Source organism: Hibiscus syriacus, unplaced genomic scaffold, assembly GCF_006381635.1.
Source record: "Hibiscus syriacus cultivar Baekdansim isolate YM2019G1 unplaced genomic scaffold, ASM638163v2 tig00110202_pilon, whole genome shotgun sequence".
NCBI lineage: Eukaryota > Viridiplantae > Streptophyta > Magnoliopsida > Malvales > Malvaceae > Hibiscus > Hibiscus syriacus.
The window spans coordinates 127,536-197,091 of NW_024062625.1; the positions used below are offsets into that span (position 1 = coordinate 127,536).

At 35.3% G+C, this 69,556-nt stretch overlaps 9 protein-coding genes, 1 non-coding gene and 3 pseudogenes across 13 annotated transcripts in view; 6 read left to right on the forward strand and 7 right to left on the reverse strand.

Annotated features, from left to right (window-relative positions):
• Positions 1 to 2,662: 2,662 nt before the first annotated feature.
• Positions 2,663 to 4,552, forward strand: LOC120218945 (annotated as a pseudogene).
• Positions 4,553 to 12,564: 8,012 nt separating this feature from the next.
• Positions 12,565 to 15,304, forward strand: LOC120218985. 2 transcript variants are annotated; one of them, XM_039215849.1, is made up of 7 exons: positions 12,565 to 12,911; positions 13,000 to 13,123; positions 13,256 to 13,369; positions 13,562 to 13,760; positions 13,865 to 13,910; positions 14,326 to 14,401; positions 14,494 to 14,809. In XM_039215849.1, exons 1-7 carry the CDS (start codon positions 12,855 to 12,857, stop codon positions 14,580 to 14,582), a joined length of 705 nt encoding a protein of 234 aa, XP_039071780.1. In that variant the 5' UTR covers positions 12,565 to 12,854; the 3' UTR covers positions 14,583 to 14,809. The 2 variants fall into 2 exon arrangements, with proteins under 2 accessions (XP_039071780.1, XP_039071779.1); XM_039215848.1 differs by lacking the exon at positions 14,494 to 14,809 and adding an exon at positions 14,935 to 15,304 and having other exon boundaries at positions 12,567 to 12,911.
• Positions 15,305 to 16,213: 909 nt separating this feature from the next.
• Positions 16,214 to 17,346, reverse strand: LOC120218940 (36.4 kDa proline-rich protein-like). 2 transcript variants are annotated; one of them, XM_039215820.1, is made up of 3 exons: positions 17,059 to 17,346; positions 16,710 to 17,028; positions 16,214 to 16,419 (listed from the first exon to the last, which is right to left on the reverse strand). In XM_039215820.1, the coding sequence occupies exons 1-2, from the start codon at positions 17,292 to 17,294 to the stop codon at positions 16,716 to 16,718; spliced, it is 549 nt and encodes a 182-aa protein (XP_039071751.1). In that variant the 5' UTR covers positions 17,295 to 17,346; the 3' UTR covers positions 16,214 to 16,419; positions 16,710 to 16,715. The 2 variants fall into 2 exon arrangements, 1 of the variants encoding a protein (XP_039071751.1); XR_005525271.1 differs by lacking the exon at positions 17,059 to 17,346 and having other exon boundaries at positions 16,214 to 16,417; positions 16,710 to 17,052.
• A 2,071-nt stretch (positions 17,347 to 19,417) lies between these two features.
• On the forward strand, positions 19,418 to 20,292 carry LOC120218946 (annotated as a pseudogene).
• Positions 20,293 to 20,542: 250 nt separating this feature from the next.
• On the reverse strand, positions 20,543 to 23,782 carry LOC120218969 (putative clathrin assembly protein At5g35200). The gene is made up of 16 exons (XM_039215832.1): positions 23,718 to 23,782; positions 23,501 to 23,608; positions 23,335 to 23,404; positions 23,162 to 23,259; positions 22,944 to 23,085; positions 22,729 to 22,829; positions 22,569 to 22,652; positions 22,446 to 22,496; positions 22,281 to 22,346; positions 22,126 to 22,191; positions 21,953 to 22,033; positions 21,780 to 21,857; positions 21,460 to 21,600; positions 21,308 to 21,383; positions 21,044 to 21,159; positions 20,543 to 20,887 (listed from the first exon to the last, which is right to left on the reverse strand). Exons 2-16 carry the CDS (start codon positions 23,597 to 23,599, stop codon positions 20,543 to 20,545), a joined length of 1,614 nt encoding a protein of 537 aa, XP_039071763.1. The 5' UTR covers positions 23,600 to 23,608; positions 23,718 to 23,782.
• A 2,195-nt stretch (positions 23,783 to 25,977) lies between these two features.
• Positions 25,978 to 28,077, forward strand: LOC120218986 (calmodulin-binding receptor-like cytoplasmic kinase 3). The gene is made up of 7 exons (XM_039215850.1): positions 25,978 to 26,282; positions 26,369 to 26,584; positions 26,700 to 26,959; positions 27,054 to 27,219; positions 27,303 to 27,392; positions 27,461 to 27,759; positions 27,840 to 28,077. Exons 1-7 carry the CDS (start codon positions 26,015 to 26,017, stop codon positions 28,047 to 28,049), a joined length of 1,509 nt encoding a protein of 502 aa, XP_039071781.1. The 5' UTR covers positions 25,978 to 26,014; the 3' UTR covers positions 28,050 to 28,077.
• Positions 28,078 to 28,481: 404 nt separating this feature from the next.
• Positions 28,482 to 32,183, reverse strand: LOC120218987 (annotated as a pseudogene).
• Positions 31,259 to 38,625, forward strand: LOC120218988. Its single transcript, XM_039215851.1, has 2 exons — positions 31,259 to 31,268; positions 37,264 to 38,625. Exon 2 carries the CDS (start codon positions 37,275 to 37,277, stop codon positions 38,463 to 38,465), a length of 1,191 nt encoding a protein of 396 aa, XP_039071782.1. The 5' UTR covers positions 31,259 to 31,268; positions 37,264 to 37,274; the 3' UTR covers positions 38,466 to 38,625.
• Positions 38,626 to 40,097: 1,472 nt separating this feature from the next.
• LOC120218976 (actin-related protein 2/3 complex subunit 3-like) lies at positions 40,098 to 40,883 on the reverse strand. Its single transcript, XM_039215837.1, has 3 exons — positions 40,706 to 40,883; positions 40,334 to 40,603; positions 40,098 to 40,241 (listed from the first exon to the last, which is right to left on the reverse strand). Exons 1-3 carry the CDS (start codon positions 40,827 to 40,829, stop codon positions 40,099 to 40,101), a joined length of 537 nt encoding a protein of 178 aa, XP_039071768.1. The 5' UTR covers positions 40,830 to 40,883; the 3' UTR covers position 40,098.
• A 1,571-nt stretch (positions 40,884 to 42,454) lies between these two features.
• LOC120218989 (monogalactosyldiacylglycerol synthase 2, chloroplastic-like) lies at positions 42,455 to 44,986 on the reverse strand. The gene is given in 10 exon segments (XM_039215852.1): positions 42,455 to 42,733; positions 42,845 to 42,919; positions 43,011 to 43,073; positions 43,157 to 43,257; positions 43,260 to 43,295; positions 43,298 to 43,379; positions 43,477 to 43,618; positions 43,703 to 43,864; positions 43,957 to 44,129; positions 44,407 to 44,986. Coding segments are annotated over 10 exon segments (1,401 nt in total). The 5' UTR covers positions 44,719 to 44,986; the 3' UTR covers positions 42,455 to 42,478.
• A 981-nt stretch (positions 44,987 to 45,967) lies between these two features.
• Positions 45,968 to 46,041, reverse strand: TRNAR-UCG. The gene has a single exon. It is a non-coding gene; the product is annotated as a tRNA-Arg (tRNA).
• A 373-nt stretch (positions 46,042 to 46,414) lies between these two features.
• On the reverse strand, positions 46,415 to 48,200 carry LOC120218990. Of its 2 annotated transcripts, none has more exons than XM_039215853.1 (4): positions 47,917 to 48,200; positions 47,486 to 47,529; positions 47,112 to 47,382; positions 46,415 to 46,892 (listed from the first exon to the last, which is right to left on the reverse strand). In XM_039215853.1, exons 1-4 carry the CDS (start codon positions 47,981 to 47,983, stop codon positions 46,600 to 46,602), a joined length of 675 nt encoding a protein of 224 aa, XP_039071784.1. In that variant the 5' UTR covers positions 47,984 to 48,200; the 3' UTR covers positions 46,415 to 46,599. The 2 variants fall into 2 exon arrangements, with proteins under 2 accessions (XP_039071784.1, XP_039071785.1); XM_039215854.1 differs by having other exon boundaries at positions 46,415 to 46,889; positions 47,917 to 48,196.
• Positions 48,201 to 67,234: 19,034 nt separating this feature from the next.
• Positions 67,235 to 69,556, forward strand: part of LOC120218991 (pyrophosphate-energized vacuolar membrane proton pump-like) — a 4,843-nt gene continuing 2,521 nt past the window's right edge. Inside the window, exons 1-2 of the mRNA XM_039215855.1 lie at positions 67,235 to 67,583; positions 68,881 to 69,455. Coding sequence (XP_039071786.1) covers positions 67,334 to 67,583; positions 68,881 to 69,455 — 825 coding nt within the window. The 5' untranslated portion in view covers positions 67,235 to 67,333. The remainder of the gene's footprint in view (positions 67,584 to 68,880; positions 69,456 to 69,556) is intronic.

Genomic DNA, 69,556 nt, shown 5'->3' on the forward strand with positions numbered 1-69,556 from the left:
TGCTTTGCTTCACGGTTGGGAGAAGAAGAAGATGAAGAAGAAATATCTGGGAACATGGTTTCCCAGCATACTCCACATGGGTATTATAATACCCATTAATTATTATTTAATTATTTTACTTGTTCAATGACATATTTGCCCTTTGACTCTTTCAATAATTACTAATAACCCTTATGATATTATTTTAAAATAAGTCATTGAACTATTCAACTTTTCCACTTTAACCACCAAATTCTGAAATTTTACAATTTAGTTACTAACCTGTAGTTTGGGATGTTACACGTTTTCCTTCTTATTCAATTCCAATATAATTTTAAGTAATTATTAATTATTATTTTTCTAAATTATGCATATATTTTTTAAAAAAATAGATCTAAATTTACACATATGTGTAAATTATACTGTTTGAATCGGATTATCAAAAGAAAATAAAATTCTCTTAACTATTATGACTATTCCAAAAAAAATTATTTTTTAGATAAGTAAAATTATATTTCATCCAAAAAGCAGTACAAGTTGCTACAGCTGACATTTACAAAGTAGCTAGACAACCCCATTCAATGCACAATTGCCTATTTACACCATCCAACCAATTCATGCAACATCTATACAATTTAATTCTAACAGCCTCTTTAATACACTTAAAAATCTTATCAATCGACCGAGCCAACCATCTAAGTTGTCTCCGATTATGCTCCCAAATGAAATACACAAGACCAGTCCAAGCCAATTTAAAAATACACACCAAAAGAGACTTACCCCTTAAATTGGTTACCGCCCAATAAAGAGTGTCCTCCCAATAAAGTATGACCTGCCTTAAACCACAATAGTGCAAAATATCACCCTAAACCTCCCTCACGTAGGAACAATCTGAAAAGATATGGTTTCGAGATTCCACCCAAATACCACACAAACCGCAAACACCATAAATAATAATACAAAAATGAACAAGTTTGTCCTTGGTAGACAATCTATCAAGAATGGTCATCCAAGAAATAATGGAATTTAGGATTATGAGTAGGAAATCAAATGACGCGATATGAACTAACCTTATCCTTCTTAATTCAAATGTTCTCCCAAATCTAACTTCCTCTAATCTGAGCCCAGCTAGCACTAGGACAAAACAAGCTCTCAGCCTCCTCTTGCATCTTTAATAACTTCCTAAGAATCCAGCTAAAATGAGCCTTACACTCGACATTCTAAAAATCAATAAATTTCAATATATACTTCGTACTCCAAGCAATCCAAAGAGAACCTTCACCTGCAAGAATATATTTTCACAAGAAAAAGGCTACAAGCTCTACTCCAAACAACAAGATTCTTTAACCCCCAAACCACCATCAAATTTCAAAAAGCATACCTGATCGTAGCATCCCTGGCAGAAACATCACCTCCCTTCTAGAAAAAACGCATGCAAAGCTTTTCAATGTCCCTAATAACAACCTTAGGGATAATGAGTTGCCTATTCCAGTAATTAAAGACACTAAACAGAATAGCTTTAATAAGCTACAAACGCCCACTAAAACTAAGCTTCCTATTAGACCAGTGACCAAGCTTCTCCTCAATCCTCACAAGAAAATTTGAGCAGTCCTTTCCTATGAGTTTCCTAGTCACCAAAGGTACACCAAGGTACTTGATAGGGAGTTGTCCCAACCGAAAATCAATGACATTCTGAATCTGCTCAAGCTAACCATAAGACAAACCACAAGCAAAGAACTCAGTTTTCAAAATATTTAATCTAAGACTAGAAAGCTCATAAAACTATTCCAAAGTACTTAGCACCCCAAGAATAACATCAAGGGAACTATGCCAAAACACCAGCAAACCATCTACAAAGGAGAGATAAGTATGAGAAACTCTCTTACACTTAGGGTGAAACCTGAACACACCATTCTTAGCAGCAACATCCAACAATGAAGAAAGAACGTTAATAATGATAACAAATAGGTAAGGAGACAATGGATACCTAGGCTCTTAACCTTGTGGTCGTGGGATCGAGTCCCACGGTGGGCAATTCATAATGCTGGAGGTCTCCCATGGAAGCTGCTCTCAACCTGGCGTTAAGGGCAGCCTGCTATCCTACCTCCCCTTATCCCATTATATATGGGAATAGGGTCAGCTAAGGAGACAATGGATCTCCTTGCCTAACCCCTCTTTCACATTTAAAGTACTCGACCAAACTACCATTCAAAGAAACAGAATACCTAGGAGTAGTAACACATGCCTTAATCCAATCACAGAAAATAATGTAACATAAATATTAAAAGTGAATAAAAAATATTATATCAACGTCATAATTAATTTTCTTATAACAGTTTATCAAAATAAATTAAAACATGATATTTAATTATAATTTTAAAAAAATAAAAATTAAATGATCAAAATAAAAATTAAATAATAAGTAAATAATTTGTTTGCCGTATAATTTTTCCATTTCTCCTGTATTTTTCTGGTAAGCGGCTACTACCTGCCCCGTCTTCCTTCAGCCATAATAACATATAATAACCAAAATAAAATAGGAAAAATAAAACATAACAAATGTCAAATTCTTTGATTTCTCCAAATGCTACAACAACAACAACAACAACAACGAGAATTCCTTTCTATCAAATTACCACCGGTAGAGAAAAAGAAAATTCTGAGTTATTGAAGCCCTTTTATGTTTATGTTTTGAGAAAATGCGAGATTGATCGGATTGGAGTTTTTGAAACTGAGTTTAGATTTCATAATCTTAAAGGGAGACGAGGGATTGAAATAAAAAAGAGAGGTCGTGAAAGCAGGCGATTTGGCTGAAACATGTCTGCCATAGTTTCAGGGAAGAGATCTTTCTTTGAGGAATTGAGTGCGTCACCTCTCGTTTCTAAGAGAATCCGTTGTTCTTCTCGTTTTTCTTCTTATTCTTTCTCTCCTTCTTCGCCGCCTCCCTTATTTTTGATCGATCAATTGATTGCTATTTTCCCTGAAATGGATAAGTAGGTAAGCTTTTCTCTATTTTTTTAATATGTATGCAAAATAAACAATTCTTTCGTTTCATTTTTAATTTCTGGAAAATAATATAAATTGGAAATTATTATTACCATTATCATCATCATTCATTTACAAACTCACTCATCCACTTTTTCTCGTTATGTCTTAATTCTTATATGTAGTTGCTTTACTTCCCTAAAATAAAACTTTTGAAGCAGAATTCTATGGTAAAGGAATTTGGGGCTAGAATTGGAATTGAAATTTATTATAATACGAGATTTATTTTTGTAATTAACTCAATTCCAGGTTCTATGATCAAATTCTATGTTACACAAAATTTACAGGGCATTCTAATGCATAATAACATTGTATTCTATCATATATATTCAATTGACTTGAGCATTACATTTTATTGTATCTGAGAAACGATGCTTTGTTCGTAATGGTTTAGGTACTTAAAAGAGTGTTTGAGGAATGTGGAGGCGATCTGGATTCGGCTATTAGAAGTCTGAATGAGCTTCGTTTAGGATCTACTGATAGAAATGCAGTTGCTGCCCTGGATGATAAAGCTGGTATAAAATTAAACAGAAATTATATGAATGGAAAAATCTAGATTGATATTCCTGACAATTTTTTGACTTTTGGATTGACCAAGATTTTTAACTTGGTTTTGCATCTCTCTTTGGATTCAATTCTTGAGATCAATTATTGTGAGACCATGTCTTCTTCATGTTAAGAACTTTTTAGTTGCTTTTTTTTTTATAATTGTATAGCAAAGAAGATTTGTGTTACTTGTTTTCGTGAATAATTTGATGACAGTGGAATATTGGTATTCAAATAAGAAGTTTGTTATTTGATTCCATGTAACATGTTTGAATAAGTGGTTTTCTTTTGGTAGCGTCTTAAGTCTACGAGTGTGATGTTAGGATGTCTGAACTTAAGAAAGGGCAATGTGTATTGTATTGTATGAGTCACTAAGAAACACCAAGGCTTGGGGTAGTTGGTAAGTAGATGTCCCTCCCTTGCCCCTTTCCCTCTCTCAAACGAATTAAACAAATTACAGAAACCAGAAACTGGCACAATGTACAGTGTAATATGTAAAACTTTCTTAGCAATTTGATCTGTGGATATTGCTAATAAAATTACTGCTTCCTTTTTTGTTATTTGGCTGGCCTAGCAGTTTATATGGATGGGATGGCATTGAAACTAGAATTATCACTTCCTATAGTTCACTGAATCGCCTTTAAGTCATTTAGCATCAATAGTTGCTTAGTAAGAACTTATTTTTGTTGTAGGTGTAGCTCCTATAGTTGTTAATGGAGATGTTCCAGCTAAGGAACAGACAACCCTAGAAGTCCTCTCAATGGATGGTTCAGACTGCGTGGAGCTTTTTGTTAGAGAAATGTTGAATGCTTCTAATATTAATGATGCCAGAGCTCGTGCTTCAAGAGCACTGGAGGTTTTGAAGAAATCAATTCGTGTACGAGCTGGAACTGAGGTGGCCCAAAATTTCCACCAGGTTGGTTCTCATGGTTCTTGGGTTACAAACGGAAAAAGAGGAGAAAATTTTTACCACGATCAGTAATATTTTTTGGTGAATAATATCCATAATTTTGAGACAAAAAATAGAAAGTTGGTATTCTGAGCAAAAAGTTGGACTGCTGGAGTATGTAATTACAAATATATATTTTATTTGATTGGATCAATACCTCAAATTGAATTAGTATGAGGAAAAGTCCTTACTAGATAAATATAGCAAAGTACATTTTTCATCTTACCTATATAATCTACATATGTCTACTTCCATCTTATTTTTCGAAATCTGATTCAGTATACAACTTTGATTGTTTCGAATCTGATTAAAATCGTTTGATCTGATGCCCCGACAGGTAAACAATTATGCATTGACAATGCACTTGAAGCAGGCTCAGCAAAGAAGCTCCATCCCAGACCGTTTCAACCCTGATGTTTTCTACTAATTATTGGATATGACTTTTGTGGATGATTTGTGCGCAATTCTGCGCTCGAATCCTGGAAAAGGTTTTGCTAAAATATTATGCCTCCAAAAGTCGTAATCTTATTCAATAGGTATGCTGCCACCATATGGTGTGTATTTTCTTATTCTCAATTTACAGACAAATAGGCTGCAGTAAAAAGATAAGCCTTGATTATTTTAACAAAAGACATCATGGTAGTTTGTATTCCAGATTATTTACTTGAACTGGAAATTTTGACAGTAAAAAATGATGGTAGGCTTTTTGTCGACAATCGAGCAATTGGCCATGCTAACATGTTTGGAAGTCTGCATATTTTATATGTTTTATTCCTGGTGACCATGCTATTGAGTAGAAAAAATGGTGCCTTTTTGCAATTGTTTGGGGAGTAAGTTATCCTATCTCCTTGTGATGTCTAAATCGAAGTTTGATCTCTTTATTTTTAATTAATACTGAATTATCGTGATTTTAAGTTGAACTTTATTACAGATAATTGAGTTTTAAGTTGAGAACGAGATTTAATTACACCATACATTCCTAAATTATGACTCTTATTCTAAATTGGTCCCTAAACTTTTGAATATTTTAATTTCATCATTAAACTATGACTCCCGTTCTAAATTGGTCCTCAATTTTTTGAACTATGACCTTTTTTCTAAGTTAGTCCTCAACCTTCTGAATATTCCAATAATATCCCCTTAAATCAAACTTCAAAGTTGAAACTAGAATATTTAAAAGTTTGGGGGTTAATATATAACGAGGGTTATAGTTTGGGGATGAATTTGGTATGTTCAAAAGTTTGTGGGTTGATTTAAAATGTAAGTATAGTTTGAGGATAAAATTAGAATGCTTAAAAGTTTAGGGACCAATTTGATATGAGGATCATGATGTAGGGACATATGATGCAATTAACTTGAATGAAAATTGTGCTCATTTTTTTTATCAATAAAGTAGTTTGATTTTTACTTTTAATTTATTTCAAACTTGTTCAATCTCCATCCATGCAGTCTTCAATCGTGCTCCCTTCAACTCTAAAAATACACAGATAGGAACCGAACTGTTCCTTGGCTGAGACAATGTTCTTTTATCTTCGTCAAAAACCTAAATTAAGCAGAGATTCGTTGAAGCACTCGTCTTTTGTTTTCAGACATATTTTAAGACATGTATATATAATCCCTTCGAATGCACCCTTCTTTAGAAAAGTTGTTCGACAATAATTATTGTATGTATACTATAAGTTTCTATTATATCTTCAATTTTAATTGAATCTATTTATGTACAGAGTTTTATAAATGATGGATATGATTTAAATTTGTATATAGTGTTGATTATCAATTTATTTATCTATTATAATAATTAATTATAATAATCATAATCATAATCACAGAAATATATTAATTATAATCTAAACATGTCGCCTGCTTCATCTCCCGTTAATAGAAATAAAATAATTTTACTTCATATAAAAAATGAAGTCTCTTTCAATTTATTTTTTATACGCTGACAAAATTGTCAATGGTGATCATTTTCTTTTTGGACTTTACCTAGACTTCCGAGTGAAAGGTGATAGGAATAGGGACCATCCTTGTAAACACAAATTAATTACTATTTACCTTATTTTCCTTTTTCGCACTGCTTGGCTTAGGACATTCCATTGATTCTTTCATAAGTACCCCTCTCTTCATGTACGAGGACAGCAGGGATTCTGTATGCTGTAATTCATCAAATTTAGCTTCATCATTGTAGTTTCGACTTTAAAATTGAACAATTTAGGCATCTCAATTTTATTTTTTTAATTAAGACTAAAACAAAATTTAAATTTAAATTGATACTAAATTACAAAATAAATAGTTTGAAGTTAAGCACGAGATCTAACTCAGTATTATTAGATATACAAAGTAATTAAAAAAGTTCAACTTTGTCAAATTAGAATTAAAATCTTGTGTAGGACCAAAATGAAAGAAGATAGATTTGAATTTTATTGGTAGATCCACAAAGAATATTTCAGAACCTCAACAAAAATAAATAAATAAATAAATACTGAATAAAAAAACAAATTATAAAAGAGCTGGAAGCACGTGGATGAATCCAAATTTCATAATTGATGATTGGGCCCGTTTTGCTGGAGATCTGTTGAAAATGGGGCCCATTTTTATTTGTTTATTTATTATTATTATTTTGTTTTTGCATGAGTGTATAAAAACAGGAAAATATAGTGAAAATTAACCCTAAGACGATTGAAGTATAGGATTATAGCAGATATTTATAAAAGGATATAGCAGTGTCCCATCAATCAAGTGTACGCTTGTGGAGATCGTTAAAATTTTCGGCCTTGTTCACATTTCGGACTGCCTAAAATAAAACTTGCCTGCATGCGTTTTGTAGTTTTGTTTCGTACATTTTCCCGTCTCGATTACGTTTTGAATTATCAAATTATTATTATTGGAATTTGATTTGTCACCATATTTTCTTTTCTTTTATTTTCATGTAAATATTTTGTTTAAGTATTTGATTTTGATGTAAATGTTCAATTTTTATTTGATAAAATCGATTTTTTATTTCATGTTTTTGGAATAAAGCTTAAAATTATTAATGGAATAAAGGGTTTATTTTATTTTAAAATATAGATAAATTGATTTACTGCCAAACTCATGCCGTCCATAAGGGTTCAAAACTGGTCACTCAATACCCTTATCACGTTACAAGGCTGGCTATCCCATCAGCGTCAATGTGTGTCCATAAAAGTCGCATCGTAGCACCTAATTTTCAAAATTTTAGGTCTCCAATTTAATGGCGATTTTTCGTAAAAATTATCGATGATGAATATATTTATAGATCTAACATCGGTCAGATTATTTTTTTGATTTAACATTGGTCAGATTATATTTTTCGATCTAACACCTGTAGAAGTAAAGCGCACCCCCCTGAATCGCGTTATATGCTGATTTGACGCCACGTGGAGTATAGTGCGCGCCCTGTACCGCGCTATATGCTGACTGGGTTACACGTGGGGTATAATGCGCCCCCTGCTCTATACGCCACATAAGGGTATAGCGCGAATCAAGGGCCGCGCTATACGCCGTACCAAAATTATATTTAATACGATCCCTAATCCACGCTATATAATAATTACATATAACAAGGTGCCGATACCGCACCTTATATGTTTATAAATACCGCATCTCTCCTCACATCTCCTGCATCTCTCCTCTCTTATAAATTAATACAACAATTCCGTCAACGAGTAATAGTTATGGCAATCTTCTCATATTTAATTTAGAAGTTCGTGTGATTTTTCGTTATAAGGTAATTTTGTTATAATTTTTTAATTATACTTATTGTTTATTATCATTATTTGAAAAAATATTATACTAATTATTTTCAATTAATTTGTATGTTTGTAAAATTGAAAAGCGGGAGCATACGTCGAAATAATTTTGCGGTGCAGGTAATAATATAAAATTATATTATTTAAATTATTTACGTTGATGTGTAAAAAAAAATTTGTGTTATATTTTCGTTTATATATAATTTATTTAATCAAGTTTGTTTAAGTTATTTTTTTGCAGATATAATATTGCCGCACTTTTAAATTCAAAGAATGGCGCGACTTTCAGCTATTGTTTATTATGATGGTGAAATTCGAGAAGATGAAATTGTCGTTGTTTTCGTATCAAATGGGCGTGTTAAAATATCATTCAAGAGAAACATAACTCTTGAGGAGCTGATAACGAAGATTTCGAGGAAGATTCATTTTTGAAGTAATAGAAGAATATCGTCGTTGCAGTACAGATTTCCAACATCATTGTTGTCATTAACTTATACAGCGTTCGAACTTTCGAACAATGGTGATGTTCAAATGATGGTTGAAGCTCAAAGTAATTATTCAGACGCCACTATTGAGATGTATGCACATTTTGTTCAAGTGTGTGCTGTTCGGGGTCAATCTTTAAGCTCACACTATGAGCTGGCTGAACAAGTTGATCAAGTTGACAGCCCGACTACAGTAATGTGTAATGATTTTAATGCCATAATGGGGAGACATTCATTCGCAACTCCTTACGATATATACTGAGGTAGGTCCACGAACAATCTGTATGGCAACACCTCGTCTAGTTCAAGGGGAAGGCATTCATTTGCAAATTTCTTAGACCATATGGAGATGCCATCGACGCAACCATCTGTGCAGTTTCCATTTGACACGATGGCTTCAAGCTCCAGGGGGAGCATTCGACTGCGAGCTTTTTCGATCTCAATGTCGATATGCCTTCCAATTCAAGGGGAATGCGTGCAAGTAGTAGGTTCTTCGACCTAAATGTGAAGAGCATGGAGGAACCATCATCTCGACCAGAAGAACCGCTTCGTGAGCCTGGTGCGGATGGTGCTGAGACTGGACTATTCATTATATATCTGCAAAAGAATTATATTAGTAAAATATTAAATAAAGTAAATACATAATAGTAAAAATATTATAAAATATACCTTAAAAAGAGAGAGTATTTGAGATAAATTTAGAGAATTTGAGAGAATTTGGTGTGATAAAAGTGATTGAGAATGGGGGTATTTATAGGGAGGATTGGGATGTGAGGGGTCGGGTATTTAGGGGTATAGCACGCCCCCTGCACCGCGTTATACCCCACGTGTCAGATACGCAGGTATAGCGCGGATCAGGGGGCGCTCTATACCCACGTGGCGCCAAATCACCGTATATCACGGGGCAAGGGGTGCGCTATACCCACCAAATCAGTGTATAGCGCGGTTCAGGGGATGCACTTTACTGTTACAGGTGTTAGATCGGAAAATATAATCTGACCGATATTAGATCGGTAAATATACCGATCACCGGTGATTTATGGGGAAAATTGCCCAATTTAATGATACGTACAAATATAAAAAACCAAAAACATAATTATTTTTTTACTCCCCTTTTACATATAGATATACATCATCTTAATTTCATAATTAAAAAAATTAAGTTTCTTGCCCATATTTACACTTGCAAGAAATTAATAAATTTATCTATTTCACTTATGACAAAAACATTTTGTAACATCATGATTAATTACAAGTTTAGGTTAAAAATAAATATAAAGATTGGGGGACCATAAGCAATCCGTACCTCTCTTATCTAATCCATCTGTGTTATGTTACCGCACACTGCACTCACTAGTAAAGTAAAACAAAACAAAGAAAAGCGTGAGTAGAATAAAAACTGCTGGTTTGTTAGTGAAAATAAACCCTACAGGCTTACCCCCCCCCCCCCCCCTTGCTTCTTCACCTGCCTCCTCTTTATCTATAAACCTAGGCTTACGGATTTCATATCGTTAAGAGTAGTCCGTTCAACTTTGGATGCCCTTCTTCTTCCTTTTTCATCCACTACACTGTGTTTTTTGGTCAATAAAAAGGCTTAATTTCCAGGATTGTTTGAGAGGTTTTTGAGATCTGAGATGAATCCATTTTCTGTGAGATGGTAGATGGATTTTTTTTGTATGTTCTTTGAAAAGTACTGGTCATGCTTTTCCACAGCTTTCTTGAACTTTCTCTGAATTCATAATCTCATGCTGCCTGATATATAATTGTCTAGCACATCATGAAAGCTCAAGAAAGCTGTGGGAGAACATGATGGCAATTCAGGACTTGTGTCTATCCCTTCAGCAAGCTACAATATTAATGCAGAACAAGAGAGAATTGTACCCCATGCCAAGTATGCTATGCTCTAAGTTCTCAAAATTGTCACACAATTTTCCTTTTGTTACAGTATTTACTCTTCCTTTCCCATGAATTACGTATGATACACAATTCTTGCAGCATGCAGCTTTGTCTCAGAGAATCTTTCGGATGCTGAATTACAAGGTGGGTTTTTCGTCCTTCATGAACCATTCTTTTAACCATATACACTGCAACAAGTTCTTGACAATGAGAAGATTTGATCTGAATTACAGTATTTTTTTTTTATCGTTGTTGAATTTAGTGTAGGTTCAAAAGGAGAGTTACATTTTCTGCAGAGAAGATTCCCTGGTAGCTTTAATTACATGATATCTGTGGAGGAAAAGTTTAACCTTTGTCCCATATTTGTGACATCATTCTTTAACCACTACACTCCCCCACTTATCATCATCTCTGACAGATCAGTTTTTCTTTCTATTTTCTTATCCAATATTGCGTTAAAAAAAATTAGTTTACCCTATTCCCATATATAATGGGTAAAGGTATATAGGATAGTAGGCTGTCCCTAACGAAGGTTGAGAGCAGCTTTTGTGGAAGACCTCCGGGAAAATCTAGTGTAAGATAAATTTTTAAGCTGAAACTTTGATGGAGAGGCATACATATCAGCCATGGATTGATTGAAAGGTAGAAGGAAGAGGGGAAGAAGAGGGGTTTGTAGGAAGTAAGAGGATACGGGAAGAGAGCGTATTCCTTTGCCACCAATCCCGAAAAGATTATTGAGAGAACTGGGATTCCTTCAAATTTGAGTTTATTTTGTGCCTAAGATCGATATATCAATGACCCCCCTCATACTTAAGAGTTTGATGTAACTCCTCGACTCTCTTTCTCAATTCAAAAAATAAATCAATTAAAATTTGAAAATTCACGTAATTGAGAAATTTATGAATTTTTTATAGGATTTGGGCACTTAAATGATTTTTAAAATATTAAATTCAATTGATTTTAAATTTAGTTGATATTATTATTATTATATTATAATTGATGATATAAAATTGAACATGTTTAAGTATTTAATTTAAAAAATAAAAAATGTTATAATGAAATAAAGTTTATATTTTAAAGTTTTAAATTTTAAAATTTTTGGGTAAAATACACAAATGGTCCTCCGACTACAGGATACAGTGGAAGTTGCTTTGTTGAGTTCCTCAAAAGTTACAAAATAGTCTCCAGTTGTAGGGAGTTGCTTTGTTAAGTCCATCGACTATTGAAAGTTATACAATGGTCACCTAACTATTCGTTATGTTTTAAGTCTTTTTTCGTTAAAAAATTAATGGTCGACTGAGCTGCACGTTATCATGCTAACTGAGATATGATAGCTGTTTGAGATTGTGAGATCAAATTTCATCACATATCAGTCAATAGGTTAACGTCAAATCAGGCTACCGTTAAATTTTTAATAGAAAATGACGAGTTTGGAACACAATGAATAGTCTGATGGTCATTTTGTAACTCTTGATAGTCGAGGGAATAAAAAAAGCAACTTCATATAGTTAGAGACTATTTTGTAACTTTTAATTGTCGAGCGATTCAACAAAACAACTCCATATTGTCAGGAGATCATTTTGTAACTTTTTATAGTCGAGGTAATCCACAAAAACAATATCATAGAGTCGAAATCATTTAAATATTTTAATATAAAATTTTATTGTAATGCATTAAATAAGAAAAGAATAATTAGAAATTTTGAAAAATCACTTGTCAAGAAATTTACAAAGAATCTTAAACAAGTAGAAAATTGATTGGGTTTGGGGAGAGAATGGATGGGCTACCTTTGGTAAAAAGGGTGAGCCCAAATATATTCTCTGCGTTATTTTTCTTCGTTAGACCCAAAACCCGCTTCCAGTTTCCTTTTCACTCTTTCATTTGTAACTTCGCGAACCCGACTTCCAAACCCCTCTCTGTCTCTCTCAATAGTGAACCACCACACCTGCATCTCCCGCCTTCGCCAGGCTCGCCGCCGCCCTTATTTCACACTCCACCTATAATCCATAAATATTTATTTCTTCTTTTCATCATTCTCTCTCGTATTTCTTCTCCTAGCCCCTTCCTTTGGATTTTGTCTCTTCGCTACTAAAATTCTTTTCGTTTCTTTCTTTCTTCATCACAATTGATGGGATGATTAGGAATAAGGGTTAGCTCAGGAGAACCCCAAGGTAAAATCTGAGTATGGATTTGTCTCCCTTCAAACAAGATATTGACGATCTTATTCACGAGTTTGTTCAGGCACTTTCCCCCCCTCAATTTCATCATAATTTTGGCTCTGGGTATTTTTCTGTTTGTATTAAACTTTTACTGGAATTGGTGTTGACAGAGTGAATCATCAACCTTGAATGACATGAAGAGAATATGGTTATCGATGAAATTCTCGTACATTTATGAGGCCAGTCCTACAAACTTAGCTTTCTTTATGCAATCACTTTATGCGCATACTATTGGTATGTCAGTTTTTTTTTCCCTATTTTTTTTTAAGTTTTAAACTTTAAGTTCCGTGTGGTTGTTAGTTTTGCCACTTTTCTGAAAATAGGATTTTTTTTCTCCATTGCTGATTATCCTACACGTTTATGCAGGTCACATGATCAATGTTGAATCTTTAACTTGCAGACTTGGAGGGCTCTATTGCCTCTACTGCCTATATGAAACTCAACCATTCAACCCGCCTTTCAAGATTTATCTCTCACTTGGTATGTTTGCACATTTACATTAGATTAGTTAATATTCCCCCTGAATGGTATTTTTAACAACCAGTAATAATGAGAACGGGAATGCTAAAATTATTCTTGTTAGTTAGGCATCCCCTGGTATTTACAACAACTAGTAATATTTTGTGCTCTATGTTTTGTTTTTCTTCATTTGTTTGTTGCTCTAACTGACAGGAGAGATGAAGAAACTAACAAGCCTAGTTGCTGAGGCAAAAGAAATGGGTATAAGAGTAGTGCCTACCTTGGTGAAAAGGATGCTGGAAAAAGATATGTTTCTGTTTGGGCTTGTAGACTTGAATGAAAGCTCAGTTAACGAGACGATTAACAGTCTCACAAAATTACAAGATGCACGAATACAAGTTGCATATGAGAAGTAGCTTCAGATATCCATCGTTTACGAATTTGTTTTGTTTTGTTTGTTATGAATTTTGTTTTAACATTTCTGTATGTCTTTGATGGTTTCCTCTTTGCTAATAGGTTATTTACCGATACTGACATTGAGCGATGCATCCACATGGACTTGGTAAGTTATGCAATCCATTATATAAAATAATGAGAGGAAGTGGATGGAACTTTTGAAGGCATGTATTAGTGTTCCTATATTCTGCGGTTACTACTATTGGAAGGGACACAAATGCCTTCTAATTGTAAGTGGTACTGAGGATGTTATTTGAAGTTAAAGCAGTTTACCAGCCTTATCTGGTTGCAATCCCTAGTATTGCAGAAGGCATTTGTGCATAAATTTTAGATCAGTATGTTCAATTTCAAAATTTCGAATGGTTGCAATTAACTTGCACTCTTTCGGTCTATAGACAACAGTAGCTTTAAAATGCATTCAACTGGTGCCATGAATTTGTTCTTATAATATTTATCAAATTATTTTTGCTTTTGACTATTTCTAATTATGTGATATATGCTCTTAACCCTAAATGTACTAGGGTATGGAGGTTGACTTTGATAAGATAAAGAAAATGTCCACTGAATATGCAGTGGCTAAGAGAAAAGCCATCGAAGGTACATCCTTTGCTACTCTGGCACTCTATCAACTTTTATAATAGGCCTAAACACGACTGCATATAGTTGTAAACTGACCGCTTTATTATCAGGATGGCGCTGTTCTTATCATTTGGAGCCTGGATTTAAGTCATTTGACCTTGAGCATGTCATTAGCAAACGATTGTGTTTGTGTGGCTAAGATTAAGCAGCTTCATTTGATATATTGGCTTATGTGTTATGTTCCGTGGGTCAGTTACAATTGCCTCACATTTGTATCCACGATTTCATCATTTCATGTTGTTTCCAAATGATTTGTACATGGATGTCTTTTAACCTTTTGTCGCTGCTTCTTTCTGCATCGATGTTAAAATTCTGTATTACACTATTACCTATAAGTGTGAAATTACTCCCTGAAACTGTTCCACTACTCATGGTTTGTATAATCTAGTTTTTCCTGTTTGCTTGGTTTAACCTGTTTATGGTTTCTTTTATTTCCCAAGTATCTCTTTATCGTTTTCTTATTCCATTTTCAATTTTATTTCTTCTTAAAGAGGTTGGAGAGGTGGTAGATGTTCAGAACATAAAGCAGATAACAGAATATGAGAAACCTCTAAGCGAAATAGTTGAGAAGATAGATGAAAGCTGGAACAATCAAAGAGAGTTGTTCTATCGAAGGACCGGATTGAGCCACCACAATCCCGCTGAAGGGGAACAACCGCCGCATCTTCAGTTACAACTGAATGAAAATGAGGCAGACAACAATGACGGTGATGAATTTTATCGTCTACTATATGAACATGATTGAATCCTTTTCCTGGAGAATTGATTTTAATGCAGGGCATCTGTATCTGATTTTTGTCCAACAAACAGTATCAGTGGTGGTTTTGGGTTTGGTGTAATTTGTAATCAAGTACTTGTAGACTGATGCTTATATGTAAATTTTTAAGGTAATAATTAGATAAAAATTATATTTTTGTAATTATAATGAACCATAATCTTGTAGACATGTTTGATTGCTAAAGAGTAATTATGCACCGTCAACTTAACTACTTGTGTAATTCCTGATTCTCAATTCTCTATAAAAATTGCTTTAAATTCTGTAAGAATTAAAAATATAATGGTCCTATTAGTTATAATGAATATCTTTATTAATTATTTTCAAATCCAATTATTTGATAATATTTTAAAATATAATCAGTCAAAACTCAATTATGCTGAGATAAAACATGTTTTATTTACATTATACAAAATTCTCTTTATTTAATTGTTTGAATATGTCCCTTCCATGGTTTTAAAAAGAATCCATTATGGTTGTGGAGAAAACATTTCATTTCAGAAACGTACTGCTTATAATTATTGATTGGTAAATAATTGTGGCAGAAGAGTGTACTGTTGATGAAGAGAATCAGCAGACACCACATGTTAGTAAAGGATAGAGACAGAAGGTTCATGTGCTATAGCTTTTAACCTTAGCCTTCTTGTGAATTCTGATTGATTCCCCCACTTCATCTTCTGATCCAATACAAACCAAAAACTGAATCATTGAGTTCCGCACTGTCGTTTCCTTATTCATTCCCATTGTTTTACGTTCAAAAGGACATTTTTTTAGTACATCTTGTGATGAAACTGAGTTACAAAATGATATTCAATAGACTTGAGTTCAATATCTGCAAAATTACACTTCTCTTATATCTCTTTTCACATGCATTTCACTGTACGAAGGAAGTGTTTTTTATAAACACTATATTTCTTGTCTGAGCAGAAAAACATAATATGATAGTATATTTTTTTTATAAAGCTACCATAAAGCAACGAATTGAGAATCCCGGAAAATCATGAACAAAGAAAAATATCATTCTTGATTGTCTGAGATACAGAAACACTTGCAACAATCCTTTAAAACAAAAGTGGAAAAAAATTGGTGTTACAATAAGAACTGCATTAGATTTCCAGTCCAATTGAGAAAGGAAGAAAGAGAAAGCTCGACATCCTCTCGTGTCGATTTCATCATGGATATTCCATCAACCTACCAACCTACAGAACCGCATGCAAGGAAATCTAATGAGGAACAAAGCTCATGTAATGTAATAATTGTTTGGTACAGCAGCAAAAAATGTCATTTCTTAGTAGAAGGACTCTGCATTCTTTTATCTGATATATATATATATAGACGTACAAAAAATATTAGTGGGTACTTACAAAACCATTGTTATTATTGAACCCTAAAAAAGTAGTACTGGAAAAATAAAATGAAAACCATATTTCAAACGAGATGCTTAACAAGCAGTTTAAGATTGGTTATATAAATTAAACAGAAGTAATTAACTTGGTTCTAGAGAGAGCAGATGTAACCAGGAGGGGGTGTTTTCCCACAAGTGACAAGGAGCTGAAGAGCCAGCGGCACATAAATGTTAAGGTTGAGAACCTTGAGCTTGAGAGTGGTGCACAAGCAGACAGCAGCTTCGAGCTGAGCCAGTCCTGTAAGAACCGGACAACATTCGTTCACGACAGGGTCACCAAGACCAATGTGCACCAAACCTCCCAGGAGATCCACACATGCACCCAGTTTCAGCGTGTCGATAGGACAAGTGTCCTTGCTCGGTGGTGATGGGCAGGATTTTCCTTTTCCACTTGGCGGTTTAGTAATAACCGGAGGAACTGTTACTGGAGGAACTGTAACCGGAGGGAGGCCAATGGGTGGCTTCACAATGGGAGGAAGCCCAACCGGTGGCAAATTGATTGGAGGTTTAACGAGGGGAGGCAAAGTGATGGGACCTGTCGGGGACTTTCCCTTGGGCTTTCGATGCTTTGATGATGCCTTCCTACATGAACCGCACCCAAGAATTGCAGTCACCGAGGAAATGAAAAGCATGCAAACAACCAGCAGAGCTGATACTTTGCCGGACTCCATTTTCAAACCCAAAGAGAAAAGAGAGATTTGAGTGGAAATGTGTAAAAATGATGGTAGCCAACTAGCCAAGCAGGAATTATATACAAACAAGGAGGAGGAACGAGCCCTAGGAGAAGAAGCAAATCACGTTAAGCTGGGCTAGGATGGAGAGGCAGCTGCCAAAATTTGCTAGTTGGCAATGCCCTTTACAAATACATGAATCTTTGTATCAACATTTGCTATGTTATCAGCATTTCCTCTTGGCTTCTAGCTTGTATATGGAAATACATTTTACTCTCATTTCTTATTTAAGGAACAGATGGATATGGAGGGAGGTCGACAGAGTTAATTTGGATCCTTCTAACTCTATTTCTTAACTCATTACGTTTCGACAACACTACCATTTAAAAAAAGACCAATTAGTATCAACAATAATTTAATATCAACGTAACTTATTACGTACTATATCGTTAACTTAGTAGATTAGGATAGGATAAATTGTTTTCTTCATCAATGAATTTTCTTCTCATGTCATTTATATTTATTTTAATTATCTAATAAATGATATAAAAACGATTTCATTTTAAAAAATTTAAATTTATAACAAAATGGAACTGGTTTATATTCATATAAAACTCAAAAAAAAAAATTCTCTTCATGCGTCTAAATTTCAATCATTATTTATCAAGGTCAACCACCGTAAACCATCATTAATAATATTTCCATTTGCGACATAGGGGCCACATGAAAGCAGGCTGCTCGAGCAGATTATACTATCCTCTATGTGGATATGGTGCATTTTATTTTTATTTAAAAAAGCTCCCCATTTTGTAAATTTTATTTGTTAAAAATTCATTTATATATTTACGTTTGAAAATTTTATTCATTTATCCAATAACCCGTTTTCTGTATATTTTTATTTATTTTGGCATCCTTTAAAGAAAGTGATTCGATTTTATATTTTATTAACATTTTCTTTGATAAGGGGTTATTAATATATTTGAAGTGATCCCTCAGTTCCTTGTATATCAAGTAACCATTCATTCTCACCTTAGTCCATAAGTATAGATAGTTTAAGTTGTATGGGAATCTGAAATTTTTCTAAACGGAAAATTTTCTTTATCGTAATATATTTTGTGCTCCTCGGATTCCTATGCATATGTTTATGTAGGTCATCATGTTTGGATTATTTTATACGCACTCAAGTGTTTTACAGCTATTCATACACACACATATAAGGTAAGTTCTTAATGTAAATTTTTTGAGTTAGATAATTGGATGAATAAAATTAGATAGTTAAAATTTACGGTAGAAAAATAAATAGATGGTTACAAAAAATGAATTATTTCAATTAAAAATTTTAAATCTTAATTAATAAATTTAGTTAATCTAATAATCTTAAAAAAACATATAAAAACGCTAAATGAATTGCAAAAGTTTTACATTATTTGTAATTAATTCAAATTAAATATAACATTTGAATCTTTAATACTAAATATTGAAATATGTTAATTATTTATTATTATTTTCCTAATTACATTTGGACTCAGCACCCCAAAATTTAATACAAGCCATAGAAATAAATTTATTGAAGGCCTGTGAGTTGAACATTGGGCCAACTAGGGCCGTAAATGGGCTGAGTCGAGTTCGAGTATTGATGAGTTCGACTTGAATTCAAAAATTTCAAAATTAAGCTCGACTCGATTCGAAAACTCGCGAGCTAAAAATTATACAAAAACTAGATATTTTAATAAATAAAATTTGATAGATATTGAAGTGTGTTTTATATTAATTTAAAATTTCACTCCTATTGAAAGTTAAATTATTAAAATTAAAATTTATATATAAAACATTTTAATTACGTTTATAGTATAGAATAAACGTGTACATAGAAAGGAAAGGGCGAGAGAGATAGTGTCGAATAATGAAGTGTTAGTGAGGGTTTTGATTTGCAAACGCAGAATCACTGATCCACGTTTCATTGAAATCCCAAGTGGTCCTTATTTCCGTTGTCATTGACGAAGCACCTCGATTCCTTTATATATTCCTTCATTCCAATTCTTCCCTCCTCTTTGGTTTCTTGTACATATACTAGCCTCAGCCCTCCACGGCTCCGGCCTTGGATATCTTCAATTTGCTTGAGAATGGGGATATTATACGGGATGGTGGCGAGGGGGCAGGCGGTTTTGGCGGAGTTTAGCGCAACCAAGACAAATGCGAGCATCGTAGCTAGACAGATTTTAGAAAATATGAGCCAAGGAAATAATGACACCAATTCTTCCTTTTCGCACGATCGTTATATTTTCCATGTCTACAAAACCGATGGTCTCACCGCTCTTTTCATGGCCGATGATGCCTTCGGAAGTAAGCTATTTCTTATAGGGCATTTTGAATTATGCTTCGTATACAATACGTAATTGATTAATGTTGTTGAATATACAGGGAGAATTCTGTTTGCTTTCCTTGAAGATGTCCATCACAGATTTGTAAAGGCATATGGTCGTGCCATTCAGTCAGCTTCGGCTTACACCATGAATGAGGAATTCTCCAGGGTCTTGAGTCAACAGATGGACCGTTTCTCATCTGATCCCAATGCTGATAGATTAAACCGTTTGAAAGGGGAGATGAGCCAGGTTGGTAAATTTTGCAAATATCATTCATTGTCATATCTTGATATGATTCTGAATATTTATATGCATAGTTACGGAGTGTAATGATTGAAAATATTGGAGAGAGGCAATCGGTTGGAGTTGCTGGTGGAGAAGACGAGTTCAATGCAGGGGAACTCAATTCGGTTCAAAAGTCAATCTCGTCGTTACAAGAATACTATGTGGTGGAGTAATTGCAAGATCACGTAAGTATGTATAGTCCATTCTATTTACGATATCAAAATCATGCACTGAGATTGATATCATTTGACTTTAACATCAAGTACGAATTGTTGTTGTGTTGCAGGGCGACACTGATACTATTGCTTTCCTTGATTATCGCTTATGTTCTGTTCGAATCTGTCTTTTAATGGACTCTTTTTTTGTCGTCCTCGTTGATGTAACATCATGGTTTGTCACTTTTTTCTTCACATATTATAAATATATATATATATATATATTTGCTTCTGCAAATGCCAATGATAACAAATTTCACAAATATTAACATATAACTCAAAACGCCTTCGTAAACAATTAAAAATTTGGTGACAATTTTAAATAAGCTAAACATATCAGGCATTTTCCATGGATCAAAATTCGAACGTTGTTCGTCCGACGAATCTACATAAGCCCTGTATATGGTTGAAAAGGTATACTGGAGTTGTAAGGGCGGACGCGGGCACCATAAGGATATCCGAAAGCATTAGAAGGCGGCTGTTGTGGACCCATCTTCATCATCTGCTGCTGCAACATAAAAGCCTGATGCTGATTGGCCACTGCGGACATCTGGACCGAAGGTGAAGCAGCGAACACGTCGGAGGCGTAAAAGGGGTCATGTAACGGTTGTTGCATCATAGCGCCAGACGTTGGAGGTGGTTCCCATGGATTATAGCTGACGTTCTTGTAGCTACTTTGGATTGCATCCTCATACAGACTGTCTAACATAAACTTGTCGAATCCTCCGCCCTTTAGATTAATACCAAATTAAAATAGTATCAGTAAAACATACTTGAACATGTCATGTTACCTGTGGATGTCTGAACGGACATCGAATGTTTGTAGTCCTGGACAAAGGCACAAAGCAATTACAAACTAATATGCTGATAGCCTTGTTATGCGTACCATTTTGTAAGTGGCAGTGGCAGTATCGTTCGAGCTTGGAGCGGTGACGAGTGCCAATTCCCAACCTGTAGTACCATTTGCTTGAACAAAAGCAGCGGCAGGAGTTGTTTGCTCAGCTGGAAGACCACCATGGAAACATAAACACAAATTGACAAGAAGAAATAAGCCATTGAAGCAGAGTTGATCTAATTTAGAACAATACAAGAGGAATTGTTTAGGAGCTTATAAATTCAAAGATTCATGGCGTTAATCATTGAAACTCACCAACGGGAACAATAGCCAAATCCAAGGCATTCTTCTCATATAGTTTTGATGCAACTGGAGCAAGATCATTTAAACCCTAGTAACAAAAAGAAAAGGTCATAATGGAACTGCGAAAGCTGCAGATGAAACTATAAAAGAGACTAGGAAATTACAAACAAATCAGACGGTTCAACCATAGGCTCTTCTACTTTTTCGGCTTCTTCCAGTGTGGACAGAAGAGGTAGTGGTGAACATTGCTGCACATCTGGGGTTTTATTGTAGTCAATGGCCAACACTTCTTTGGGTTTTTCAATCTGTTTGTCATGTCAATTTTTCATAAGACTAACATAAAATAGTAAAATTCAAAACAGGAATATGAATTCAAAGTAGATATAACTGTCTAAATTAGCACAAATTCATCGGCTTACATATATTATATTTAATTTCATGTAAGTTGTAAAGGCATAGTGAAATAGATAGTTATCTTCTAGACCTGATCTTTGCGCACTGTTGAAGCCTGTGAAGCTTCACTTACATAATCTTCCATGGCTTGTAGAAAGGATGCAGGGGGCTTCAACATAAGCACCGAAAGAAAATTATTTTCCTGATAAAGCTCAAGGCAAAGCTAATCTGTTTCAGATGGAACCAAAGTTTAAGAACCCTAACCTGCTCTATCTTAATATATCTTTCGCCACGCCCAATATCAAGCCTTTTACATACTTCATAGAATTCTGAAAGCCCCTCCACCTGCAAATACAAAGTGTACAATTCCCCCAGAGTTTTAAATCATGTTCATTTACGCTAGAGTCAATATTAGCGATATTGGGACAGCAATTTACCTGATGCCTGGATCTCCTGTATATTTTCAAAGCTCTCATGGCATCAGAACGTTGCATATCAAAGAACTGTCATTTGTTCAGAGCGTCATATACATATGATTTACCGAAAGAAAAGCATCTCGTTTCGAATTTCAATGGTTAAAACCGCAGCTTACCTTGTCCATGAGATTGGCTGTACCATCACTTAAAGCTCGATAAACATTGACGCTTTCTAAAGCAACCTGTTTGAAATGACAAAAGGGCAAAACACAAGAGAATTTCATTTCCAAATCAAACTCGTTGGGAGCATAGATGTGTACTATGTTTGAAAATTAACGTACCAAAGAAAGTGCCAACTGAACCACATGATTATGCGCGGCTGCACCTATTGGCTGCACGGAAATTCCATTTATGTTCCCACAGAGATATGGAACTAACACAGTCGAACGAGAGGAATTACAAACCTGACAACCGAGAACACGGAAAAGAAGTTGTTGCAAAGCTGGCAAATGTTCAAGCACCTCTTCAGTGTCCAAATCTTTGGTTCTCTGCAAGAAGGTTTTACAACCATGAAATCTCCGGACGGTTTCGGTCTCCATAAATTTAAAGAGATAAGCTCCTTACGGGGCCGGTCATATCGATGTCATACTTCAAGACACGGAAACATTCCATCCTCTCCTCCAAGAACGAGGCGTAACTGCGAACCCAGGCAGAATAATCCCATGCTGTGCAGCAAATGGTTAATATAAACTTTAAAAAAATTCCACGAACAAGGAACTTAAGCTTTCTGAAAATGAATAGTAACATGGATTCTCAAAGGATAAAGATAATTAAGCTACTATTTAGGTTGGAATCATCCTTGAAATGAGACAGGTTAAGCATATGGCGTCTACTTCTTCCATAGTTAATGACTTCCTCATGAAATGTAGGATCCACCTCCCTCAAAGCACGATGAATCACTATTAAAGTTTTCAATGCTACCTAAGTGCCAAACAAAGATTCAGTCCATCAAATTGTGAAAGAATGTTATTGCAGTATGTATGTAATCCAGGCATACCGCCCAATTATGTGTCCTTGATAATCGTCTTGCAAGAGCATGAATGCAATAGGCAACATCAGCCCGAGGCCTAGTAGCTGAAATGGCATTGAAAATTGCTGCGAACAAGAAGAGTCTTAATGTATAACAAATCCATAAAAGTGCTAAAAATGAATACGACAATGGGCGTCCACCTTTAATGTATTTTTCCTTTGCAGGGCGTTCGTAATGATTTGTGGCCTTCACTATCGCAATATCCAGTTCCTGCAAAACAGGAAAAATGCATGCACGACCAATAAGAATTATGATCGTAACCATCTGGATTGACGTTGTTGTTATTAGATATGCAGCTAAATCCACCTTATAATCACTGTGGACTTTAGCCAATGAAACCGTGGTGGTGTCTTTGATGGCTCCGAGCGCTTTCCTGAAGCTACTCTGCTTGCCCCCGCCGGACATTCTCTCTCACTCCCAATCACAAAACCTGCCCATTTTCAGTAATTCCCATCATAAACAATCAACAAGGAAGTGGCACTGATCGATCATCTATAGATCTAAACCAAACATAACGAATCACGTTTGAATTACCACCCAATAAGGAAGAACAGCAAAGATCTAACCAAAACAAAATGAATCAACAATGATGTTAATCTTGAGTCAGATTTGTTCTTGTTGTATGGTTCGCATCACAGTTTATTTGTTTTATTTATTACAAATTTATTTTAATTAATTTTTTCTCTTCTAGATTTTGATATCTTGTATGTGTCCATGTGTCGGAATATGAAGGTGTAAACTGTACGTTGGAATTAGTCAGTAACTTAATGCGGGATATTTGACTTAATTAAATTAAGCAAAATAGGCGAGAGTTGAATTGGAACACTTCCTTGTGTTTAATCCAATAAGATTTTCAATGAGCTGAACCCGCAGTGCAATGCAATCTCAAGATGAGCTCGTTCTGGCCCAGATTGGATGGACCACGTTTTCCAATGGATACGTAAATGTCAGAGGTATTCCTTTTCTTTTATGTTTTTTTTTCATTCCATCGTTAATTATTTAACGATAATATGACATAATAACGACATTTTAAAAATATAAAAAGATTTCAATTTTTTTAACTTTGTTAAAATATCTTTAAAATCTTCCTTCTTAAAATTTTAACCTTGACATGTTAGAGTATCTTTTTCTAAATTCCAACTATGGGAAGCGGGGAAGTAAAAGACAAACAATATGTTCTGATTTCATAATGACTGGATGAGTAGATCAAAATCTTTTGTCTTTGCATTTTAGGTTGATGTTTCATGAGTTATTAAGGAGATTTTGAGAAAAAATAAATTGATAGTGGGATAGAAGACAATGAGACGAGTTCTTTGATATTTGGAGTGATCGTAGAACACGTCGGATAGTGATGGCGTCGATGTTGGCATAAGATGGAGACTAATATTTAAGAGTTTTAAAGTTGTTAGGAAAATGATGAAATTGAAGAAAAAAATGAAATCACATTCACGTCAGCAAAAAATAGCCTACATCACACAAAAAAATTACATCACATTGTTATCTTTGATTTAGCGTTCGAGTGATAAAAAATGAAGTAAATCAAAAGTTGAGTGATTAAATTGGATTTTTGTAAGTTCAATGACTAAAGCAAAACTATTTTCAAAAATAAATGATGTTTATAATTTACTTTAATTTTTTTAAAAAATAAGAGAATTATATCTTTTGTTTAATAATTCGTTTCTATTAGAATCCAAATATAATGGAAAACTAGTGAATCATCGATGAGAGTCTAAAAGGAAAATAATATTATAAAGTTGACTATTCGCTGCCGTATCATATACTCACAATGAATATTACTATCTAAAGAGATTTTTTTTCATTTCTAAAGTGAAAAAAACAACAACAAAATCCTATTTTCATATACGATGGGATAAGGGATGTAGTGTAGTAGGCTACACCCAACGCCAGGTTGAGAATAGCTTCAGTGGAAGACCTCCGGCAGTCAAAAATTTTTAAAATAAATATACAATACAATGAATGTATAAATAATTATATAAATACATAGTTAAACAGTCTTCTTATGCCGTCTTCATATATGCGTCTGTAATATGAAGTAATACCTACAAATAAATCTCTGCGTAGAAATCACTGCATATATACAGAAACGTAAGACCTGACTAAATTCAAAAAGAGGAAACATGAAGAGAATGGTACCCAAAAGTCAGCGATAGCAAACTACGATAAGGAAAAAAATCAAATGGGTTAAAACCTAAACTAAGACAACATTACTTTTCTACCCTAGTTCTAAGCCTTCATAAAAATCCAATGACAAAAACGTATAAAAAGTAGAAGTCCTGGAAATTACTACAAAGACATTACAAATAAGACAGAGATGCTACACCCTATGACTGTGACTCACACTACTCAGCTACTCTGGTCTTAAGTCTCCATGTTTAACAATGGTTTTTTACTTGTTAAAATTACGTCATTGCTATTTACTCTAGCGTAGAGAGTTACTTAAGATTATTCAACATCACGAGACATTCAAAGCAAACCTTCCTTTACGTTCCTTTGAATTTATATACATAAATCAGATTGTTTAGATCCAAAAGTTTATGGTTGGGAAAACAGCTAGCTAATATATATGACCTTGAGGGATTCAGTCAACTCAACCGTGAAGACCTCGGTCATGCTTTGCAGTGGCATCATAGAAGGAAAAAAAACAGAAATTCAGTCGTCTCCTTTTGTTGCTTTGGTATCTCTTTCCTTTGTTCAAGTTTGAAGATAAAAGAGAAACCACTGTTTTTCTTCTTTTCTTTTTTCCTTTCAATGATATGGTGATGAATGATGATTCATTTGTGATTTCGTTTTCATTAATTCATGAGAATGGTTGCTTCTATGTTTAGTCTAGTGCTGTTTATGCAATTATCAATATTCTTCGCAGCATCCATGGAAGTAAAGTCCAAGATTTTTGGTGATGATAACATAGTCTATTCAACTTCATATGGTGATGAATTGTTTTATTTGAACGGCGATTTAGTAGATAGAGTTTTGTTCTGCAAGACCATACAGTTACACCATGCAGATCATTGTGTGTTTGAAGGCTACAATGATGCAACAAATTACTGTGGTTCGGACCTATTGTCCGGTAACGATTATATTTTATGCTTAAAAATTGTTTCTTGGAGTCTTTATCAATGGATTATAGCTTTGACAGTTGATTTGTACCTGTAGGAGGAGGAAGGAGGTTATTGGGGAAGCCGGAGATAGGAAATTATAGAGCTGATCTTAACTCGAACCAGAAGCACATCAAAGGATATCCGGACTGGACGATAATACTGATGATAGCAGCTGGAGTTCTTCTGACATGCTGTATTTGTTGCTGCTGCTGTATTTGTTGGAGAAAGAGAGCAAACGCCCACACTGTTATTACACAGGATTCGAATTCATGTGAGCCTTAACTTTACCTAAGCTTTTATTTGGTCAAATTAAAGCATATATGAAAGCCATACTAGTTCTTTCAAAGTATCCATACTGTTTGTATCTGTTCTTGCATTGGTTTCAGCTTCCCATATGGAAATGAATATTCATTTTCCACCGGAAACAATTCCGACCACCCTACTAAGGGTACAGCCTAATCCTTCCCTATTACCAATGTCTCCGAAACTTGGAAGAACAGGATCAGTGCATCTGACTATGACAGAGGTGGCTAGAGCTACCTGTAATTTCTCGCCGGAACTTCAGATAGGTGAAGGAGGGTTCGGAACTGTTTACAAGGCCCTCCTAGGTTCTGGTCAGTTTGTTGCCGTTAAAAGAGCAAAGAAGGTGAGTAAATATGACCATGGGCATGGAGATACTATTTCTGCAACAGTGCTTGTCTCATATTTTGGTTTTTTTTTTACATAAAACAATTGTGCAGGAACATCTAGAGAAGCTGCAAACTGAGTTCAGCAGTGAAGTTGAACTTTTAGCCAACATCGATCATCGGAACCTCGTGAAGTTACTTGGTTATGTCGATAGTGGAGATGAACGCCTTATTATTACAGAATATGTACCCAATGGCACTCTCAGAGATCATTTGGATGGTAAGTCCTCTTGACCTTAATAACTGCTCCAGTTTTATGTCAAAAATAGATTCAAAAAATTGTTTTCCTGCAATTCATGGCAGGTCAACGTGGCAAGATCTTGGATTTCAATCAGCGTCTTGAAATCGCCATTGATGTTGCTCATGGCCTTACTTATCTGCATCTCTATGCAGGTGAGAAAATAAAGAAATGAATAATCAAATGAAACAATGCCTAATTGGTCGTATTGATGATGAATTAGGGAAGCAAATCATTCACCGAGACGTGAAGTCATCCAACATACTTTTGACAGAAAGCATGCGAGCTAAAGTGGGAGATTTTGGATTTGCAATAGTTGGTCCCATGGACTCCGACCAAACACATATTTCAACCAAACTGAAAGGAACTGTCGGCTACCTAGATCCTGAGTACATGAAAACCTATCACCTCACGGCCAAGAGCGATGTGTATTCGTTCGGGGTTGTACTTCTAGAAATTTTGACAGGCCGCCGCCCAGTGGAGTTGAAAAGACCCTACCCGGACCGTGTCACACTTAAATGGGTAAGCTTGACCTTCATTCTCTTTAAATTATTAAAAAAGCGGTTTTCGATGATACCTTATGGTTTTCAAATGTCGTGCAGGCATTCCGTAAGTATAATGAAGGGCACGTAATTGAATTGGTGGATGGTATGATGGAAGAAGTGGTAGATGCTGAGATATTAATGAAGATATTTGCTTTGGCATTTCAATGTGCAGCACCCACAAGGATTGATCGGCCCCAAATGAAATCCGTGGCAGAACAGTTGTGGGCGATAAGGGCAGACTACCTTAAGACTTCAAGGAGAAGGTAGAACGGGAGACAGAGTAAAGAATAGTCTCCTCCCCCTTTTGACTTTTCTTTTCTCCTTGATGCCTCTTTGCTATTGTCCACCTTTCCTTTTGCATAATAAATATATGAACCTTTTTACCTTGTGGTTTTATATTATTTATTCAACATTAAAAATGCATTTTTTATATTTAATCTTTATTTAACGTTAAATTTATTTTATTTAAAAGTTTGTCAAACCATCAGATGCTAAACCTTAAGGAACAATGTAATTTTGAAAGGGAGCAGGGCATTAGTAATTTACTAGTGCAAGAACTTTGCATACAAGATATTTCACCAAAGCAAAATTTGTGAAAGATGAAAGATCCTGACTTGTAACTTTACTGCAATGAGGCTGCTGAACAATGAACGATCCAACCTTGTGGAGTTTAAATATAAAAGCTAAAAGAGGACAACTGAACCATAATGGGTTAACAACAAGACTATTTACAAATTTGTTTTAGTAAAATGACTGCTGAATGAAGAACCCCCTAAAATATTTTAAGAAAAGGAGGCAAATGGAACCCTAATCTTTTCCATTTACTATTTACCAATAAAGGGTGCAAACTTAGTACGTGTTCCGCCATGAAATCATGCCTTGTTAGTATGCCCACCACTGGTGTTCTCTGCAGTAAAAACATAAAGCATTAGGTAATAATAAAAAGAATTAGGAATCCAGATCAAGGGAAATGGATATGGTAAAGTTTCTTACGTTGGACGTCTTGGGTATGACAAGTAGGTGCCGCAAGCCCATTTCACGGAAAAGTGTGCTTGCCTTAGCTAGTGACATTGTCTCCACAACCGTGTACGGTGATGCGTTGGTAAAAGGGTGCAAGTCCAAGAACATTTCCATCTCTTCATCAGTTAAGTTTATGTCTTCTATTCTGTCAAAGTTACCTAGGCCCTTCTTTGCAAAATCATCTGCTGAGAAATGCCTAAAGGCTTCAACACCTATCCGCACAGGGGTGCGCAAGAAAGCTCTCATCTTTAGCAGTGTAATAAGATGGGCACGGAGGATTAGACCATACAAAACTGGGGATTCCGAATGCGAAGGTTCGTCGATAACAGGAAACCCGTGATGATTTGTGGTCTTGAGGATGTGTACTATATTTCCAACCTTCTCAATTCCGTGACAGAGCTGAAGCGGACCAGAGACAACATCAGCGACTGTGAGCTGCCTCATATAAGGTTCAGCATGAGCTTCTAGGTAAGGAAAACCCTTTGCCTTCATTATAAGGTCATAAATGTTTCCATTAAAAGCATCAGCTACAGTCTTGGATACAAGAAGAACAATCATGATGATTGGTAACAGTAAGAGGTTATTGGTCAATTCCAAGATTATGACACCCAAGGAGACTGTCATCCTCATAGACCCACCAAGAAATGAGGCCGCCCCAAGTACAGCATAAAAACCGTTATTAAGGTTTGTGTGAGAACCAAGTAACATTCCAACGAAGCGTCCATAAGATGCTCCAGTAACTATGACTGGTACAAAAAGTCCTGCTGGAGCAACAACCCCGGAGCTAACAATACTTAGAAAGAAGCAGGTGACAAAGAATATGAGCATTGTTGAATGCTGAAACTCAGAGTCAGTATTCCTGCTGAAAAGATTTCTGATAGCATCATCATTTGTGTTGAAAATGAGGCTTGCAAGATCATTGTAGTGACCAGGAGGACATTGAAACTTCTTGTAGTTACCAGATCGACCTATTGTGGGACAAGCTTCGGCTGTATCGAATGGGCATGGTTGGCAAGATGCGAGCGTAATCCAAAAAGCAGACAAGATGTAAAAATGGAAATTGCACAAGCAATAAAGATCTTGTAAGTAATGCTTTTCCTGAGATGAGAAAGAGAAGGGGAAATAAGGAGAATGACCCAGCAAATAATATTTTTGTCAGGTACTAGAAATGGTAATTGGAGCAAAAAAGGCAAATATGAAAATAGAACTTACTCATTGATGATGGCGTAAACTCGGAGAACCTTATCTAAAAGGAAGTTGTATAGACTTCCCAATATGCCCCCGACAACTCCAAGAAGAAGCACAGGAGGAACATCGGCAATGTGATACGAAATGTTAGCTGAATAGACATCAAACATTATCAAACCCCCTTTACCAAATAGCCCACATTTGCCACTTAAACAGACATCAATTAGAGCTCGTAGTATGATAGCAACCACAGCAGTCGTAAAGAAAGCTCTCCAAAGAAGGCCACTCGTCCACCTGCAGAACAATACCAGGATATAAGCATTAGATGTTCACTTTTATCGGTTTTCTCTTGTCAGCAGACATTATGAGAACCCTGTGAATGTTGAATGAAAGAAAGGATGGCAATTCTCAAAGCAAAATATGTCACATCAAAGGGCATAGAAGAATTGCATATTTTCTTTCAATCCATTAATGATTATGAATGAAGTAGCTGCAGATGGATATTGAAGAGTTGTTCTTCTTTCCATCCAAGAAATAAGTGTAGTCAAGAAAACTATTTACAAACCAGCTATACAACAAAACACTTGAATTAGCAAATATGGATGTGACAAGTTGAAGAGTGGCAGAGGACAGAAACAGATAACATGGAAAAAATGTAATAAATTAGGACCCATGGAGCATGGAGACTATCTTGATAAATGTTGAAGAAAACCATGATTCATCGTATTAAAATGTCAGTGACAGTCAAGTAACTGAACTCGAATAATGCATGTAGCTAAAATGAACAGACTGACAAATATGCAGTAACACTGTAACAACCAGTACACTGATGAAAGAATGGTTAAAAAGATATCAACATGGTGCAACAAATGCAATTGTCAATTTACCTACCAGGATGCCATTTCTTCAAAAGCAAACAGCACACCTCCAACTGGGGCGCGGAAAGCTGCAGCAATTCCAGCAGCTGATCCGCATGTTACAAGATCTCGTCGGTCTCTATCATTCTTAAAGAATCGAAGCCACTTCCATGTTAAACCATATCTTCTGGACCCACCCTGTCCTAATAATGATGCGATGCATGATCCAGTATGCACCATAGGGCCTGCTTTTCCAACTAGGAGAGATGATGACACTGCAGAAATACTTCCAATAATCTGCACATTTCACACAATTATCACATTTCTGCATCGAATGGACAGCAAAAAAAACAGAGAAATTCGTTTCTTTTGAATTCCCGATTACTCTTAACTGAAAAAAAGTGATGTGTAAAACTTTGAAGTTGCAATATCCTTTAACTTGATATGTAATTGCTTATTCACTGTATCTGCATCAAGGGAGTTTGCAATTAAAAGTTTTTTTAGTATAATATATATAATACCTTAACAATACAAGTTCGTAATGAAATTATTCCCGGAGCATCTACGCCATTCAAGTATGCCTTTACTTCCGGTATACCAGAGCCAGCCGCAGCTGGCGCAATAAACGCCGTAATGATGGCAGCAAATAGAGTTAAACCCAAATTGGATAGAGAAAACACTAGAAACGCCGTCTCGTACCTGCAACATACAGAAATATAAGAATTTCGCTATAAAAAAAGCAAATAAATTTTCAAGGAGCGAGAGAGACCTTCCAGCTAACATCATGTTAGATGTGATGACGAACTTAACGCCGGCGATGTTCTCAACGGCGAGATTATTACAGAAACCAACGAGACTGGCGATACCGCCAATCAAGAAACAGAGAAGCCACTTCATGAAAATATATTGAAAAATCTGGATCTTCCCGCGTGTCCTCCAGTCTTGTTTGAAGAAATCATTTTCAGCAATCCTTAAAAAAGAAAACACACCGAAACGATCAAAAACCGAAATCTAATGACTGAAAATACACATGATTATTAGGTAAAACGGATGGCTTACTCGTAGTCGAGGCTTTCGATAGGGCAGAGATTGACGCCTACGATGGCGACCTGAGAGGTGGCATTAGTGGATCGATGCTGGCCATATAGTAATGGACTGGTGAGAGACTCGAGGTCATAATCTTGATTCGGGTCCTCGCTTTGGGTTTGCTCCGGGGGAACATTCTCTGACATGGCGTCACGTGGCGGCGCTCTGGGTTGCTGTGGAACCTAAGGTGAAACGAATATAAGGATTTCGATTCGGAATTAAAATTAAAAAAAAAAAGTAAAACAAATAGAATATTGCACCAGCAGAAGAGATACAGGAGAGAGTTTGAGATTGAGTAGAACTCTGTTGGAACAGTTGTGTTATATTTTTTTTGAACTTCTAATTTCTTTTTTATAGAATGATAGGGTGAAATTAAAATACTAAAATAAAAACCCAAAAAAACAATAACTGGCCAGTGTGATCCGTTGTGGTGTTGGAGACGATCAATCAGAGATGAATACGAAGCAGACAATCCCTGCAAGCTTCAACATCCGAAATTGGAAACTTCGTGTTTAGGACTTGTGGGGCTGACTCGGGCGGCTTCCCTTTGCGACGTCTTTCTGCCCTGCTCACAAGTCCCACTTCCCCTTCTCTTTCACAACCCTCATTCTCCATGTATAATATAACATTAATCTAAATAATATTTCAATTTTAAAAAATATAAAACTATATCTTGAACTTAAGTTCATGCATTGAAATATAAATTTATATTTTATAATAAAATTTTAAGTAAACTACGTATTTAGTCACCAAACTATCATTTTAATTATGTTTTTCAAAATCATACATAAAGTTACGTTTTGGTTATCCACAGTTAAAAAGCTAATAGTGATATTGAGGTATCGACAAAAGATAATGTCCAATCATCATTGAGAAAAACTAGCACGCTAACAGTTTTGTTTATGTCTTAACGGCAGGTGCGTAAAAATGAAAACAAAATATAATGTAACGTTAGACTTTGAAAAAAATAGTTGAATGATTAAAACTAAACCAAAATAATATGTGGTTTATCCTAAAATTTAAAACATGTGACGAATAAATATAATATTTATTAAAAAGTAAAAGCGATCACCTAATTTTTTGTTTTGTGGAGGACGTTATTGTTAGGATATATTCCAAGAAAACCTCAATAGAGTTAGTAAAGTATTCAGATTCTGTCAACAATATTGTCGTTTGCTGGAGACGATTGTGGTTATGTCAAATTCCAAAGCCTAAACTGTGTTCCCACTTGGAAACCTTCACTTACCACGTAACAAAGTCAAATAAAAGAAATTAAAAGGACAGATACCTAATGCAACTGTAATAATAAAATATACTTCAATTCATGTACATGAATATATTGTCAGAAACGGTCGATAATGATACACGAAAGAAAATTTTCCTTCAATAGAGAGGTAATAATTTGTCTCACAAGGACTGATTGTAAATATTTTTAGCATGCTTATTTTTTATTATATTTGCTTTTTATATTTACCGTTCATGTGACTTTTTTTTTAATTTCGAAACTGTTCTTTATTTACTTGTTTGAAATTATGGGAAAATCATTAATCCACGCATGCATGGGCTACATTTGATTCGCAAGCAGGGTCTCTCCCAGCTCACATGATGGGAAGGAAAAACATATAAAATTTCTGATATCAGCGTTTGATTTTTGTTGTAATATCCAATTAATGCATAAAGCCGATTACGTACTACTATAATATACATAGATATACCCCACAAATTAGTATATTATATATTATAATAATTGATGGAAATTGTCGGACTAAAAGAATGAATCAAAGACACATCCTATTCGAAAAATGAAAACGTGGTATGAATATTATATTAGAATTTGTACACCCACGGATTTAAAAAAATATTTGGTAACATTAAATAGAGATTTCTAGGAATTGCATCTAATTGTGGTTGCCTTTTGAGTTGATGTGGGTCTGGCAAAGGCCAACGTTCCAATATGGGAAAAGGTTCAGAATCAGACAAGAAAGTTAGGTGGTTTTTTCATGACAAAATTACAACCAATGCATCTTCCCATGTCTCGCTCGCTAATGGCAGGAATGGCTGCACTGCACTGGGCTGCAAGAGGACATTTAACGATTTATATAGAATATATTTTATTTTTTTATGTTATTTCTTACCTTAAAATAAAAAAAAATTATTATTATATTAGAAATAAATTATTACTATTTTTATTGAAACGATCAAAGTATTAATTTAGCGCTTGGCCCCATAGATTTCACATCAAATATCAACCAATCATTTTGTTTGCTGAAGAAACAACAAGTGGCTCATGTTTTTGTAGGCAAGAACAACGCTTTCAGATTCGAATATGCTAAACTATCATTTTAAAACTATTTTGAATGACTAAATCATGCTCACGTTTAATAACATATTTTATATTCAAAACAATTTCTAATCTTTTAAAAGTCTAAATAATAGGCCGCCGGAAGTAATTGTTGAAGTATCTCCCTTGCCGATTTTGGAAAGACCGGGATCAACATTAGAAGCGTGCCGTGATTAAAAAAAGCAACGTAATGAGTTTGTTGAGGAAAGTCACGTTCTCTGTGAAGATACGACTGACATGGAGGCCGAAGGAGGATTGAATGCTGCTATGGAAGAACCTATGCAGGACGGGGTGATCAGTGATCACTGAGGGTCAAGAGCATAGGGTCGGGTCGAAACCTTCTTATGCCAATATGGTTGCAGGAGTTAACGCTGGTTCTGGGGCGTCTTTATCTTTGTGTGAATCGGAGGAGATAGTGATTCTTGATGAGGATTGTATTGTGGATGATTCAGGTCCAAGAACAATGATCAAGTTTTCAGATCGGGTGCATGACCGGATTGATCAAAGCATGAAACAGGTTCTGATCGTTCGTTTACTTGACAGATCGATAGGCTATAAAACTCTTTTGAGTCGAATTCTCCTCCTTTGGAAACCGTTGGGAGATATCCAACTTGTTGATTTGCATAACAATTATTTTATTGTTAAGTTTGCTAAGGAAGAGGATTATAGTAAAGCACCCACAGACGGACCATGGATGATTTATGGTAGCCACTTAACGGTGCAGCCTTGGAGTAGATCGTTCTCGACAAGTGAAAAGCATTCTTCTCAAGTTTTAGTGTGGGTTCGGCTACCGGGTTTACTCGGATCGAAGCGTTGGCAGTCTCCACCTCTTGGGTGGATGAAGATTAACTCGGATGGGGCTCGTAATGTGGATTCGGGTCAAGCAACGTGCGGCGGTGTGATCAGGACCAACGGTGGTGTTTGGCAGATGGGTTTCGCTAAATACATTGGTATATGTTCGATTTTGGAGGCTGAACTTTGGGGAGTTTATTTGGGTCTGTCGCTTGCTCGGGAGATTATCTTAGCCGAGTTTTGGTTGAGATCGATAGTATGGAAGCTCTCAAAGCAATCCGAATGGCTAGAGAGGGTATTGCTTTTTTTACGATTATTTATCATATTACAGATTTGTTGCGGCTGGAATGGATTGTGGAGCTGCAACATGTGTCTCGTGATGGTAACAAAGTAGCGGATCGCTTGGCGAAGATGGCCACTGCTGGTGTTTCGGATTTAATCGCGTTTGAAACCCCCCTTTCGAGGTTTTGTCGCTGTTGCAGGCGGATGCTGTAAGCACCGACTAAGCTGCTATGTTTTCATGTTTTACCCCCAAAAAAAAAGTAAATAAAAAATGTTTTCAAAATAATTACGTACTGGGACAATTTTCCCTTGAAAAAAGTCAATAACTTGTGCAACAAATAAACATAAAAAAAAACAAGGAAGAAACGAAAGGTGAAAATATAGAGAAATATTTACTTATGGGTGGTATTAGTAAATGTTGTTGTCGTGTATGCATTTATTTAATCTTTTGTCACAATTACCTAATAAATGCTAACAGAAATTCTATACGCTACACAAATTTTCATTGATATCCCTTGATTTTGAGTAGGGATGTTTATTGAACGGGTCTGAGATAGGTAGTATTCAATTCATATTCGTTAAAAAAATTTATTACTCAACTTGTTATTCATTAAGTTCACCGAAATTTTTACTTTATTTTTTTAAATATAGGTAAATTATAAATATTATATAGAACTTAATATAAACATAAATAAATAAATTTGACCAAAAAAATATCAAAAGAGTGTATGAAATAATTTTAAATTCTAAACTCTAAAGTAACAATCCACAAACACATTCAAATAATAAGCAAGGTTTGATTTCTGAGTGTAATAAAATATCAATTAATAATTTAATATTTTTTAATTATTTATTAGAAATTTAATAGATTAACAATTCATCATCTTTTTTATTATATATTAGTAAAATAATAATTGTTTTGAATGAAATAATTTTTTAGGATAACTACTAAAAAATTATAAATAAAAAAATTAATAAATTGTTCATGAATTTATCGAATCGAGTTGGACTTTGCTCGACTCAACTCATTAAGGTCGACTCGAGTTCTAGTTAAATCAAACCGAGTTGAGTTTTTACCGAGCTTTGACCGAGTCGAGTCTGAACTGCTCACGAGCTGCTTAACTCACTTAAGTCTTCTTTTCGATCTTTTTAAATTAATTATATGTTTAGAATTTTTTTAATCTATTAACAACACACACATATCTTATAAACTTAGATGTTGGAACTCATGTACTCTGAAAAAAATAACTTCACTTTTATCGTAAATACCACCTAATAAATTCAAGGATAAATATCAAATTAGACATGAACTTTAGTTGAATGTGCAATATGTTATACGAACTTTTTTTTATACAATTATAAATATGAAACGTTGATACCTTCCTAATTACAGGCTAAATAATACACATGAAGCATTGATTTAATTTAATTATACACATAAAATTATAATTATAATTTAATTATATTTTAAAAAATAAATATATTGAATTATTGGAATAATTTTAATGATTAAAAAAATTGTTTTCCTTTGAAAATATGAATTCGAGTATCATAAACTACACTATGAGTTTAAATATAAATATTTTTTAAAATATATTATTTTTTTATTAATTTAAATAAGTACGATCTAATACTCTATATGATTAAATATAATTCTTAATATTTTGACATTAAATCTCATACCTCTAATATTTCTAATGTATAAATTCAAAATCTTAAAAAATAATAACAATATTTTTATCACTGAAATTGTTAGGTTCGTAATATTAATTTAATTTATTTATGATCAAATTTAAATATAAATGCGCGAGGGGAAAGAATCAGAAAGCTCAAGCGGCTGAAATCAAACCCCCTTACCCTCTGCCCCTTGCACCCAAAACAATGTTCCTTTTCTTTGTTTATATGTAATTTGTAGAGAAGAAAATCATGACAACCATGGAAGACCCATCATCCAAGGAAGATAACCCAGGAGCTCTAAAGGTTCTCGAAGCTCTAAAACAAGCTTCGCACGAGTTACAAGCTAACCCAACTCGCAACCCCGCTGACTCCGACTCACCCGCCATTAAAACTCTCCTCGAGCTTGAAACCGAGTCTGATTCCATCCTCTCCAAAGACCCACATCTCTCTACTCTTTCCCGCTACATCGCTGACCTCAAAACCCTCGTCGAAACCCTTGAAAAGACTCGTGGTCATGGCCTCAGGAGCTTCTTAACACGTCGTGTCTCGACTCATTCCATTTCCCGAGTTGCCGCCTCGATCGAGTCCGAGATTCAGGCCTGGATTGACCGTGAGAACATCGAGAGCTTGTTAAAGGGATTGAAAGAACCGTGGAAGGACGAGGACGAGTTAGTTCGTTTACTGACTCAGTTCGAAGACCGAGTCTCACAAGGCTTTGATCGCGAGTTGCAGAATTTATTCCTGAAATCGAAAGCCTTCTCGGTCTTGCAGACGGTCCTTTGCGACCCGGATTGTCCAAATCGGATCAGGGAAAACGCAGCGCTTTGTGTGGCGGCTTTGATTCGATTCAACAAGGATGTCTTCGTGGGGCAAGTGAACATGGGAGATACCATTCACGCCCTTTTGGAGATGAAATCAATCCATAGCCTCAAAGTTCTACGTGAGTTGATTACATTTACTAAATCCCCATTTGTGGATGAGATACTCTGTAACGGGGAAATCCCCGAGATTTTAATTCTATTGGAATCCAAGGATTTGGACATGAAAGTTGTGGACTTCGATTGCATTCTTGAAATCGGATACTTCGGACGCAAAGAAGCTGTTGAAGCCATGCTTAAAGGAGGATTGATAAAGAAGCTTGTGGAGTTGCAGAGGTCAGAATTTGGTGGGGATTTGATTGAGATGGGAAAATTTGACGATGAGAATCAGGATACCGAGGGGAAGAAAAGAGAGAAGAGAGAAAACAAGTTTTTGAAAAAACATCCATTTGCAAGCTGTGTGGCAAGGTTTGCTGTGCAACTAGAGGTTGGGGAAGGGTTGAGACAAAGAGAGAAAAGGGCCTTTAAGCAAGAGATTTTGGAGAAAGTTAAAGAAGCATCTGTTAATGATGCGGAGGCTGCTACCATCATTGCCGAGGTTTTGTGGGGGTCTTCACCTTGATCATGTTTTGTCACAAGAATTCAGAGATGGAAAAAAGAGGAAATGGTAATTACTTTCTCCTTATTCTTCTTCTTCTTTTTAGGGGTAGATCTTTTGGTTTGGTAGATAGAAATTTGGGTATGTATTTGATGTTGTAAATGAAGGGTTTATAAAGATTGAAGAATGTGAGGTGTGGATGGCCATCACCTGGAAATTGAACTATAACCCATTGTTAAATGTGTTTTTCTTTTCCTTTTCGGATGTAAAGCTTACTTTCTGCTGCGTTTTCTTCCCAAACTTCAATCATGGAGTGGTTTGAAAATTGGTATTAAATTAAACTTTCCACTTCTTCAGATGAAAATTATGTTGGTGCCTCCCAAGGGGTACAGGAATCATTGCATGTTGTATGCTTTTTTTATATATGAATTTAGAAAAGGAAAAAACAAAAAAAAAAGATTTTTCTAATAAATCAAATCGGAACAAACGAAATAATTAAAGATTACCAGAAATCAAATTATTAATCGTTAAATTTTATATAAAGTATTTGGTCTTCACTCCGACTCCACTAAAAACATAAACGGGAGCCGAGCATGTTGCCTTAAAGCAGTAACGTCTTTTAAACATCTCTTCTCATCCTTCTAAAAGCAAGCTTTACGTAGGATCGCATAAACTTGCGACTATTCCATGCAAAGTTCCAAATTCAACACGGATGTATTACTAGGAAATTCCTTTAGCTGACCCTTCCTTGGGCATCCACTATTTTTCAATCTTTTCCGACAATGTTAAAACATCTAATTCATTAAGACTTTTCTCAACAGAAGCTCTTTCGGGTAGAGATGATAAAAATAGATAGAATCAGAAATTGAATTGAATTGAATATTTTTTAGACAGTTTATATAACACAATTTTTATTAAATTTATTTGAATTAAATTGAATTGAATTTTTATTTTTAGAATGAAAAGAATTATGTGTTACAGTAATAACCCTATGAAATGGAAGCATCTTATTAAAAGAATCGAACTAAAATGACGAATTTTCGTGACAAGAAGCCATTGATTTGATTGACGATGTTCACTGTTTAATGAATTGCGGTGGTGGGCGCCCAAACATTTCTCGGAAAGAGTCCCTCCGAGCAACTGGTTGGTTTTACTATAGACTTCGCTGAATAAAACCAAAGGGAAACTTCATATTGGAAAAGTGTTTACTGTTGATTGATGCTTTTACCATTTTCATTCGCCTGAAACACGTTCAAGTTCTTCCAACCTAAGTATAGGAATCCACGTGCAGAAACCAACAAGAAAACAAACACAATGCTCGAATTGATAATTGTTAACAAGGGCGGGCCCTATTCATCACTTACAGTATAAGAATTAATTTAGCTTTGGTTTTATCTAAGACAACGATTGTTTGAATTCTATTAACTATTACTTCCAAAATCATGACACCCTACGTCTCTTAAAGATGGAAACAAAGCAATAAAAACAAGACAAAAATACGCAACAGCTGACATCAAGTTACAGACACATGTAAGTATAAGCAGATAACTCAGATGTTAAACTCGCAATGGAGGCGGACTAAAAACCCAAAGTGACCGTTTTGATTATCCATTATAAGAATCTGGAAAAATGTTGAAGTTATTAATATTGCAGGCATTCAGTTAAGGGGGAGGTTCATGAATTTCCTTTTTGCGAAGGCTAACCACCACTTATTCGGTGTTCCATTAGGTCTATACGCGACACTCAACAGTCTCCCACTCGTCTCTTCTCTTATGTGCTTCAGATAATCCCTAAGCAGTTCTGCATTTAAGAAATCATGTCAGGTAACAGATAAACATGCTTTTCCAAATACCCAGATTTAATATTATGTCAAAAAAGAGAAGGAGATTTACCAGCTTCATTTTGAGACTGCGGAGGGTGAAAGAGCGCTGTAAAAGGGAAACCAGGTTCTCCAGGTATGGTAACATTTTCCGATCCTAAGTTAATAACTGCCTTAGTCCCCTCCGCCAAGGTTCTACAGCCCTCGAGCCTTTTTAGAGACAAGTTAATGTGGTAAGTCAAATATATAAGGAGCTTGTCTGCAGGGTTCTTAATATCAAAGTTCCGGAAGAAGACATTGGCACGAAAGAACGTGATGGCTTCATCAATAATATCAGTTTTACCTGCATACAAACAACCATCTTCCATTATCAAATCAAATAATAAGAAAAGTACATTCATGTCGTGAACAACTACCCATGATGCTGATAAAAAATATATCAGACCTTGTTCTAAAACAGGAGCAGGACCCTTCTTTTTACTTTTCAATGGAAGTAAAGGACAGCCACAGGCTTTGGTAATTCCTTCCTCGTCGACAAAACTAGAGTGATAAACCTGCCACTCAATCATTTCTAAGTCAATATGAACCAACGGTAATCATAACCAAAACTAAACCAGATTGATTCAGATACCATTTCTTTTCAATTTCTTTTGCAAACCAAGCAATTGGATTTCCCCTGATTCTGCAGAGAATGGGAAACCGTTCATTCTCTCTATAATGCATTAAAAAAAATATCAGCATGTAGATATCTCAATGTTAATAACAGGAAAAGAAATTTACCAACAAACTTCTTTGCAAATTTTTATGGTTGATCTTGAATAGAAAAAAATTACTCAGGTGGGTGTTGTTCCATACAATCATATAGTTAGAAATGGGAGAAAAATAAGGAAAATGATGGAGCAACTTACAGCCAACAAATGCTTTCAACAGCGATATTTTCCCCTGCCTAGTTCTATGCAAACTGAGCTTGACTAGTTCAATGGGCCGTAGTGCTGGCTTTCTGCCATTAGTGAAAGAAAGAGATTGAAGTTTGAAATGAATATGGTCCAACTACAAGGCCCATACCAAGAATAAAATACAAAGACTATAGATGAATCAATTACAGGACCATGTCAATAGTTTATGGAATCGCTTTAATTGTGTATATTTTGAAATTCGAATCTCTTAATAAGGAAACGATGATTTTTATAGTTTTTTTATTTCATATAACATATAATTTTAATATATCATTGAGACATGAATTGTGTTGATAATTTAAAGCTTTGGAATCATGACTGTCTATAGTTTAGGTCTATATATATATATATATATATATATATTTTAGATCATCAATTCATTTTGATTCTAATTATAGTTATACGTATATTTTAATTACGGCACCAGTCATTGTCAAGCATTCTGGCACCACTCAGCAATCAAATAGACAAAACCAACTAAGCAGGCCCAACTCACAACTTATTTTCGCTCTTACTACCTTCACCTAAGAAAAAAAACAATGAAATTATACAGCTCAGATATTTATACCATTGCCAGCTTGTAAATGTGATTGAGGCATCATTATCAATCACTTCAGGCACCCTTTTTCAACGTAATTGTCTTTGATTGAATCGTACCTTTTGTTTGCCTTACAATAAACAGTCCAATAAGGACTTTACTTTGGTTTAGAAGCAAGGGCTTGTTATACTTATGTTTGCTTTATTATATGATCGACTCTACCTTCTGAGTTATATATGATCGATTATACCGTTTAATTGATATATTTTATGTTCTATCATCTATATGATATATGGTCGGTCATGTCACCTAATTATTATTGTACACTAAAAATTTATAGAATAAAAGGCTAACTAATATCATAGAGTTAGTGTAGTATTAACGGTATATCCTAGATCCTCTATAGTAAATGTGTTGGGCTCGACTAAATTTTCAACCCCAAGTCTAACAAACTTTCTTTTTTATAGTTATAACTTAAACATCGAAGGCCAAACCAAAGAAAAAATCGAAAGCAAAACTCTCAACACTACAACATTAAAACTTACAATATTTTCAATAACCTAATTTACACACATTTTTTCAGCAGAATTATGCACTTCTTTCTTGGCGACAACTGACAAAGATCTCTAAGGCCAAAGACTAGTTCAAAATGTCAAAGCTGACACAACTTACTTAAAGAACAAATCTTAGTTACATTTGGAAGAATTTGAGGTTATCCATTAAATTAGCTTGTGATAGCGGACGTTGAGACATAAGAAATGTTAGCCAAATGCCGTCTTTGACAGGCAAGTTCATGGATATCCTTTACGATATCAAATACGGCCTCCGGCTGTGTTAGCTTAAGAGCATTCTCCGACATTCTCTTCAGCTCATCCGTCTTTATGCTGAACCATTCTGACACAATTCTAGCTGTTTCCTTTGGACTTCTGGTGAACACTCCTGCTCCATTGTCTACTACATAAGGTACATTGCCCTTTTCCTGCGGCATGGCATGAAATGAAGGGTAAAAGTTAAAACTTGAGAATAGCAAAACTATAAGGCTCCATTGATATAATAAGGCTGTTTCAACAAGAAAAGTTGGCAACTAAACCTGTCCTGGGATGTAGTCATTGAGAACAATTGGAAGCCCCCTTATCAAGGCCTCTGCAATAGTACCAGGACCAGCCTGTAATTCTATATAAACATATTAGTCTATGTACATTAAGCTAAAAAATGCATAAACACATGAAAGTTTAAATTTAAATTCATGTTCTTGCCTTTGTAATTATGCAGTCACAAGCACCCATCCATTTCTCCATCTGGGTTTCAAACCCTCTGACCTACAGTGAAGGTAAAATATGGTTTAGTTAACTATTTTCATTATGCATATTTAATGCTTACATGTGGTAAGTTAAAAAATTACCTTCACCGGGATCATCCATTCCTGGGATTCCAATGTTGAAGCAAGGCCTTTGTTTCGGCCACATATTATGATCAATTGCCCTATTGGTTTCTGTTGATTTTATCGTATAGCGATTCACTGAGTGCCATCGTTGTTTTCTAACAGGCCCCATTCCTTCACCCCCTCCCATCAGCAAAACCGTTGGCAAATCAGGATCTAACTCTAGCTCTCTTCTCAAGTCATCCTACAAAATCAAGACAAAAGAATAAACCAAAAGTCCCTCCAAGCTAATACAAGCATAGGGATTGATTGATTGTTATTATGTGTACTACAATCCTCACCTTGGAAAGAACTGCACGGGCAAATGAAGGCCGAACAGGAAGACCGAAAACCCGAACTTGGGAATCTTGAAGGCCATCATATAATGCTCTCTTGGCTACCTCTTTTGACGGGCAGTAGCATCTGTTAACTCTAGGATGAAACCTGAACCGAATTCCAATTGTTTAAAGATACTCATGTGACTTGCTATAAAGGAAATCCAGAAGTTAGAGGCTTTGATGAACTGACCATGTACGATGACAGGTATTGAGATCTGTAATTACAGTAACAAAAATCACTTTCTTTTGAAGGCCTTTCCATTTAAGAACAAGGAGTGGAATGTGTTGCATCAATGGATGAACACTAATGATAATGTCTGGCTTGTACTCCATTAAACCCCTCTCTACCTCGCTTCAATGACAACATAGTTAACATGTAATTATTAGAAACCGAGGCGACATGAATTTTTCAATTTAGTGAAACTAGAAGATGGATAAACCTACTTGGCGTAATAAGAAGCAATGGCAGCAAGATAGCTGCTATGTATCCATCTAGGAGATGTACCGTGAAAGGCGACTTTCCAGAGTTGTACATGTTTCACCATGAACTTGTAGGACCTTTCCATGTCGTTCAGTGGCCACCCTGTGTATTCTTTCCACACATCTTTCACATATATCTGAAAAAGCAGAAGATGCAATCTTATACTTCTTGAAGAATTAATTTCATAGGCAAATTCATTAACTGAGACATTAATTTATCCAAGATCTTGATGAACAGATTCAGGACTTGGTTTGAATTTGAATTTAAAAAGTAGAGGAAGGGGACGAAACATGGGAAAATCCAAGAATGAATCTTACAATAAGATAAAAGAAAAAGATAACAAGACAGAAACAAAAATAAACCAACAACAATACCAAAACATGAAAATGAAATGAGAGAATCAAGCAAATCACCCTGTATTCATCTCCAAACTCGATCCGAAAGGCGTCTCGGATAGCCTCGGCCGAAGCTCTATGGCCACCACCCGTGTCACTCATCAGAATCAGTACATTCTTGCTTCTTTCAGCACCCATCTGCATCAACTGTATGGTCCCGTCCTCATCCTCGTATTCATCTTCACTCTCGTAAGAACACCGCCTTCGATGTTTAGGGTGGTAGTTATGATGATAACAATGGCGGCCGCTATTGCTACCGCCGTAAATTCTCTGCCAGACCTTCTCTGTAATGGAAGCCACCTTTTCTGGCGTCGCTACCTTCATCACCATGGCTGCAGAATTCTAATTAAAAAAAAAAGAAAAAAAGAAAGCAAGATACCAAGAAGGACAAAAGAGTAGCCTTTGGGTGTTTAACTATTTTAACTGCCGACGACAGGAAATGGGAGTTGTCCGGTAGATATATAGAAATGTTATGGCGGAGACAGAGGTGAAAAATAATAATTGATGCTTTTAAGGTTCATGCGGAGCATAAGTTGGCAAAAGCTTGAAGTCTAATAAGGTTGTTGCAGAAGGAAAGGCGAGGGAGTTATTTTGTTTTTTTTAATTAATTGGTGAATTTTTGTAATCGTCAGATTCGCATTTTATTTTGGAATGTTCGACAACAAAGATTCGGATCTTTTTCCTATGCTCTACAATTGTGTGTTGGACTCGGTTTTTCTACATTAATTGATTGCGTCATTATTTTTTATTTTTAAAAATATAATATATTTTATAACCATTTATTCGTTATTATACATAATTAATATTGAGAGATCCTAATATTTTCGTTTAGTAAGCTAAAATGTAAATAATATTTTTTTTTTTGAAAGGTAAATAATAATAATTTAAGATTTCTATTTCAAATCACACCATAAATAAAAATAGCAATGATTTATATGTATAATATCTTAACTAGGAAGAATTATAAATGATGATACGTGTAGCAGAATCCAAGCATTGTTGAATATAGATTACTTGAACTTTCGATGGACTCTAGTTTTGGACATCTTTGTACTCAACCTTCCCTATCAGTTTTTAAAAACAATTATAATTTAAACTTATCAAGGAGCTTTAACAATAAAAGAAAATATTGATATTTCTAGAGGTTTTGAGATTGAATAACAATGTTCGCAAGATATATACTTTATTAATAATTACGATTACCTTGTAATCTATTTTATTTAAAAAAATATTATAATTTGATAATAAAAAATATGTATAAAATATATCTCAATATAATGCTTGATAGTGGGTGAATTTTACGATTTTTTTTTATTCGTATAATATCAATTTTTTAAAAATATTAACAATGAATCTGTTGTGCATGAATCCATAAGGTTGAAACAAGTTGGTGAGGAAAAATACAAAATTTTCGTTCAATATTTTGAAACTGGCTAAATACAAAATCTATATTTAAATTACTAATTATATGTTCAATCTATTTAACTCTATTAAATCCGAGGACACTCATATTTGAATTCGACAATTACTTAATGCACCCAAAAGAGAGGAAAAAATACCGACTCAAAATAATCTTAGCCGACCACAGTGGGAGTCGAACCCACGACCTTTTGATCCGAAGTCAAACGCGCTAATCCACTGCGCTATGCGGTCATGTGTTAATAAGTTCCAGTTAAATTATTAACAATATAAAATTTTAGGTTCAGCAAAACCCTACTCAATCAAAAATCAATTAAATTTAAATTTTTCAATATCAAAATATAAAAAGTTTTATACGGTGGAAATTAAAAAATGAGAAATGGACTAAATCTATCGAGGGGAGTTGACGGTGATCATCTTTGAAAATTTTAAATTCTCTTATAATTTCTTACTCTACGATAGCTGTTAATGCAACCGATAGGAAGCCCAACAAGCGCTGTAATTTCCTGGAACAACATTTCCACGGGTGCTTCTCCTGTTGATACTGTTAAGAAACGAACGAACACTGCCAAGTAAAATAGGTTCCAAAGTACAGGCATGGCATTAGCATGCCTTCTCAGTATTCAACTAGTAGAAATCTCAGCAATACAATGGTTGGTTAAGATCCTAAAGTTTCAGCTTAGATCACACCATAAAGCCTACATTCATGCCCAATTTAAGTATGTCCTATATGTTTAGAAAATTAGTATCTGTCGACTTTTGTATGTACTGTCATTCTTTCTAGTAGAAGCATCAAACTTGTGATGGCGAACCAGAACATAAGGGGCATGGCGGGTCACACCTATTCTCAAAACTTGTTCTCTGCTCCAAACAATCAGCATGATATGCATGCCCACAAACTAGAACTGCCACAATAGAGAACTCAGCAGAAGCCATCGTATTTCCAAGGAAATATGGATTCCGTCTCAGATGTTTCTGGCACATGCCACAAATCATCTTCACCTTGTCTGGTGACACTGCATCCATCACTAACAAACTAGATCGAATCCTTTCAGTTCTGCTGAAAGCTTGATGTCTACCATCTGCAGAAGTTGGAACACTAAGTTAATATGGCAGAACATAAGCATAAGACAAAAAAAATTAAGCTGCAAACACCGATGAGACTGAAAGTCAAATTAACGCTAGTTCTTTAATTTCTATCATTTATGTAATGATCTTGACAAGAATAAAAATGTAATCCCACTGTCACATGCTATGGAAACAAACAGATTCTTGACATGAAAATGAATAAAGGTGCATGTAACCTGCTTGACGTCCCGACTCTGAGTTAGACTCGGTGAACTTGAAGGATAATCTCTCATCATGCAGAGGACTAATCTTGCCACGAGAAGTTGATAGATTAGAATGGTTGCCAAAGTTCTGCCATTGGTAGTGCTGGTCATAGTAACGGCGTGATCGTTTCAAAAATGTGGAACGCCCAAGATTGTAATGGCGTCGAGCAGCAGAAGAGTTGTGATGATGTATCTTGACAGAACTATCTCCAACACCCATGCCAGCATCCAAATTCAATGAAGGCTATAAAGGAAAGTGAAAACAAAATCAATGGAACATTGCAGACCATTCAGTTGCAAATAGATAAAGAACAACTTCCAAAAAACATCGATGAAAAGAACAAAACCTCTTTCGTTAACAGCTTTGTTCCCGATGAGCACGGCATATCTTCTGCAATATTCAACAAAAAGCACAGCAATGATTCACATTCTAGTTGTTCAAATCAAAAGAAGGGGGAATTCTTAACTTTTCCTATCAGATTATAAAGCTGAAGAAAAACCAATCCTTTGCATGAAAATATTCTTCTACCGAGACCAAGATGATTAACAAAATCTAACTTCTCTTACATGTCCTAATTTAAATTCTTAAGAAACCAGAAAAAGAAAAACCCCATTTACCATTTATCTATCTAAAACAACAATTATTAACAAAATTGAAATAAATCAAGATGTGGCATACCAAAAATAAAAACATTTTCACGTACCTCAAGCTTTTAAAAGAGGGGGAAAAATTTTCAGACAGATTGAAACAAAAAATATAGAATAAAAATAAACGTACCCGAAGAAGAAGGAAGGCCAATGTAATTATGATTATGATGTTTGGACCTTGTCCTTCTCTTCCCCATTATAATGAATTACCTGAGACAGAAAAGCAGAGAAAGAAACAAAAGAAATAGCAAATTACCCAAAATTAAAAACACGGGCGAAGTTGTTTGGAGAATTTTGAAACGGGCGAGTAAACCATAACCCCCCTTCTTTTCCCTTTTTTGTGAGAATGGGAACTGTAGGGTCAGTATGATTTGCGGAAAGAAAGAGCAGAGCCGGCAATTTCCTTTGGGGCTGTTTACCTGTTACTGACGTTTCTGTTTTACGGAGATATTTTAGGGAAAATGTAAGAATCGGATGAATAAAACAGCACGTGCTTGACATGGCGTCCGTCCAACTCAATACCAGCACTAGATTCTGGCATGCGGAAAAACAAGGAGTTTTTTTTTTTTTTAAATTACTGGTGATTGATATATTTATCGATCTAACACCGATCAGACTATATTTCTTGATCTAACACTCTTTGCAGTAAGGCGCGCCACCTGCAGCGCGCTATATGTTGATTTGGCGTCATGTGGGATAAGGCGCGTTCCATGCGACGCGCCTTATGCTGACATAGATACACGTGTGTATGGCGGGGACATGTTGGTAATTAAGGGTATAGCGCGGCACAGGGGCCACGCCTTACCTGTGATTCTGACACGCGTCAAAAAGGCACGGCTCATACGGCGCGCTATACCCTTAATTATCAAATTACCCCCGCCCATTCACACCCACCATCATTCTCTATAAATACCCCATTCTCAATCACTTTCATTATACCAAATTCTCTCAACTTCTCTCAAATACTCTTATATTCTCTTATTAAGGTATAGTTTATTATATTTAATATTTTTTAGTAATTTATTTAATTATTTAATATTTTATTTAATTAATTTTTTTTGCAGATATAAAATGGAAGTCGATTTACGTTGGTTGGATGGAAATCATATATCTCGACATTTTGCTGATACAGTAACATTTTAACGTTTTATTTTATTTAATGCATGATTATTAGTTTAAAAATTAATTTGTGTAATTATTTATATTTTAGGAGAGAAACCGTATATTAGATCATTTTATTAGGAACCTTAAGTTAGTTATACCTACTCGTGTAATGCCGTATTTAGTAGAGGCTGGATTCGATCACCTAGGTAGATATCAGAGTCACTGTAAGATAGAACCAGACCTTATTTCTGCCTTAGTAATGCGGTGGAGGCCGAAGACCCACACATTCCATATTCCATACGGAGAGTGCACGATCACGTTTGATGATTTTCTATGCACTGGGGCTTCCGGTGGATGGAGGTGTGATATCAGGGATAGCTTCGGTTCTTGACTACTTTGTGTCGGGTTAGTCTAGGACGTGTCTCAGAAAATTTTAACGGTGGACGGATACCGTTAAATTGGTTATGCCAATTTTCGGGAGTTGAGCGAGGACGCGTCTGACGATGAAGTTAAACAGTATCCACGGGCATGCATACTACAGTTGATAGGAGGGTTTGATGCCGAAAATCGCGCAACCAAGTTTACTGTATGTGGTTGTAACATCTTGACGACTTTCATCTGGCAGGATCACTCAGTTGGGGCTCAATTTTGGCTTGCCTGTACAGGGATGTGTCGAGCCATTGACTACGCGTAATGCTATCGGTGGATGTCTCTGCTGCTGCAGTCTTGGACATGGTATCGATTGCCCTTTTATATCCCATTGTCAAGAACCCATTCGTATTTCCGCTACTCCTGAGGTTATTATAAAACTGATTTTGTATATTAATAATTTTATACAGTGAATAAGAAATTATTTTTCTTGAATAGGTGGTCTACTGATAGGAAAAATCATCAGGAGCTACCTGATGATTTAGAAAAAATTAGGGTGTTAATCGATCAGAAGGCTGGCACACATGTATGAATTTTAATGTTTAAAAATCGATTTTAGATTATAGTTATATAATTAGATTATTAGTTTGATAAAAATTATATATATTTATTTTAGTTTGAATGAGTGTCATATTCTACTGATGATGTGAGGGTGGTGATCTCACTTGAGTTGAGGGGCCCATCAGATGTTTAGATGGCGATGATCCCCTTGATCTGTTATGCGACCGTCGAGTGGCACTCCACTGATCGCGTGCTCCGGCAATTTGGTTGTTTTCAACCAATTCTGGAAGCACTTCGTAATATGGACGAGTTGCATAGCACAGATAGACACGACAAGATATATACAGATTGGTTGGTATCATGCATGGGTCGTGTTGTGGGATGATCGACATCGGCATCTTCCCCGTAGAGAGCCCATTTTTTGATGACCTCTTGATGGTTGCTGACGGTTATTACGAATGGTTCAACAGTAACGGGAAACCATTTCTGTTTCCCGATGATACACGAGGGCAGACCATTCCGCGACGTCGACAGAGACGTTCACCGACACAGCACCATCGTCCCCCGACTCGTGGACGGAGAACAGGTGCTTCCGGTTCATCCTCAGTTGCACCAGCAGGACCTTCACAGCATCCACCGTATCCAGCGACTTACATATCGCAGTCATATATGATGTCACCACCGCCTTTCCATTACCAGATGTCACCGCCTTCACGCTGTCATCAGATGACCCCTCCTGGAGGTTATTATGGGTCTATGTTTGCAGATCCGATTTGGGGTTCATATGCTAAATATTTGGCGGGTCCAACCTCATCACCCATGACCGCAGCACAGACACCTCATGTACAGTTTTCACACTAAGCGATGTCTGGGTTTTATGAGTTTTCCCAATTTTCGCACGCTGGTGGGATAGTTAGTCATACACCTCCAGAGTTCTTATTCTATGGAGGTGCTTCATCGTCATCGGCTCTTCATCAACCTAATGTACCTACTCAGTATGACGACGACGACGATGATGGTGATGGTGATGACAACGAGGAGTCACAACCAGCGATACGAAGAAATCCTCCTCGAGACCGACAGCCACCGCCCTGCAGAACACATTCGTGTCGCAGGCATCGATAGATTTTTTTATATTTATATTTAGTTTATTGGACTTTTTAATTGTAATTTTTTTATTTCTCATTTAATACTTACTTTATTTTGTTAAATTTGTTTGATTTTTTAATGTATTTTGTTGAAACATTTTAATATTTCGATATAACAAATTAAGTTAAATGGATTTTAAGATTTTCCAAATGATTTTCTAAGTATATTCGATATAACTATTCGAATAATCAAAACATTACTCCAAATATTTCAAAAATCATTTTTGATCCTTACTTAAGTGTAAAATTAAGTTTTAATCATAAAACAATTTCAAAATTATTTTACAAAGTATTTCGAACCAATTCAAAGCCAAATATTCCATATTGCTCAGAGGGAACCGATTCCCCCCCATAGGAGGAACCGATTCCCCCCTGAATGGTTTGGCTCCAAGATTTCCAGAATGCTCGGAGGGAACCAATTCCCCCAAATGGGGTACCGATTCCCCCCTGTTCAACGGTCGAAATATTTGAATTTTACACTTAGGGAACCGATTCCCTATGAGAGGGAACGATTCCCCCCACGCTCCAAGATGTTTTATTAAATGTTTTCACACTAAAACGGCTATAATATCTTCTCTAATTATCCCCAACGTTCAGAAGTGATCCAAGGTGTATTTAAGCAAGCTTAGAAGCCATTGATCAGTAACAAGAAACATCAAGCAACTAGAATCAAGAGAGAATCAAAGAGAAAGCATCAAACCTCAAGTTTGAGCATTTCAAAACCCATTTTCATTCAATATTCATTTGCTTTCAAGAACTTTTTGTGCTCAATTGTATTCATCTTTGAGTGTTCTTTTCTTTGTTCTAGAATTGTGCAAACATCTTACCTTGTGAGGTTTTCTTGTAAGTTTGCAAATTTGTAATCTTCTCTTTGAGAAAAGAGTGTTCTCAAGAGTTGGGTATACTCTTGAGGGAATTGTAAGGTTATCTTTGGCTTCAAAAGAAAGAACAAATTAGTGAATTTGTTGGAAAATCCTTAGTGTGGATAGCTAAGGTAGTGGACGTAGACTTTGTTTGAGAAAGTCGAACCACTGTAAATCGCTGTGCAATTATTTTCAATTTTCTGCAAAAGCTTCCACAATTTTTTTTTGCCAATTCAACCCCCTCTGGCCAATTTCGTCATTCGATTAACTCAACAATTGGCATCAGAGCCTAACTCATTTGAAGGTTTAATCGCCTCTTGAGTCGATCCGGGAAGTTACATCGATTACAAAGTCATCAATGGCCTCCACTTCAAACTTTGACTCCGGTCTCGATCGATGCCCGTCACAAGCCTCCTTTCTTCAATGGAGCTAACTACGCCTATTGGAAATAGAATGATGTACTTCATTCAAGCAAGTGACATGGGAGCATGGAATACAGTAGAAGAATGATACATTAAGCCTATCACTCATCCAAGGTTGGAGTGAAGGAGATACTAAACTGTTCCAGCTCAACTCCAAAGCCATCCATATTATCTTTTGTGCTCTTGGACCAGAATACGGAAGAGTTTCATCGTGTACAACCGCCAAAGAATATGGGACAAGCTTCAAGTCACACATGAAGGTACCGATGAGGTAAAGAAATCAAAATTAGTATTCTAACGCATAGCTATGAAAATTTTAGGATGAAACCAAATGAAGACATCAAAGCTATGACGGATAGATTTTCAACGATTGTCAATGGTCTCAATCATATGGAGAGATCATCTCAAATGAAAAGCTTGTGAGGAAGTTAGTCTACCCCCAAAATCATGGCAATCAAAGAAGACGGCAATCATCGAGCTAAGGACCTATCGTCCTTAACTCTTGAAGAACTTATCGGTTCACTCTCATCATGAGATGATGCTTGAAGATGAGGTGGACCTTGATAAGTTGAAGAGACACCAAAGGAGAAGGAGAAGAAGAAAAACATTGGAGTTGCTCTCAAATCCACAAAGATGAGAGTGATTCTAATGATGATGATGATGACGAGGAAATGGCATTGTTTGCCAAACGGTTCAGAAAAATGATGAGACCTTACAAGGAAGAAAATTCAAACGAAACGAAGGCCTCAAAAATGAACCAAAAGAGAATGACCCAATCATTTGCTATGAATGCAAAAGCCGGGGCATGTCAATATGATTGCCCACAATTGAAGAAAAAGGGTCAATCAAAGAATAGCACAAGGCTCATGTGGCTACATGGAGCGATAGAAGGTTCCGATGAAGAGGAACAAGAAGTAGCAAACTTGTGCTTGATGGCATTCGGGGAAGATTCTAAGGTAACCTCTAACTCATCCGATTTTGATGATTTATCTTATGATGAGCTATTAGAGGAATATAATGGTTGGCTTCGGACTATGAGAAATTATTTTTAAAATATAAAAATGATGTTTCAAAGTTGAAAAATGAAAATAACTCATATCCAAAACCAACAATGATCTTGAAAGTAAAATCAAAGATTGCAAATCAAACTAGAAGAGTTTGAAAAGAAAAATTTAGATTTGCAAAATTTACTTTCAAAGGTCAATGATGATCATCAAAAGAAAATTGATGATCTTAAAACTTCTTTTGATAAAGTTGGAACAAAACGTTTTGAAAAAGGAGAAAATTCAAAATCCAACTTTGTTAGAAAAGATTTTAGAAACTACAATCATAGAAATCCTCAACGAACCTTAAATGGTAAATATTTAGAAGTATGGGTTCCTAAAGGACTCATTACTACTAAAGATAAAGATATCCTACACAAATGGATACTAAGGGGCTAGGATTTGGAAACTAATGAATATGGACCCAAAAGAATTTGGGTACCAAAAATCAAAAATTAATCTATGTTTGTAGGAAAGGAGCATTGCTACAAGGCCGAGAAACAAATTCAAATTCATGGTACCTTGATAGTGGATGCTCAAGACACATGACCAGAGACAAAGCCGGTTCATAGAGCTTAACGTCAAAATGGAGGAGAAGTGACTTTGGTGATAATTCAAAAGGTCACATTGAAGGTATTGGTACAATAGGTAAACCTCTTCCATACAAATTAAAAATGTTTTATATGGAATGGATTAAAGCATAATCTATTGAGTATTATCAATTATGCGATAAGGGATTCAATGTCTTATTTGAAATTAATGGTTGTAAAGTCATTGACATTGCATCTAATCGGATTATGCTTGTTGGTCATAGAATAGGAAACATTTACATGGTGCATTTAGATTCTATTGATATGACTAATTTATGCCTAGTTGCTAAGGATGAGCATGATAGTTGGTTATGGCATAGGAGACTAGGTCATGCTAGTATGAGTGTTTTGCAACGGTTAATTCAAGGAGACTTAGTAAGGGTTGCCTAAGCTTAAATTTGATAATGATAAAATCTGTGATGCTTTGCTAAAGGAAAACAAAAACGAGTTTCTTTTAAATCTATTAATGATGTATCAACTAGTAGAGTATTACAATTGATCCATTTAGATCTTTTGGGCCAACTAGAACTACTAGCTTGGGAGGAAAACAATATGCATTGTCTTGGTAGATGACTATTCTAGATACACTTGGGTTCTATTCTTAAGTACTAAGATGAAGCATTAGAAAATTTCATCACATTTTCAAAAATAATCCAAAAAAAAGGTTACTCTATCACTAGTGTTAGAAGTGATCATGGAACTGAATTTGAAAATCTTGGATTTATTGAGTTTTGTAACTCTAATGGTATTAGCCACATTTTTCAGCACCTATAACCCCTCAACAAAATGAGTTGTTGAGAGGAAAAATCGAATTTTAGAAGAAATGGCTAGAACCATGCTTTGTGAAAATAATTTGCCAAATATTTTTGGGCGGAAGCCACAAATACCGCTTGTTATGTTGTGAATCGAGTAATGATTAGGCCAATTTAAAGAAAACTCCATATGAAATTCTCAAAATAAAAAGCCTAACATTAGCTATTTTCATCCTTTTGGATGTAAATGTTTTGTTTTAAACAACGGTAAAGAAAATCTTGGTAAATTTGATGCTAAAAGTGATGAAGGAATTTTTCTGGGTTATTCCTTGAATTCTAAAGCTTATCGTGTATTTAATAAAAGAACTTTAGTTGTAAAAGAGTCTATACATGTTGTTTTCGATGATAATCCCCTTCCGAGGAAGGATTCTTCTGTTAATGATGATGTAGGTATTGTACAAGCAAATGACGTTAGAAATGACGTTGGAGAATCATCATCAAAGGAAGAAACAAAATATGAGGAAACTCATGATCCCCTCGAGAATCCAACCATTGAAGAAAGGGAAGTATCTTTTCCAAGAGAGTACAACTATGTCAAGGATGGTGAAATTATAGGTGATCCATCAAAAGGGGTAACTACTCGATCTTCTCTTAGAATATCTGTAATTATGTTGCATTTATTCATGCATAGCCTAAGAACATCAAAGAAGCATTAAAAGATGAACATTGGATTATGGCTATGCAAGAAGAATTAAATCAATTTGAGAGAAGTAAAGTATGGACATTAGTTGAAAGGCCTAGTAATAAATCTACTGTAGGTACTAGATGGGTTTTTAGAAATAAACTTGATGAAAGTGGTAATATAGTGAGAAACAAGGCTAGACTTGTTGCTCAAGGGTATACTCAAGAAGAGGGCATAGACTACGATGAAACATACGCTCCCGTAGCTAGGATGGAAGCAATTAGAATGTTATTGGCATTGCATGTTTCAATGAATTTAAATTATATCAAATGGATGTTAAAAGTGCATTTTTAAATGGTTTTATAAAAGAAGAAGTGTACGTGGAACAACCTCCAGGTTTTGAAGATTCAAATTTTCCGGATCATGTTTAAAATTGACAAAAGCTCTTTATGGTTTAAAACAAGCTCCTAGAGCTTGGTATGAAAGATTGTCAAATTTTTTAATTGAAAAAGGTTTTTTAAAAGGAAAGGTTGACACTACATTTTTTTAAAGAGAAAAGTAAAGATTTATTAGTAGTTCAAATTTATGTTGATGATATAATTTTGGTTCTACTAATGATGTTCTTTGTCAAGAATTTTCTAAGCTAATGCAAAGTGAGTTTGAGATGAGCATGATGGGGAGCTCTCATATTTCTTGGGGCTCCAATCAAGCAAAGAAAAGATGGTATCTCATCAATCAAGCTAAGTACGTCAAAGATATGCTCAAGAAGTTTGGACTGGAAAATGGGAAACCTCATAACACTCTAATGAGCTCTTCAACAAAGCTTGACTTAGATGAAGGAGGTAAATGTGTAGATGTTAAATTATATAGGTCAATGATTGGCTCTTTGCTTTATCTAACTGCAAGTAGACCGGACATTATGTTTAGTGTTTGCTTATGTGCTAGATTTCAATCATGTCCTAAGGAATCACATTTACTAGCTGTTAAGAGATCTTTAGATACCTTAAGGACACTCCTAGTTTAGGACTTTGGTATCCTAGAGACTCTAGCTTTAGCTTGCATGCTTTTTCTGATGCGGATTATGGAGGATGCAAATTAGATAGGAAAAGCACCTCCGGTACTTGCCAATTCCTTGGAAATATGCTGATTTCTTGGTTTTCAAAGAAACAAATTGTGTTGCATTATCTACCACTGAAGCCGAATACATTTCAGCTGGTAGTTGTTGTGCACAAGTTTTATGGATGAAACAACAACTTTTGATTATGGAATTGAAGTAGGTACTATTCCTATCAAGTGTGACAATACTAGTGCTATTTGTCTCACTAAAATCCCATCCAACGCTCTAGAACTAAGCACATTGAAATAAGACATCACTTCATTAGACCATGTCACTAAGGAAGATGTAGTTCTAGAATTTGTTGATACTTTGCACCAATTAGCGGATATCTTTACAAACCCTTAGACAAGGAAGATTTTGGACACTTAGGAGAGAATTAGGTTTGACCAACCTATCTTCACTTAGTGTTTAAAATAATTTTAGCACTTTTAATAAATCTTGAAAAATGCTTATAATAATTTTTTTTTGCATTCTTGCTATTAGTTAGGGGGAGTTTGTAATTCTTAGTGAAAATTAATTTTATGTTCAAAAATCGATTAAAGATTAATTTAATTGTTTGAACATAATTAATTTTTGATATATGAGTTGCCAATACCACTAGAAAAGATTAATTTAGCATTTTGTGCTTAAAAAATCGGATTTTAGCATTTTGGTGCAGAGGGAATCGATCCCCCCATGAGGGAACCGATTCCCCCTTTGAAGAGGAATCGATTCCCCCCACAGGGGAATCGATACCCCCTGGGGTTCTGCTAAAATCGGGCAGAACAACCCCAAATCTCAAAAACCCTATTATTCTCTCTTCGCCGTTTCTTCCCTCTAAATCCCTCAAATCTTCATTTTTGCCTCAAAACAACGATATTAATCGGAATTTGCTTCATAAATCATCTTCCAAACCTGTTGGAATCATTAAAATCGTGCAAACAACATCTAAATCCCCTCAATCTTCATATTTCAAGGTAAATTTTTCTAAACTCTTTATTTCATTATTTTGAACATAGGATTAGTTTCAATTAGTTCTAGGTTGAAATAGTGATCGGGCATTGATTATTTAGTGATTAGAAACTAGATGTTACAACTAATTTCATCAAAAACACAAGAATTTTTCAAATTTTTTTAAATTTTCGAAATAAAAAAAAATGTTATTTTTCAAATTATTGTGTTTTGATTAAATTATATTGTTGTTATAAAAAAAACTATACATATACTGTTTCTCAAAACCATATTTTTCAAAAGTTTTTCAAAAACTTTGCCCATTAGGATTGATTTAGAGAATCTTGAAATAATGAGGACTCATTTGAGTTTTGGGATTAATTGAATTGCATACACTTGTTTTAAATTGCAGGTTATTATATCTATTCCGATTTCCTTCACCATGTCAAATCCTAAACGTCCTAGGTCTTCATCTAGTCGTTCTAGTCGTCAACCAAATCCACCTCCAAATCCTCCTTCTATTCCAATTTCTAATCCCAATCCCACTGATCCTAACTTGACTATCCAAATTCGTGTTTCAATCATCCTGGGTCTAGAAATCACCGTATTGGTATTATCATATTTCGATTCTTACAAAATCCGGGAAGAACGTATTCCTTCTCGTCAAGCTATGTTAGCTATCGATTTTAAATATCTTCCCATTTTACAAGAATGGAAATTTGATAAACTATTTGATCTTGAACCCATCGTTTACCATCAACTTGTTCGTATATTCTACTCTAATGCCGTATGTGTTAAAAACCAAGCTGAAACCGAAACCATAGGAATTCGTTCCTACCTTCTAGGACAATTCTTATATATTGATCCGGCATATATAGCCAATACATTTGGATTAGATAATGATGGTATTTCGAATGAAAAACAAATTTTAGGTTCTCGTTACAAAGAAGGGATAGTGCGAGTGTCTTAGACCTACATGAGCGTTTTCTTCATCTAATGATTTCTTGGTGGTTTCGACCATCCGGAGGTCGTATTCTACTCTTAGAGCTTTGGATCTTTGGTGGTTACATTGTTTTGAAAACCGTATTAAAATTAACCTACCACAGATTATTTTTGCTGAAATTGTTGAAACCGTAAATCTTGTTCCTAACAAGAAACATGTTCATCTCTAGTTTACGGTTGCTTTTGAGTAATCTGTTTTCCAAAGCTGGCTTAGAGTCGGTCTAGATGCCGTTTTTCCTCTTAAGAAACAAATAAATCTTCTTTCCTTAACGAGAGCGGGATGGTAAAGGACAAAGAAACCGGTGAATGGGTTCGTTCTTCTACTCCGGGAGCTAGTTCTTCACAAGCTCCACCCGAAGCTGACGAAGATCCCGAGTTTGAACAATTAATGAGGGATATTGATGAAGCTGAAAAACCTGAACAACCCGAAGAGCAGCCCGAGGAGCAAGCACACAAACGCATCAAATGCCTCCATATTTTCAATCCTTTATGGAGACATTCGATTTCCGATACGCTACCATGGACTCGCGCTTTTCCTCTATAGAGTCTCATTTATCCACAATGGGAGCTCAACAATTAGAGATTCTTCGGGAGATGCGTGCAAACAATGAATCAACCAACGCTCGTATCAATGAACTCACACACGAGATGGCCGCTATGCGAGCCCGTTTTCCTCCTACCGATCCGGATGCTTGATTTTATGTTTAGCTTTAAAACTTTGAACAAAATGAATATTGTTTCAACATTTTGATTTGTTTGATTTTGTGGATTGTTGGATTTTGGATATATGAATGGTGTGAACTTATATGTTTGGTGTGTTTTATTCATTTTTGCATCATTTACATTATCATTAGCAATATGACCAATTTTGCCATATCACATTATTTATGAATATTGATTTATGAAACTAATGGCTAACCTCTCTTTTGATTGTGATCTTAGCAGCTTAAGCTTATAATTAATAAATCAATTGGCTAAATGATTTTCAAAACCTTGTTTTTACAATGTCTTTTGATTTAACAAAAAGGGGGAGAAGAATAAGTGTTAAATGTTTTACATGATAAATTGAAGAAGTGTTAAAGTAAGGGGGAGTAATAATTGAAGAAGTGTTAAAGTAAGGGGGAGTAATTTCAAAACTTGATTTCAAAAATCTTAAAATTACTAAAATGTTTTGTTATATCAAAAAGGGGGAGATTGTTGAAAAATTTTAATATTTCGATATAACAAATTAAGTTAAATGGATTTTAAGATTTTCCAAATGATTTTCTAAGTATATTCGATATAACTATTCGAATAATCAAAACATTACTCCAAATATTTCAAAAATCATTTTTGATCATTACTTAAGTGTAAAATTAAGTTTTAATCATAAAACAATTTCAAAATAATTTTACAAAGTATTTCGAACCAATTCAAAGCCAAAAATTCCAGATTGCTCAGAGGGAACCGATTCCCCCCCATAGGAGGAACCGATTCCCCCCCTGAATGGTTTGGCTCCGAGATTTCCAGAATGCTCGGAGGGAACCGATTCCCCCAAATGGGGTACCGATTCCCCCCTGTTCAACGGTCGAAATATTTGAATTTTACACTTAGGGAACCGATTCCCTATGAGAGGGAACCGATTCCCCCCACGCTCCAAGATGTTTTATTAAATGTTTTCACACTAAAACGGCTATAATATCTTCTCTAATTATCCCCAACGTTCAGAAGTGATCCAAGGTGTATTTAAGCAAGCTTAGAAGCCATTGATCAGTAACAAGAAACATCAAGCAACTAGAATCAAGAGAGAATCAAAGAGAAAGCATCAAACCTCAAGTTTGAGCATTTCAAAACCCATTTTCATTCAATATTCATTTTGCTTTCAAGAACACTTTTTGTGCTCAATTGTATTCATCTTTGAGTGTTCTTTTCTTTGTTCTAGAATTGTGCAAACATCTTACCTTGTGAGGTTTTCTTGTAAGTTTGCAAATTTGTAATCTTCTCTTTGAGAAAAGAGTGTTCTCAAGAGTTGGGGTATACTCTTGAGGGAATTGTAAGGTTATCTCTTTGGCCTCAAAAAAGAACAAATTAGTGAATTTGTTGGAAAATCCTTAGTGTGGATAGCTAAGGTAGTGGACGTAGACTTTGTTTGAGAAAGTCGAACCACTGTAAATCGCTGTGCAATTATTTTCAATTTTCTGCAAAAGCTTCCACAAATTTTTTTTTTTGCCAATTCACCCCCCTCTTGGCCAATTTCATCATTCGATTAACTCAACATATTTCAGTTAATTTTGTTTATTACCATTTAATATCAGTTATTGTAATTTGATTATCATTTACCATTTAATATTTATTGTAAGTTTGTTGTATTTAAAATTATTTTGAAATACCAAATTGTTCGATAACTTTCTTAAGTTTGTCACTTATTATCTCTTTTATTATAATCACATATAACGCAAACGTCCAATCTAGTATTATTGTATTATTTTTTAATATTCATCAGCGATTATCAAATGACATTAACTTGAAGTAAATGCAAATTAAAGTATAAGAATTATTATTTGATAAACAAATACATCATTTCCCCATCAATTGTTACTTGATGGCAACAGAAGTGAACATGTTTTTCTAGTGTGTCATGGGTTTCTATAATGCCCATATCTTCTGTCTTGTCTAGATCTTTCTCGAATATCCATATCGCAATGAATTCGATTGGATTTTGGACGACCACGCTCCCTCAATAAACTTGAATTTGGTACAATCGGAAGCCAATCTTGAACCTTATCAGAGTATTTGTCATTACCTATGGGGGAACTCAAATTCGTATACCTTAAAAACTTTAGATAGTAGGTATACGGGATCCAAAAAATGGTTATAGTCTTGACGTGTATGCGAGCAAGCTGCTATCACATGAGAGCATGGATACTTAAGAGATTGAAAAAACCCGCAGTCGCACGTTCTGTCCCTTAGATTTACTCTTAACGACACAACTTCAATCCCTTGAAGAGGTCGCGGCAACTATGTGATATGAAACATTTTATGCCTTCTAGAGAAGCTTGTTACAGACATTCCATTTAATGCAGAAATTTTTTTCTGTAGATCTGTAACTAATCTAGGGTGATAGACATGACCGCCTTGTATCCAGGTTTGAGCTTGTCCCCCGAGCTTCGCAAAAAGCTCCCCAAACAAAAATATGTAGTCTTTACCAAAGCCGCTACTGGTAAGTGACGTGCACCCTTTAAAGTTGAATTGATTGCCTCTGCCAAGTTGGTCGTCATGTGTCCATATCGATATCCACTATCATATGCGTTCGTCCACATTTCTTTATCGATGAGGCTGATGTAATCGTATTCTTCCTCGTTCTTCACCCGCAAATCTTGAAGCATTGATTCAAACGTTCGAGGAAGTAGTTCGTAACCTGATCAAAAAATGTATAACTTACTAACTTGCTTTCTTTACAAAACTAAAACGATCGAAAGAAAACAAACTACATCAGTTTTACTTACCCATACACACAATTAATTGACTCTCATCATTCTTCTTGTACCTTCTATGGTAGTTCGCAGCAATGTGTCAGAGATAATACCTATGTTGGACAAAGGGTGGTTGCCACATTGGACCCAAAGACTCCATTGCTGCTTTGATCCAGCTTCGCGATCTGAAATGACAGATGTTTTCCCTCGTGATAACACGTACACGTAAATTTCGGAGGAAAAAAGCCCAAGAATCTGTATCTTCTCCTTCGACAAGAGCAAAAGCAACTGGAAGAATGTTGCAATTGTCATCTTGGATAACTGCCAATAATAAAACTTGCTTGTATTTTTCATACAAGAAAGTCCCATCGATCTGGACTACAGGCTTGCAGTATTTGACAGCATTAACGCATTATAGGTAAGCCCAAAAAACCCGGTAGAATTGGCATCGATCGCGGAGAACTCGATCATTATGGTATGTATAGGAGGTTTCGAAGTCCACAATTGTCCCATGATTCAACCTCCGCACCAGCCTAAACCAGCTTGAAAGTTCGTTGTAAGATGCATCCCATTCGCCATGAAGTTTGACAATGGTATTTTATTTTGCCAACCAAGCTTTTTTATAGGAGACAGTGTACCCATTTTGTGATTGTATAGCTGAAATCAACACAACAACAGCTATATGAGAGCTTGTTTTTACCATGGGCATGATGACTTAGCATATCACTTCAGAGTCTAAGTTGGGATGATCTTGGTTGACCCCTCCAGCACAACATGTGTGAGGACCGTTGTATACTGTTAGTTCCCATATGTTATTTTTCCTCTTCATTTTCGATACGCGAACCATCCAATTACATCCGTTTTCGCATCGGGCACAATAGCATACATATTTTTCTGTCGTGGAGCGGTCGACTCTCGATTGAACAGAATTACGAATATTGTAATTTTTTATAGCCATCATCGCTTCTTCTTTGCTTGAAAACTTCATGCCTAAATATAACTTACTATTATTTATTGATGAGTAATATCCATAGTCAACGAGATGAGGTATATCCACAAATTCTGGCCCATATATTGCACCATAATCAGCTTCATACCTGTATACTGGAGGGTCGGTTTGTGTCATATTTGCTGGAATTTCATCCACATCATCATCAGAGTTGAATTGCGGTGATTCTGGGTGAATGAATAGTCCAGTCTCAGCACCATCCGCACCAGGCTCACGAAGCGGTTCTTCTGGTGGAGATGATGGTTCCTCCATGCTCTCCACATTTAGGTCGAAGAACCTACTACTTGCAAGCCTTCCCCTTGAACTGGAAGGCATATCGATATTCAGATAAAAAAACTCACAGTCGAATGCCTCCCTCTAGAGCTTGAAGTCATCTTGTCAAATGGAAACTGCACAGATGGTTGCGTCGATGTCATCTCCATATTAAGGTCAAACGGATTTGCAGATGAATGCTTTCCCCTTGAACTGGACGCGATGTTGCCATACTGATTGTTCGTCGACCCACCTCGGTACATATTGTAAGGAGTTGAGGATGAATGTCTCCCCATTATGGCATTAAAATCATTACACATTACTGTCGTCGGGCTGTCAACTTGATCAACTTGTTCAGCCAGCCCATAGTGGGAGCTTAATGATTGACCCCGAATGACACGCACTTGAATAAAATTTGCATACATCTCAATATCGGCGTCTCAATAATTACTTTGAGCTTCAACCATCATTTCAACATATTGTTCAAAAGTTCGAACGCTGTATAAGTTAATGGCAACAATGATGTTGGAAATCTGTACTGCAACGACGACATTCTTTTACTACTTCCAACATGAATCTTCCTCGAAATCTTCGTTATCAGCTCCTCAAGAGTTATGTTTATCTTAAATGATATTTTAACACGCTCATTTGATACGAAAACAATTCCGGTTTCATATTCTCGAATTTCACCATCATAATAAACAATAGCTAAAAGTCGCGTCATTCTTTGAGTTTAAAAGTGCGACAATATTATATCTGTAAAAAAATAACTGAAACAATACTGATTAAATAAATATTATATGAACGAAAATATAACAGAATAAAATTTTTACACATAAATGTAAATAATTTAAATAATATAATTTTATATTATTACATGTACCGCAAAACTATTTCGATGTAAATTCCCGCTTTCTAATTTTACAAACACATAAATTAATTGATAACAATTAATATAATATTTTTTCAAATAATCATAATAAACAATAAATATAATAAAAAAATTATCACAAAATTACCTTATAACGAAAAATCGCACGAACTTCTGAATAATATATGAGAAAATTGTCAGAATTATTGACTCGTTGACGGAATTGTTGTATTAATTTATAAGTTGAGAGAAGAGATGTGAGGAATTTAACCCGGGGGAGAAGGGTATTTATAGCCGAGAAAAGTTATAACAATTATACAATGCGCGGTACCTGTCCCGCGCTATATATAATTATAAAGGTCAGGCGCGGCCCCTGACCCGCGTTATACCCTACGTGGCGTAAGGCGCGCCCCAAGGGTCGCGTTATACCCACGTGTATCCATGTTAGGTGCGTCGCAGGGGGTGCGCCTTACCCCACGTGGTGCCAAATCAGCGTATAGCGCGCTGCAGGGGGCGCGTCTTACTGTAAAGGGAGTTAGATCGAAAAATATAATCTGACCGGTGTTAGATCAGTAAATATACCGATCACCGATATTTTTTTTAAGGAAAAACGCCGAAAAACAATGCAAATTCAATTAAGAAAAAGATCGAAACATCACGGGCGTGGATAACATCACCGGGCTTGGATCTAATATTAACCTCAAGTGGATACCCTCCATCGTTTTTGAACATCTTTCTGCACAACAAGAGTGATCTCAACAAATTTATGATCATCTCTCAAAAATATATTATACACTATTTTACCAAATTCAAAAACAATTCTCGACGTCCAAGGCAATATATTTCAATGTTCATCTCTAAAAAAATTCATAAAATGGATATCAAATTCGTACTTTAAAAAATCATAAAAGTTAGTTGCATGTTTATAGTTTTCTAGATATATAGAACTCATATTTTTCTTTTAATTTAAATATTTATACATTATAAAATAACCCAAATATCAAATTTTGTATATTGTAACGATAATGAAAGGAATAAAGAAATGAAATGGCATTTTACTTTTGCTTTTCAGCTGCCGATAGTGGGGGGAATAAAAAGTTGAAATCGACACTACTTCAAGGAAATATAATGTGATTGTACTTCTAACAAACTATGGGCTTACCTAATATTTCTGGCCATCAAAACCGAATGCTCCCTTTATTGATTCGCATAATGTCGAAAAGAAAACTACCAGCCAAAGTGACTCCAAAAGTAACAGAAAAGGTGACCCATTTTTTTTGTTACAAAAAAAAAAAATTAAGATAGATATGACTTTCCCGTCCAAGATTAGGGCATAAGATCGATTCTTAATAAACATATATCAACAATTGTTTTAGAATAACAAATCATTGAAAGCCTAGTATTAATAGCATTCTGAAATTTGGATCCCCACCACCACCGGGTTCTATGAATTTACTTTACTATTTGCCTCGGCTAAAAGAAAAAGCCAAAAACTTTGTTAAAGTAGAAATATCCAAAAACAGGAGGGACGGGGGATAACTTAAAAATTGTACGAGTAGAGAGACAGTGGACCCAGAGACATGGAGGGGCTACTTTGCAAGACCCTACAATGGTCCCATAGTGACCAGTTAGCTAGCAGCCATGACAACCCAGTTCCAACCAAGCTTACCTTTTATTTATTCGCTTATCGGGTGATGAGTCATAATAATGTGACCACTATTGTCTCTTGTTCTTCATGTATGGCATGACAGAACCCCTAATTTTACAATCTTCCAACACACAATTTGTAGTGCAATACTCTAAAATTTATTGGTGAGATACAATTTCGTATTAGGTGGAACTTTAATTTAACCAGCATGGCCAACTGGCTATCGACCACCATTTTATGTCATTTTTTTATATAACCCTTAAATCACAAGTATTCCTCAATTTTGATTTACCAAAAAGATATGGGAAATAATTTCATTTTTTTTTGAGACCACCATTGATGAATCATGTGTGGAATTAAGCTTTTGTGAACGTGGATATTGAAATGCAGGAGACGTGAGAGTAATATGTAAAAAAGATTTTTATTTTTTTCATTTCGCTAACATAAACTTTGGTGAAAAAACACTATTTATATTTCTAGATACAAACGCACATTATGTTTTCTTGTTTTATAAAAAAAAACACTTACTAAAAAAAATTGCAAATTAATTATTTTTAATAATATTTGTATCATAAATCTTAAAATTATACTTTTTAAAACATTAAAAAAATAAAATAAACTCAAAACTTACAAATAGTGTTTAATATCTTATTGAAAGTTCGTTCAACGTGACTAATATTTTATCTTCTCTCTCGAAATAGAAACTGCATTAACATTTATAAATCAGATCAAAAGAGAAAATAAGTAAAGACCTTGGTTCATTCTTCTCCAAGTTCTTTCATACCAAAAAGAGTAAATATGTATTATTTCTCTTCAAAAGATTATAAATAATTTGTTTTCTATTCAAATTTCCTAATATAAAATTTGTATAAGATGTTTAATTTGATCTAAATTTTAAAATTAGTTAAAAGTTTAAATCTAAAATGGAGTAAACAAAGAAGCAGGGATTTGGTGCAATAAAAGTTTAAGATTCGAAGAAGAGTGGGTCCGGAAGCAGGTGGCACCCGCTTTGGGTGAAGGGTCCCGATCTCATCTTCTCCATCTAAATATAGGTTGCATGTACACTGTTCACTGAAAAAGCGGAACCTCAGCACTATAAATCATAAATATCTATTTGTTCCATAATTATTGTAGTTTGGACATTTAATTACTTTTAATTTCCAATTCAGTACCAGAATTATCCCTCTGTATAAAATTCATTTTTAATTAGTAAAAATAAGAGACCGTTGACACATAATCATAAAGATTAAACTTCATTAACATGTGACGCCAGAAAAGGGGGAATAATGAGACTTAACAAAGAAAGCAACTCTTCATTTGCATATCCCATAAACATGTTGCACATGCTTTCATTTATTTTCCCATTATACTTTAATTCGTATAATTTTTATATAAAGATAATAAATTATAAAATTATGTTAAAAATTATATAGTGAATAAATAATTCTAATAAATAAACAAATTCGACGAAAATCGTAAACCATTCGTATTGACATGGTTTAATAGGAAATGGAGAAAGAAAAAAAAAAGCGAAAAATATTTATTTTCACACATTTCCATTCATTAACTTTAGTTTTCACCGCAATGCCGCGAACTTTTTCGTGTATATAAACTCTCATTTCTCAGCCATTTTCATCCTCTCTATTGAAAAAGAATTCTCTATCTCCTCTCCTTCCTTCCTTAGTCATAACTCGTATTTGGTGGTCTTTTGATCTTTGGGTGGGTAGTTAGCATGGCGGCTTCTATTTTGACAGATCTCGGAACCGAGATTCTGATTCCCGTTTGCGCCGTGATTGGAATTGCCTTTTCGCTCCTACAATGGGTTCTCGTTTCCAATGTGAAGCTGTCTCCTAGTTCTCCCAGAAACAACGGTGCGGGTGGGAAACACGACTACGCAGATCACCTCATTGAGGAAGAAGAAGGACTTAATGATCATAATGTTGTTATTAAATGTGCTGAAATTCAAAGCGCCATCTCTGAAGGTTGTTGCTTTTTTCATTTTTATGTGTTTTAAGTGAATGATATCTGTTTTTTTAATGATCTATATTTTTAGTCTTACTAGTTCTTTTGAGTTTCCGTGTTTTCCTTTTGGGGTTTTGTGCCCATTTCCATGTTTAAATTAATTAATTGAAATGGTTATTTTGATAAAAGCTGGATCTCTTCTTCTTGGTGTGAATCATTTTGAGTTTATGTTCTTGAAGCTTAGATTGGATCTTTTGTTTCTCATTGTGTTTTACATAATGTTTGGTTTCTGGGCGTTTTTTTGGGTTGTCTGCAAAAGTTTTGTGTCGTTTTGTGAATTTTTACGGGGAAAAGAAAGAGTTGGAGCACGTGCTTTGCGTTTCTTCATGTTTTTCTATGTTAAAAGTACTTGATTTTAAAAAAATGTCATATATATATATTGAAAACCCATGAAAAACTACAGCATCTGCAAGCTGTCTTCATATAAAAATGTGCTTCAATGAATGTTTTCTTCAGATCGAAGTGTAAGATGGGTGGAATCTGCAGTTTGGACCCACGTGTATTTAACATTTATGTCTCACTGTCAACATTGTTTCAAGTTGTTGGTTCTTTTTTCCTGGCAAATTGAGGATATAATTGAGTTCTAGGCCTCTTTAAATCCTATTTATTCGGTTTTTAGTTTTAAGTTTGTAGCAGATGATATATTGAAATGGAATTAAAGGAGTTTGTAGCAGATTTAGAACTTATAGCGGATCTGGAAGTCTTACTTAACAAAGACACAAAAAGTTTTAATTTTGGTTCAAAACAAAGACATGAAAGTTGGATGATTTAATTATTTTGTCTGAAATATTTGTCATAGTTAAATCTGATTTGAGCACGTGACGTATTTCATGATATGATATGCTCAACACTTTATTTCACTTTTGGAAGGTTGGAATGCAGTGAACTATTTTCTGGTGGACCATTTCCTTGTTCCTCTTTTTAAATAGTGTTGTTCTTGAAATTCAAAATTTATTTAGATCCAATAAATTTTAATTTGCTATCAACAAATTTGTATAAGAAAATGCAGTTAGTTTTATGTTGGAGGCGAATTATTTCAACTCTATCTGTTATGCCATTGATTCTGGAAAGTGGAAACTTGTCGAAGAAGCTTGGATGGTATTAAGAAAACTTTTGCTTGTAAAAGAGACAATGCTATAGCAATATAGTCTCGTTACATTACTGTTATATCTAGTTGCTCTGTTTATTGTCTTCTCTGTTGGCAATAATTGGAAAGACTTTACCTGTTAGCTAATTTTTGGATTTATGAGCTTACAGGGGCGACCTCATTTCTTTTCACCGAGTACCAGTATGTTGGATTTTTCATGGTTGCTTTTGCAATCTTGATTTTTGTTTTCCTTGGCTCGGTAGAGGGTTTCAGCACAAAGAGTCAACCTTGCACATATGACCAATCTAAGATGTGCAAGCCTGCTCTTGCCACTGCTGCATTCAGCACAATATCTTTCTTACTTGGTGCTGTCACTTCAATTGTTTCTGGCTTTCTTGGGATGAAAATAGCCACATATGCAAATGCTAGAACCACTCTGGAGGCAAGAAAGGGAGTTGGGAAGGCATTTATCACTGCATTTAGATCTGGTGCTGTCATGGGCTTTCTTCTTGCTGCAAATGGTCTTTTGGTGCTTTACATTGCTATCAACTTATTCAAGATCTACTATGGTGATGATTGGGGTGGTCTTTTTGAGGCAATCACTGGTTATGGGCTTGGAGGTTCATCCATGGCTCTTTTCGGTAGAGTTGGTGGAGGTATCTATACCAAAGCTGCTGATGTTGGTGCTGACCTTGTTGGCAAGGTTGAAAGGAACATTCCTGAGGATGATCCTAGAAACCCAGCTGTAAGTAACATGTATCTATGAATATGTTATATAGCTCTTTAAATTCTAAGACTGAGTTTTGGTTCCTTGTCTTGGGTTGTGACTGAGTTGCTCTTATGTTT

Excerpts from the sequence above, each read along its gene's own strand:
- LOC120218985 (XM_039215848.1), top strand. The coding sequence starts at position 12,855 with ATGGATTTGTCTCCCTTCAAACAAGATATTGACGATCTTATTCACGAG. Across the intron at positions 13,911-14,325 it reads GATGCATCCACATGGACTTG|GGTATGGAGGTTGACTTTGA; the intron begins GTAAGTTATGCA and ends TAAATGTACTAG. Across the intron at positions 14,402-14,934 it reads TAAGAGAAAAGCCATCGAAG|AGGTTGGAGAGGTGGTAGAT; the intron begins GTACATCCTTTG and ends TTCTTCTTAAAG.
- LOC120218940 (XM_039215820.1), bottom strand. The coding sequence starts at position 17,294 with ATGGAGTCCGGCAAAGTATCAGCTCTGCTGGTTGTTTGCATGCTTTTC. Across the intron at positions 17,029-17,058 it reads ATTGGCCTCCCTCCGGTTAC|TACTAAACCGCCAAGTGGAA; the intron begins AGTTCCTCCAGT and ends TCCTCCGGTTAT.
- LOC120218969 (XM_039215832.1), bottom strand. The coding sequence starts at position 23,599 with ATGTCCGGCGGGGGCAAGCAGAGTAGCTTCAGGAAAGCGCTCGGAGCC. Across the intron at positions 22,497-22,568 it reads TCCGTGTTCTCGGTTGTCAG|CCAATAGGTGCAGCCGCGCA; the intron begins GTTTGTAATTCC and ends ATTTCCGTGCAG. Across the intron at positions 21,601-21,779 it reads CAACAGTGCGCAAAGATCAG|ATTGAAAAACCCAAAGAAGT; the intron begins GTCTAGAAGATA and ends CATGACAAACAG.
- LOC120218986 (XM_039215850.1), top strand. The coding sequence starts at position 26,015 with ATGAGAATGGTTGCTTCTATGTTTAGTCTAGTGCTGTTTATGCAATTA. Across the intron at positions 26,283-26,368 it reads TGGTTCGGACCTATTGTCCG|GAGGAGGAAGGAGGTTATTG; the intron begins GTAACGATTATA and ends TTGTACCTGTAG. Across the intron at positions 27,220-27,302 it reads TCTCAGAGATCATTTGGATG|GTCAACGTGGCAAGATCTTG; the intron begins GTAAGTCCTCTT and ends AATTCATGGCAG.
- LOC120218988 (XM_039215851.1), top strand. The coding sequence starts at position 37,275 with ATGACAACCATGGAAGACCCATCATCCAAGGAAGATAACCCAGGAGCT.
- LOC120218976 (XM_039215837.1), bottom strand. The coding sequence starts at position 40,829 with ATGATTGAGTGGCAGGTTTATCACTCTAGTTTTGTCGACGAGGAAGGA. Across the intron at positions 40,604-40,705 it reads TGCTCCTGTTTTAGAACAAG|GTAAAACTGATATTATTGAT; the intron begins GTCTGATATATT and ends GTTTGTATGCAG. Across the intron at positions 40,242-40,333 it reads GCAGTCTCAAAATGAAGCTG|AACTGCTTAGGGATTATCTG; the intron begins GTAAATCTCCTT and ends TCTTAAATGCAG.
- LOC120218990 (XM_039215853.1), bottom strand. The coding sequence starts at position 47,983 with ATGGGGAAGAGAAGGACAAGGTCCAAACATCATAATCATAATTACATT. Across the intron at positions 47,383-47,485 it reads CAAAGCTGTTAACGAAAGAG|CCTTCATTGAATTTGGATGC; the intron begins GTTTTGTTCTTT and ends TTTCCTTTATAG. Across the intron at positions 46,893-47,111 it reads AGAGTCGGGACGTCAAGCAG|CAGATGGTAGACATCAAGCT; the intron begins GTTACATGCACC and ends TTCCAACTTCTG.